This window comes from Salvia miltiorrhiza, chromosome 2 (assembly GCF_028751815.1).
Source record: "Salvia miltiorrhiza cultivar Shanhuang (shh) chromosome 2, IMPLAD_Smil_shh, whole genome shotgun sequence".
NCBI classification, from domain to species: domain Eukaryota; kingdom Viridiplantae; phylum Streptophyta; class Magnoliopsida; order Lamiales; family Lamiaceae; genus Salvia; species Salvia miltiorrhiza.
Window position 1 is genome coordinate 53,707,504 of NC_080388.1, and position 60,948 is coordinate 53,768,451.

Consider the following 60,948-nt stretch of genomic DNA (forward strand, 5'->3'; position numbering starts at 1 on the left):
GCAGTCAGAAGAACCCGTTTGTCAGAATTAGTTCGGCCCTTGCAGCAGCAGCAGCAAGGGCCGAACCAGAAGATCCAGAACAATCCTCTGGAATCGAAGAAGCCAAGGAACTTGTTCGTATCGCCCCAATTTGGGCCTCATGTTTGGGATATGCAGTTATGTTTGCACAGGCAACCACTTTGTTCACGAAGCAGGGGGCCACGATGGACCGATCATTAGCCTTTGGCCTTCAAATACCGTCGGCTTCTTTGCAGTGCCTCACTGGACTATCCATCGTGGCCTTCATCCCCGTATACGACCGTATCTTGGTCCCAACAGCAAGAGCTATGACCAAGAGATCCATGGGCATTACAACGCTCGAAAGAATTGGCGCCGGGATATCTCTATCGATTGTTTTCATGGTGGTTGCCGCCATTGTGGAGAGGCAACGCATCTCCGTCGCTATTAAGCACGGGCTGCTGGACCGGCCTGAGGCGACGGTCCCGATGAGTGTGTGGTGGTTGGCACCGCAATATGTGCTTCTTGGGATTGCGGATGTATTCACAATGGTTGGTCTTCAAGAGTTCATGTATGATCAAGTTCCTAATGACCTTAAAAGCCTAGGCTCGGCTTTGTACCTTAGTATATTTGGTGTGGGCAGTTTCATCAGCGGATTTTTGATATCAATAATTGACTCCATCACGAGCCGAGCTGATGGCATCGGTTGGTTTTCCGACAACTTGAACCGAGCACATCTTGACTATTTCTATTGGTTGTTAGTGGGGATTACTGCAGCTACATTGCTGCCCTATTTTTACTTTGCAAACTCCTATGTTTACAAGATTTAGCGTCTCCAGACACTCAAGAACAAGTGTTTTATTTGTTCCAAAAAAAACTAGTACTACTTATTTCAAAATAAATTCAATATTAATTATTGTCTTATATCATGATTTTATAAAAAAATATGTTTAACTTTTTTCGTTGTTCGATTTTTCATAGATTAGTTAATATTTGTTTTTAAGTATTACTCGCATATATAGGGATTACTCTGCACAATATACATGAAACAATTTATAATTATTAATTTAATATAATAATATTAAACTTTAACTTTTGATGTTTATACATTCAAAATAATAACAGATGCATTATAGATCCAAAAATTTAGTAAAATAAGAATTTTGAAATATTAATAATCATAATATATAAAAACTTATTTTAATGCTAGTCAACCTAATTGTTCTTATCATAAAAGAAATATGCATTAGAAGATAAAATTATTATAATTAATAATAATTCTGAACAAATTAAATAGTGCATTAGAAGGTTTTTTTTTTAAAATATTATTACCCAAACAAAGGAAAAACACACTCACACTCTAGCCCTCTAGGTGACTCGAACCCCGACGTATTGGTTGGAGGAGAAGCGTATTACCAACAAACTGCGCTTAATCGTCAAATGCATTAGAAGGTTAATTGCAAAATAAATTGAATTCTATATAAAGCTCAAATATTATCAATTCTGTGCTTAATTGCGCACACTAAACGACGTCATTTATCTTTCTCTACAGAATTTTAGTTGTCGGTTGTATTCGCTTCGTTTTTTCAGTCATTAACCCTCAACTACAAGATTTAGAAATATTTGATATTTATGTGAAAATGAATAAAAATGTGATCAAAGTTGCAAACATAATATAAACTAATGATTTGTTTTGCAACTGCCCTTTTGTAATTTGAACAATTGATTCTAGTTATGAATTTTTAGAACTTCACATTCTAACTTATGATGATATTTTCAATGTAGCTTTTCACTTCATTAAGTTTTCTATACATAATAATTATCATTAATAGTTTCTATTCTGATTAGTTAACTCTTCGTAATTTATTTGTTGCTAGGATTTATTGTATAATTATTTTAATATTATTTAATTTAAGTATTAATTGCATATAAATTACTAAACTTTCGAAAAATTCTCATTTTGCACATGAACTTTAAAATCTTTATTAAAATTACTCAACTATTTTTTTTTTCTCATTTTGCATATTCACCTATTTTTTGCCATGATGAAATGACATAATTATACTCACTAGGCATAACTATGCCCGCATGTCATAAATATGATCATGTTGAAAAATAGAATCAATCTCATATTGTATACACTACAAGAATCTGGCCGATTACCGACGGAAAATTCCGTCGGTAAAGCCAAAAATTCCGTCGGTAAAAACTAATACCGACGGATTAACGACGCCGCGCGTACGTCGCTTTAAATATGGTCGGTAAAATTTTTACCGACGGAAATAGCAACGGAATGCCCGTCGGCTTCGAGGGGGCGACGTTGGCGTCGTCTGGACTTAACGACGGAAATAGCAACGGAAGTTTCCGTCGCGATTAGCAACGGAATCAAATTCCGTCGGTAAATACCCGTCTCTGTTAACGACGGAAACAAATTCCGTCGGTGATTTTCGTGCGGGTATTAGCAACGGAATTAAATTCCGTCGGTATTTTTTTAATACATTTTTTTTTTAAATTTGCATTATACAATTTAACGACGTCCTGTTACACGCTTCTTTTCAATTATATAACCATCAATATTGAAAACACCAAATGAAATTTAAATTAGCATTCGAAGAGTCATAACTTAACAAAATATTCAAGTGTTCACAAATATATAATAGAAATATTCAAGTATTCAAAATACAAAGACACAACATAATCAAGATGATGGTCCAGTGGGTGGAGTGGGTCCAGTGGGTCCAGGTGGAAGCCTAGCCAATATCAGCATCAAAAACTGTAAATAGAAGCCATTCCAGGCAATGAGAAAAATGTGGTTTCTCTGCTGATAATTGAGCAACGCGTAGAGCTTCTTCCCTCTTGTCTCTCTGCAGTAAAACTCATAATCAAAACTTATTGATATAGAGCTATGCGACATGCAAGAACTTCTCCTAATTTTTCGGGAAAATAAGTTTTATTTAAAGAAATAATAGTTTCAAACCCAGACTAAGAAGCATGAGTTAAACCACCCTAGGGCCAATTCATCAGTGAAGAAACAAAGTAATGGATGCTAATTCTTCTATTGACTGATGTTGAGCTCATGTTAGCAAAAAACTATCATGATAGTTCAATAAGATCACATTGATGCCTCTCACATTAGAGTAGAACATCAGAAAAGAAGTGTTTTAGAGATGAACTGGCCTCTATTCTAAATTTCATAACAAGTGCTATGCCACAGAAGAGAATCTCATTTATTGATAGCCAACATTTTTCACTTATTTACCTGAAGAAGATGCCGAAGTAGACAGTGTAATATGGCTTGAGCTTGAGGACACGGCTCAAAACATGGGAACTCTGTACATGGTGAAAACGACATTCTCTGGGAAACAACAACTACTACACCAGCGTTTGGAAGTAGACCAAGAGGATCAAATTCCAGCTCTGGATCCAACTAATATCACGTCAAACAACATATTTTAGGTGAGATGAACAAAATGATAATGTAGAACTTTGAGCCTTGCAATAGCAGAAAACTTGTTTACTACTAAACATCCAGGACCACTTAAGAAAATATATTTAAACATCAAATGAGGGCATGAAGAGACATAACTGATGCACATATCAAAATTGAACTGTCAATAGATACTTAAGAAAATGGAATGGCTTCTATAAATCAAACACAAAAGCACATACGCGGCTCCAAGCCATCACCACAGCAACAAAATGGGATGGAACACAGCCATCCCCCAACCTAATCTCCATTTACTACCTAGATACATGCTCATCTAAAATATATATAAAAAAAGAATAAATACACTTAGATACATGCTCATCTAAAATTTTAAAATCTCACAATGGCTACCATTTGAGCCATACTAACAGTTCAAAAGATAATGTAATGAAAACTTACTTGTTTTGTTACTAGCTTTTCTTTTCGATCACCTTGACTTCTTTTTTCCTTCCTCAAGAAGCAATGGTGGAGTGAAATACTACAAATGAGAATTAATCCAAAAAAGAATTAATAATTATTCAAGAACCAAAGTATATAAAATTATAATTTAATAAAACTAACAATCAAGTTTATTTTTCTTGAAAATACTATAATTCAATCAAATTTATTTTTCTTCATCTCATTAAAGAAAATTTACACTAAAAAGACATTTTTTATCCAATAAAAAAACATTTTTGAAGGGAAATTTTACAATACAATAAAACTATTATATGTTCTTGAAAATACTATATGTGAACATATTATAATTATGTGAGTGAGCATATAAAAATTTAATCCAATAAAAATACTATATGTTGAGCATTATATAATTTAATTCAATAAAAAATAAATTTTTACAGAATATTAATACAAAATTTACAATAAAACATAATAGGATTTTTCAAATAATTAATGGAAATTAAAAAAAATTACAAACCTATGGAGGAATCCGACGGCCGCAGGCAGCGGAGGAAGAGGACCGGTGGCCGCGGAGGAGGAGGACCGGTGGCGGCGGAGGAATCCGGCGCTGGCAGCAGAGGACACGGCGCCAGGGAGGGGCGGGGCGAGCAGCGGCGCGGCGTGGGACGGGCAGCGGCGCAGGGCGGGGAGAGCAGCGGCGCAGGGCGGCAACGGGGCGACCAGCGGTGAGGCGCGGGGCGGGCAGCGGCGCAGGGCGCGGAGCGGCGCGGGGCGGGGCGAGGATCGGCGAAAGGCGGCAACGGAGCGAGGCGGGGCGAGCAGGGGCGCGGCGGAAACGGCGGCGTGGACGAGTCGCCGGGGGGGAGCACGCAGCGGGAGTCGCCGGAAATGGGGAATCGGAGGGGGAAATTTGGGAATTTTGAGAAATAGAAGTGAAAGTTGTGTTGAAAAAATGAAGGAGGAGGCGCGGTCAAGTCACCTTTTTTTTAGGGCGCAACAACAGAATAGCAACGGAAAGTTCCGTTGCTATTTAGCAACGGACGTGAATTCCGTTGCTATTTAGCAACGGACGTAAATTCCGTTGTTATTTTTAAAATAAATATTTTCGGTTATTTAAAATAATTATTAGCAACGGAATAGAAACGGAAAATTCCGTTGCTATTTAGCAACGGACGTGAATTCCGTTGTTATTTTTAAAATAAATATTTTCGGTTATTTAAAATAATTATTAGCAACGGAATAGAAACGGAAAATTCCGTTGCTATTTAGCAACGGACGTGAATTCCGTTGTTATTTTTAAAATAAATATTTTCGGTTATTTAAAATAATTATTAGCAACGGAATATCGTCTGTCGCTAAATAGCAACGGAATTTTCCATCGCTATCTGCAATTTTTAAAATCGCGGAAATTAAAAAAAAAGAAATAACAATGGAAAAATTTCCATCGGGGATCCGTCGGTAATTCCGTCGGTAATTTCGCGGGAAATATTCCCGCCAACACCCGTCGATAAATCCATCGCTATGTATGAAAGAGTATTTCCGTCGTTAATCCGTCGTTATTCGGTCGTTATTTGGTGACGGAATTAATTCCGTCGATGTCGGATAGCTTTTCTTGTAGTGATAGTCGGATGGAAACAACGTCGTTTCAAGCCCAAAATTTGGTCGAAAATGAACGAGTATGCAAAATGAGAAAGAATTAATAGTTGAGTAATTTTAATAAAGATTTTAAAGTTTGTGAGCAAAATGAGAATTTGTTGAAAGTTCAGTAATTTATATGCAATTAATCCAATTTCTTTTTTCCTCCGTCCATGTAAAATTTGCTACAATTTTCTTTTTTGATCCGTCCACAAATAATTTGTCACTTTTATTTATAGTAGTATGGTCGACACAACTCCACTCACATTTATAGTGGAACCTTTATTATAGGGGGAAATCTTTTTAAATACCACATAATAAAAGGTAGAAGTTTTTTACATCCATTTATAAGAGTATAAATTTTTTTATACCAAAATGTGTTAAATTATTACATTACCCTTACTATATATTAATAAGTTAAAAGAAATAAAAGAGTATAAGTTACGGCTTTCACACGATGGCAAGACGCAGTCTGTAGCCACCGTGTACAACCATCATGTGCACAATTGGGGTACGTAATTGTGCATACGATGGTTGTATACGGTGGCTACACGATCATGTCTTGAGCCTTTGTGTGCACAATTAGGGGTATATATATGTGCACAAGATGGCTGCACACGGTGGCTACACGATCGTGTCTTGTCATCGTGTGCAAATCGTAACTTATCATCTTTTATTTAGGGGTGTTTTAGTCTTTTATTGATTTTGGTATGAAAAAACTTATACTCTTATAGATGGGTGTAAAAAACTTCTATGTTTTATGTTTTGGTATAAAAAGATATATTCTCACTTTATTATATGTATTAATATGGTGAAGTACCCACTTTTATAAAGTGTGTATAAAAAATACTCACCCTTATAACTTACATGCTAAATCTACCCAATTTAAGGTGAAGTATCAAGGATACCTTTGGATGTTGATAGATAGGGGTGTAAATGAGCCGAGTCGAGTCGAGTATTGCTATACTCAGACTCGAGCTCGACTATTTTGAGGAAGCTCGAGCTCGAGCTCGACTCGGCCGAGCTTGATTTTTTTGAGCTCGAGCTCGACTCGATGTCATATTCGTGAGCTCAAGCTCGACTCGGTTAAGCTCGATTGTAGAGTCTTACTCGAGTTTGAGCTCGAGCTCGAGCTCGTTTAAGCTCGTTGAACTCGAGCTCGTTCAAACTCGGCGAGCTCGTTTCATACATACTTCAACAAATTGAATAAAATTACAAATCATTTCATTACCAAAAGTCTTTCTCCAAATCAATTATAACAAATCTTAGATATCCAAAACATCGAAAGCATAAAAATGCACTTTCAAATAGTTTAAAGGCATCAAAAATTCAAAAAGTAACAAGTCTTAAATGAAATACAACATAAAAATATAAATTTGCAGCTTCCGAATCAGCAACACCAAGTCGTCTCTCCAATACCAACACGGCAACACCAACCATGTTAAAGGCTGCATATAAGAAAAACAAAATATAAAGAACATCAACCATGAGGTCTGACCTTTGAACATTTCTCAATGTAAGACTTTAAAGCATCATATTATGCAATCAATAGATTCCACAACATAAAAATGATCAAACTTCAGCCATACATATTCTGAAAAGTTGATAGTACAAACGCAACTACTTCATTTTTACATATGCAGCTGCTTTATTTTAGCATATCATATCATAATTCCAGCCACACCTGTGAAACAATATATGCTTTGAAACATATCTTGGGAAAGTGGGACATTTTACATATGCAGCTGCTTCATTTTACAAATGCTGTGAAACAATATATATGTATTATATATATATATATATATAATACACACCTGCACAAGTGGGACATTTCCAGCATAAATTCCAGCCACAACATTGATAATCAAAGCAGCAACATCAAACCTACAGTTTTCACAGCATTTAACACCTTAGCTACAACACTACAAGAAAAACGCTCATAGATGACGGTTTTTAGCCGTCATCTATGCCCTCCACGAACCGTCAAATATAGTGGTGTCATGTATAGTCCTAGTATAGATGACAGTTATTAACCGTCGTGTATACTTATTTTTCTTGACGATTATATATGTATACTTGACAGTTTGCAACCGTCAAGTATTAATATAATACATGACACTCGTAATATTTTTCTTGACGCTTTCTGACCGTCATATATAACACAAAACATGACGGTTTTTAGTATTATATTTGACACTTTGTAACTGTCATATATGTAATTATTCATGACGTTTGTATATATATACTTGACATATTTCAACCGTCATGTATTATGAAATATATGACAATATATTTGTCATACTTGATGGTTATAAACCGTCATCTATTCTCTTTCCAGTATTGATTTTATTATAATTTTATATATATTTTTTTAATTTTCCTGTTTTAAATTTTAAAAACCAATAAACAAAATAAAATATCTAAAACATTGATATAGCAATTAATCATTCATAACTAAACATCCAACTTTTACATACATTAAACATTCAATGTTGAAAATCCTACATACATACACATCATAATATTAATATATTTACAACAAGAATTCAATAATGTTTGAATCGTACAAATCATTGACTATTTAATATCCATGTCTTCAATGAACGAGCTTCTTCATTTTACCGGTCAATCTACAAAAACAAAGAAAATTAGCATTAACATCTTCTATACACTCTTCAAAGAGACAATAAAAATTCAATAGATTAAATTTCACAAATAATCTATAGAATTGAACATTTGAAGCAATCTTTTGAGGAGGCTTTGAGATCTCCATAAATCTGCAAATTATGTATGTGAGGACAATAGATTCCAAACAGAGCACAAGATCAGTTACACTTAACAACAAAGCAGAAGGGATGTAAAGGCTATATAAGTAGAGGTCTCAACTTCACCAAATGAGGACTTATGACTGCAAGAACAGGGAGAGACTTTAAAGTTAGCTTTCCTACACTTTAAGAGGTCGCATTTTTTGAGAAATATATCTATAGATGCCCTAAAAATAAACTTGCAGAGAAGTTGACACCAGTGAACAGACGCACAAAACAAAAATGTTTATGACAGAAGTTGGCAGATGAATAGGAAACTTGTAGAAGATTTCCCTTAAAATATGCTAACATCTTGTTTGACTTGTACATCCTTCAGTAATAGCAATGTAAGTTTGGTGGTTTGAAACTTCCTAGTTAATATAGAGCACAAAAGTATAAATGTGTTCCCCCATTTTTTTTTTATCAATCTATCTGATTAAAGATAGAATAAAAGATGAAACAGGTTGGGTTAGTAAAGGCATGATTCATCTAATTAAGAAATTAAACAACAGAGCATCAAAACACATCACATTGAAATAACAAATTTAATTTAAGTGATACTAACCCATATCAAGTATAAATAGCTACACATCTACTCGCATGTTCTTTAAATATGACATATAATTGGAAAATGACTAATAATATATTTATCATGCAGAGAGATCAAATTTAAATTAAAATTTCCTATTTTACAACTTTTACTAAATCTTGGTAACTCTAAAAATTTAAACAATGTTTAAAACCTTATTTTACGTGAGGAGCAATCATTAGTGTTACTGATGTGTTAAAAAAGTAAGTTTTGCTAAATTAACCATCCTCAGCGACAATTTTGACATATTCTTCTCTTTTTAGGATTTCAACTCCATCATACATACACTCTTATTTTTATATAATTAGTCAATGATGATAAGAACTACCAACACAACAAAGAAAGAATATCAACAGAAAATGTTACTCACGTGACTTGATATTCTCTTAAAAAATATCAAAGTGATTCTACAAAGGTTCATAGTTTTTGAAATACTAGAATTAAAGGAAATCCATCACATATAAATGGCATTTAGTGAAATAAAAGACTTGTTAAAGACCTTGCCTGAAAGTACCTTATTCATCAACAAAACTGAATAAAATGCCAACTACATCGTTTGTAATTGAAATCTCCAATTTATGATGTAACTTCTTCTTTAAAATCATCTCGAAGATTTTAGCTACGAGATTGGGAGCTATTGCCTCGCGCGGAGTGTCTCAAAATCAGTTTGGTTTCATTAGTGGCCGCTCCATTCATGATTGTATTGTGATGGGCTCGGAGGGATTTAGCTGTATGAACAGAACCGGGCATCGTTCGAACATGGCTTGCAAGGTTGATATCCGAAAAGCTTTTGATACGATGAGCTGGAATTTTATATTGCAGGTGCTTCGGGTGAATGGCTTTCATGAGAGATTCATTCACTGGATTTCGATCATCTTTAACTCGGCTCGTATTTCCATTCTTTATAATGGACAGCTTAGCGGGTATTTTGCTTGTTCTCGAGGGGTGCGGCAGGGAGATCCCTTGTCTCCGATCATTTTTGGTATAGCGGAAGACGTTCTCAGTCACCTGTTTTCGAACTGTGTGCGGTCCGGACACCTGGTCCCTATGGATTACAGTCGTGCTACTCACTTCCCCACTCACCTTCTTTACGCGGATGATATCCTAATCTTTTGCAAAGCCTCGGTGAAGAATGCTCGTAAAATCAAAGAGATTCTGGAGTTGTATGGTGATCTCTCTGGACAGATTTGTAGTCCGAAAAAATCTCGTGTTTTTTTCTCTGAAAAAGTACAACCGGGGCTGCGTCATGGTATCTCGAGATGCATGGGTTTCTCTTTGGGCGAGCTGCCGGTTATTTACTTGGGGGTTCCGTTGTTTGTTGGCAGAATCAGGGCTTCTTATTTTGATGCTATACATGATCGTATTGTTCAGAAATTTGCCCGTTGGAAGGGACTTCATCTGTCTATGGCAGGTCGCATTTGCTTGGTTCGTTCGGTTATTCAGAGCTCTGTCACGCATTCAATGATGATTTATCGTTGGCCAAAGTCGCTAATACACAATTTGGATAGATGTTGTCGTAACTTCATTTGGTCGGGGAGTATTGACACGAAACCGATTTGTACGGTCAGATGGTCTAGAGTTTGCAGCTCTCGTGTGGAGGGAGGTTTAGGGGTGCGTTCTTTCTCTGCTATGAATGCTAGTTTTTTAATGAAATTAACCTGGCGTCTGGTGAAAGGCAAAGATCTTATGGCTGCCACCTTGAGCACGAGGTATCTCAATTCTTTTGGCCACGCGAAGAATAACATTGGTTCTTCTCCGTTTTGGACCAGTGTTCGTGATCATGTGACTCAGTTAGTTGATGATTCTTATTCTCTTATTGGGGTAGGCGCTGCTACTATGTTTTGGTGCGATGATTGGCTTGGTTACAGATTGACTGACAAGTTAAAGATACCTTGCTACATGTTCGATTTTCTTACTCAGGCCATGGACGAGTACTTTTTTGATGGAATCTGGCACTTTTCTGAGGATTTTATCATCAATTATCCGGATGTTGTAATTGATATTCTTCTTCTTCCTATTGGTGGTGATGAAGACACTCGTTTCTGGAAGCATTCGGTCAGTGGGGAGGTCACCTCTGCTACGGCATACTCTCATACGAGCCAGTATTTTCCTAAAGTTTTGTGGGGGAATGGGAATTGGATTTGGGAGCGTTTCATACCTGAGCGACGCTCGATTGTGTGCTGGCGCGTTATTCACCAACGCTTGCCGACGGTGGATAATCTCATCCGCCGGGGAATTCAGGGTCCCAATCGTTGTGCGCTATGTGGGAAAGCGGAAGAGTCGATCAACCACTTGTTTTGGGATTGCGAGATGATTAAACCTATTTGGGGAGAATTCTTATATTGGTTTCAACAAGAGGATTTAAAGCATTGTGTTGATATTCACAGCTTCATGGTTAGCGCCTGGTCTTTGGATAGCAGTTCGTTGATCAAAGCTTTTTGGAAGGCGGGCATTGTTAACATTTTGTGGAAAATATGGGACTGTCGTAATCATGTTATTTTTGATGATTTGGAGTTTAACATCATTATGATTAGAAGCTTTATCAAGGTGAGTTTTAGAGAGATGGATCGGCACTTCAAGAAGTTGGGTAACTCCAATAATACCTGGTCGGATTATCTCATTTTGCGTTCTATTGGTGTGGCTACTCGCGCTAAGCCTCCGCCGACTATGATTGAGGTTTATTGGTGGCCTCCGGCTGTTAGTTGGATGAAGGTCAACACGGATGGTTCGGCTCATGGGGCGCCGGGGAGTATTGCAGCTGGTGGGGTTTTTAGAGACAGCTGGGGTTGGGTACGAGGCTGTTTTCATTTTAAGGGTGGGCGAGGTTTCGCTTTCGAAGCTGTGCTTCTGGCCGTGATCCATGCAATCTCGATTGCCCATAATCGAGGATGGTTTTCTTTATGGGTGGAAGCTGATTCTGAGTATGTGGTTCGGCTTCTCCAGGAGAGAAGCATGGACGTTCCTTGGCGTTTCATTGGACTTTGGAAGCAAGCGATTATGAAAATTTCTGACTTCAATCTGCAGGTGTCGCATATTTACCGTGAAGGAAATAGAGCAGCGGACATCATGGCAAATCAAGATCGTGAAGAGGGGTGGTGGCCTTTTGCCATTGAGGAGATAAAGTTGGCGACCAACTTGGATATGGCGACGCATAGTGCGGTTCGCATCAAGAATTAATTTAGCACGGGGTGTGCTGTTCTGGAGGCGTTTTGGGGAGCTGGATTGGCTGGTTTGGTTTTCGGTTCTTGCTTTGCGAGGGCTTTGGTGCTCGGTGTTGAGCTTGTTGATGCTTTCTTTTTCGGTTTGTCTGCTACTGGTCGCAGCTGGCGGCTGGTTGTGAACTTCGGCTGTTCGCTGCACAGGTGCTGCGATGCCTCTGTCTGTCGCAGCTGGTTACTTGATGCTGCTGTTCTTCGTACGCCATTAGAGGAGTCCACTGCGACGGCTTTCCACCGGCCGTTGGGCTCCTCTTTGATGGGTGTTACCGGCCGTGTGGCTCTGTTGGGGTGTTGTGGTCTGTTTGCGTTTGTGTTTGCTTTTGCCTTTGCGTTTTCTTCGGGGAAGAGCCGGGTTAGTTTGAGGACGATAGTTCGGCCGGAGTCCTGGAAACTTTCCCTTCCGCTCTTCCCCCTTTCGCTTTCGTCTGTTAGACGGGTACTCTTTTTCCTTTTTGCGGTTTTTCCCTCTGGATTTTCTGCAAAAAGGTTTTAATGAGGCTCGGCCCTTAGTCTGCTTTTCCTGTGCTTTCAAGGGTTCTTTTTAGGTTTTTTCTTTTTCCTTTTTAATAAAAATCGCAGTTTAATAATGATGTAACTCTTATGGGATTATAAATGAAGAGGATTGGATCCCCTGAAAGAAGATGCAAATGGGACACGACTAAATAGTTGGGTGAGTTATACATCGTCAATCAATCATTATACTACACTATACAGGATTGAGCTCAAGAACATTTCTGAATAAGTAGACAGAATTTAAACATGTAACTTCTTGTTACAACAATATGTATTTAAAAATAACTGGGTGGTGGAAGGACAAGACAAAATAGTTTCCATTTGTGTTCTACCACGGTACTAGAAATTTGAAGTCATGGACAAATGCGAAATACTAGTTCTAAGATTGGCTTTGAGTAGAAAATAAAACATTTCTTTTATCTCTGCATATCATGGATGATGGTTATTCACAATGCTAGATCGACAAGCAAAATCCAATTGCAGAAAAACCCTAGAACGAAAATTCGTAAGTAGCAATATAAAATCATAGCCTAAAATCAAAACCCTAGACTATCACAAACATAAATTCATAAGTAGCAAAATAAAATCATAGCATAAAATCGAAACCCTAGACTAGCACAAACATAAATTCCCAAGAAGCAACCAAATTAGGATTTTAAATCCGAAATACCTAGAACAGAGCAGCGAACAATGGAGCATCAAAAAAGCGGAGCAGTGACGGCAGCACAACGGACGTGTAGGTGAAGACAGAGAAGGAGGGCGGTGGTTGGCAATGGGGAAGAGGCCGACGGTCGAGGCAGAGGGCGGATGTGCGACTATGCCTGCTTGAGACGGGGAGTGGCGGGTTGACCGGACGAAGAGGGTTTGAGCGTGAGAATGGTGAAGAGGGCGGCGAGAACCGCGTGGCTAGGGTTTGAGGCGGCGGGTTCGATTATTTAGAGCGGCAGAGAGTGGGTATGAGAAGAAATAATCTAGCCGCACAGACGACAAGACTACAGCGGTGCGCGATAACAACGGAGAGGGGCGGCGAGCGAGAACGGAAGCTACGGCTGAGCGCGGCGAGTTCAAAATTCCTATAGCGGGAGATAGCAGTGTATGAGGGAAGAATGAATTGGGATGGGAGTGCTTAAGAAATTTAACTAAGGGTTTTATCTTTTTTTTTTTTTTTAAAAAAAAGAAAGAAGAAAAAAGAACCAAAAACCCCTGAAAGCACAAAAAAGCAGACTAAGGGCCGAGCCTCATTAAAACCTTTTCATGGAAAACCCAAAGAGAAAAACCAGAAAATGAAAAAGAGTGCTCGTCTAGAGACAAAAGACCACGACCAGAAGAGCGGAAAGGAAAGTTTCTGAAACTCCGGCCTAACCATCGTCCCAAAACAATCCCGGCTCAAACTAGTCACAACCGAAACAAGAAAAAGCCAAACAAAAAAGACAATGACCGGTGAGACGCCGTCGCCATCGTCCAGAAAAGAGAAAAAATAGGTAAACCTCAGCCGGTTATACGCCATGGCTGAGATAACCCAAAAAGACCACAAGAAAACGAGACATAAGCCGGTAAGACGCCGTCGCCCATGTCCCAACAAACGCCAAGTGAGAAGAAAGTTTGGCCGGTTATACGCCGTCACCAAAGCTTCCGCCCTCACCCAAAGCAACCCCAAGTCAGAAAACCGAGAAGTCCACGACCACCTGAAACCGAAACCGAACAGCAGCCAGCAGCAGACCAGCTTATAGCAAACCAAATCTATCGCAAAACAAATGAGACAAAGGCCGGTAAGACGCCATCGCCCTTGTCTCAGAAAACTCCAGGCGAAAAGAAAAATTAGCCGGTTAAACGCCGTCGCCAAAGTTCCTTCCCTCGCCCAAAGCAAACCCAAGTCATAAAGCCAACAGCACCCACCAGCTAACTCACACCCTCCCAACGCAAAGCTGAGAAAACAGCCGAAGCTCTCCAAAAAAACGCACCCGAGCACCAACAGGTCGAAGAACAGAGAAGCCCCAACCGAGCAGCAACCACTCAAAGAAACCAACTCAAAACAGTCCCACAACATCAAGCTTTAATACGAACGCGACTGTGAGTCGCCATATCAAGAGACACCGCAGTCTTAATATCCTCAATGGCAAAAGGCCACCACCCTTCTATCCGGTCATGATTAGCCATAATATCCGCTGCACTGTTTCCTTCTCTATAGATATGCGAGATTTGAATACGAAAATTCAAAAGCCAGCTTAAAGTCTGTTTCCAAAGCGGTAAAAAACGCCAAGGAACATTCAGAGAACGAGAATGCAGAAGCTGAACAACATAAGACGAATCCGCCTCAATCCAAAGCCAGTGCCATCCTCGAAAATTAGCAATTCTAACGGCAAGAGCTTAGCTTCAAAAGCAAACCCCGAGCCCCCTTTAAAGTGATAACAACCACGAACCGCGCCCCAGTTATCACGAAACACACCACCCGCCGCAATGCTTCCAGGAGTCCCAAGAGCGGAACCGTCAGTATTGACCTTAATCCACTGCCCAGCCGGCGGCCACTAGTGAACCTCAATCATCATAAGAGGAGGAGCAGCACGCATGGTAACCCCAATCCGCCTAAGCACCAAATAGTCCTGCCAAGAGTTATGAGAACGCCCAAGCTTAGGGAAATTGGAATCCATCTCCTTAAACGTGACTTTAAGGAAGCCAAGAATCATGTTCGAGTGGAAACTAGCATCGTTAAAAGTCACTTGATTGCGACAGTCCCAGATAGAGTGGAAACTAAGGGTTTTATCTTAATATGATGTGATAAATAATTTTATTTCTATTTAATATTGAATTGATTAATAAAAACCATTATAACATAAATTCATTCTTTTTGTAATGTTTAAAAGATAAGTTCATTTTCTTAATATAAAATATTTTTCATTAAAATCATTTTTCACTATGATATCAAAACAGTCCTAGTTAAAAAAATTAACATTTAAATGGTTTAAAATAAAACTTATTGCTTATACTATAAATAAATTCTTTTTTTCAATTTAAAATATATATTCACTTTTATTTAATATTAATTGATTACTAAAATTCATTATATTATAAATATTTTAAATTAAAATCATTTTTCTTTATGATTTCAATACAATTATTATAAATATTAACAAAGTTGAAATTATTTGTAAAATTCTTATTGGTGCACCTGAAAAAAATTAAGTTAGAGTCCAAGTATTTGATCCTTCACACTTGCATTTTTTTATTATTATTATTATGACGGTTTAATTTAAATATAATTGATGTTTTGTACTAAATTTCAAGATTAATATAATTAATGACGATTTATTTACTAACTTACACGACAATTTGCATAAATATCATGTATAATATTTAAATTAATGTACATATATGACGCTTATATTTAAATATATTTGACGATTTATATCAAATGTCAAGAATAATACAATTAATGACGGTTTGTTTAGTAACATATATGTCAGTTTGCATAACTGTCATGTATAACATTTAAATTAACGCACATATATGACGCTTTATAGTAAATGTCATGTATACTATGAATAAACGACGCTCATACATGACGCTTTTCCTAAAAGTGTCAGCTCAGTGTCAAGTATTCAATACATGACACCGCATATATGACGCTTTTTTTTTGAAACCGTCATGTATATGAAAAATGCGCTCATACATGACGCTTTTTCATAAAAAGCGTCATGTATGCAGTGTCATGTATACTCATTTTTCTTGTAGTGGCAAGGACGAAAGAGTTTGATAGCTTTCCTTTTAGACCAAAAGGCATGTAACCTGGTTATAATTAAATACAACTACAAACATAATTGCAAAATCTATCTTACTTTCAAGGAATGGGCAGCATAATCTCCAAAGGTTTCTTCTCACTCTGTAGTATAAAATAAGATAATCAATTTAAGTTAAAATAAATTTAAGAAATCATAAAACAATAAGAACATAACTTACTTTGTTCTCTCTTCACACCATTATCAACTGAAAGAGTTAACCTTATTAGATTGATTTAGAGCAATTGACACATTTATATGTTCTAAATGAAGTTAAGGACTGCACACAACCAACAACAGCAATGAAGTTCAGCAGACAACAACAAATAATGCTAACTTCAAAACACAAACAATCACTAACATATGTATTAATTTCCTTTTCCCTTTTAGTAGTACTTCAGTTATAAGGTGTTCGCTAATATTTTCACCACGCCGCAAGTATACGGGTAGTTGTAATATATGGAAGCAAGGTCGTATCCCACAAGGATTAGTAGTTCAATCTAGTGATTATCCTAATTCATTATGCTAGAGCTATTTAGACTAAACAAGGAGGTGAGTGGTTTGATTAACTAACAAATTCAAAGACAAAATAAGAACAATCAAACAAAGTGGATTAATTAAGTGATGAAGGTGGTTTAGGGATTAGGCATCGATGGATTAGCAATGGACTTCAAATTAGCTCAATATTAGTCTTGATATTCCTATTTATCTAGAGTGATCTCCCCACTAGTTCTAGCCCCCTCCCGGACGACTAAAACGGTAGATTACGGGTCATAGTTGCCGTCCCCGGTCAACTTCTAACCTATAACTCCCAAAAGCACAAAGGATCGGTAAACTCTCACCCAACTCTCAACCTCCCGGTTTATTGAGTCAATATGTTTCAAGCTCCTAATCTATTGTGATTATCCTCTCCCGATTCAAATCACAAATTAGAAATGCAGAGAAAGTGGCCAACAATCCATACAAGAATTAAAGCTAGGGCTTGAAAAGATAATAACAAGGAAATAATCAAGACATATATTAAGCATAATAATCAATCCATCACATAATCAACTAGCCTAATCCCCAAACCAATGGGGCATTTTATCCAAACATGTTCACAAACAACAAACCAAAATCAAAGAAATACATAAATGAAAGAGAGAGTAAGAAGTGACAAATCCTATTAATGAGCTTTCTTCAATCTTCTCTCCTCTTCAATGCCTTCAATCTTGGTAAAAAGATGTGGTAATGGAGGCTAGGGTTTGGTGTGAATGAATTGGGGAAGATGGAAATGGGTGAGTATGAGGTTGGGGAAGATGAATAATGTGAGGAAAAGGGGAAAAATGGGGGTTAAGGGCTGAAAAACGCGACTGGGGCCCACTTGGGGATGCTCCGCTCTTTTCCCGCGGTCACGACCCGCGCCCGCGGCCGGCAAACGTGGGGGAGAGTCAGGGGACCCCGCGGTCCCGCCCCGCGGCCGCGGGTGGTGACCGCGGGTGTGTCCTGGAGTCGGGGGCAGCTGACCCGCGGTCCCACCCCGCGGCCGCGGGTGGTGACCGCGGGGTACTGGGCGTTTTGCGCAGCCCGCTCGTTTTGCTCCGTTCTCCCTCGTCCGGACTCGGATTTGGTCGCCGTTTGCGCTCACGGATTCCTCTCGAGACGTACTTCAATATCATATCTTCAAAATCCTCCAATTAATCCTTGAGTTTTCCTGAAATTACTCCAAAACTACACCAAGACATCAAATCTTCATAAAACTAAATATTCGGGCACAAACAAGCATTGGCAAACAAAACATGAAAGAAAATGACAACAAATCATGTGGAATTGAGGTACGAAAATCATGTCCCAAACTTAAAGCGTTGTTTGTCCCCAAACAACAAAGAGAAGAGAAATAAAAGATAACAAACATGTGAGAATGAATTGGTGTCATTTCAAGGGCTTCAACAATTTCAAAAATCTTTCAAAAATGTATCACAAGTAGAAATGCATTCCAAGAAATCACAAGTGATGAAGAGTTCAATATTATGGCCTCCAAGCTTGAATCCTCACAAATGTGGATGTTTCAATGATGCACTCAACTCTCAAGTGTTTAGATTGGGCGTGTTTGCACTCAAATTGAAACAATGTATGCAATCTACCATAAGCTTGCCATTTATCCTAACTCTCTATACTTCAATGTGTTATAAATAATGATCAACAAGGGCTTTTCTTAAGGTTGTAATGAGGGCTCTTTGGTGAGGTGATGTGTTTTTAGGCAAATGACTCATATTCCACAATCTAACAATCACAATGAACAAGTCAAATTCACCATTTCTCTTTTTTAATCAATCAAAAACCAATATCCCCACATTTCTTCTTTTCACCCTTAGTGATACTTATCATGATATGATTCAAAAGGCAAATCACTCCCCTTTATGCTCTTTTATTCACATTCATTTTCATTTTTTTTTCTTTTTTTTTTCTTTTTCTTTTTAAGCTCATAGGGGACTAGTGATTTTCACTCAATCAAAGCTTGATAAGCAATTTCAATCATTTCCCAAACATTTTCATCAAAGTAACCACTAACAATCTAAGTTCTACCCATCATTGGTTAATTCAAAGAAATGCTACAAGGCACAAAGAGGGTAAACTAGGATCATATGAGAATTTGGACACAATTTAAGTCAAGTGGCTAACAAGGATGGCCTTAAATCACTTCAATATTAACAACACATCTACTTTTATTTTCAAGAGAGGACTCATGGCAAGTTCTAGAGATCAACACACATGCTCAAATGATTTACACTCAAGAACAAAATGAGATTGTAAATGTATGACAATCAAAGGCTCAATTCTTACAAGCTCATTTTCAAGTTCTTGGAGGCAAAACATTTAACTCACTTGTCACAAGTTCAAACTTTTCATGCATAATCCACAAGTGATACACACAATTTTTCCAAGAAACGATTTATATCATAAGCCCAATGACATTCAATCAACATCACAAAGTTTGATACAATTATCCCAAGCAAAACAAAAACAAAAATATCAACTTAACTAACTCTCAAGCTTTCATTTATTCAACAATAACAAAAACAAGACAATAAAACTAAAACAAACAAGAACAAGTAAAGCAAAAGATAGATGAGACACTAATCCATCTTTCCCCTCCCCCCAAACTTATTTCACACAAAGGAGAAATAAGTTTGGATGAAGGAGAAAATGGTTACTTGTCTCGTACTCACAAACGAGGTGGAGGCTTAGGCGGTGGCCATTTTTCATCAAATTTGTATGCTCCATCCGTTGCCACCCAAAAATATGGTGGCTTAGCAATCTTTGAGACATCCCGGGGGTCATGGTAATCTCGTTCACCATCTAGAGTACCACCATACTCAAACAATTCTTTATTAGACAAATCAAAGTGAAAATCAAAAGATGAAGATAAATAAAAGTGAAAGAAGCAAGCCTTCATAGAATCGCCCGTGTCGAGGTAAGGATCGACAAAATTTTTGACTTTGCATTCTTTACAGCTTGTGAAGTCTTCATCTTTTTGGAATTGTAGAGGTTGCATTGGAAAAGTTGGGCTCTCGACTTCAAGGGATTTGGAGAATTGATCGTCATCTTCTTCATACTCTTCTTCAACTTCTTGAGGCTCTTCACTTAGCATTGACATTGGTTCCTCATACAAGGTTCCATTTTGTAGGCTAATGGCCATGCACAAATCATCAATTCGCTTTTGATTCTCCATAGTGGTAGCCAAAGACCTTCTTTGCTCTTCTAGCATAACATCCGAGTTTGCTATACTTTTTTCTATCCAAGCTTGTGTAGCTAAGAAGCAATGTAGGAGATCGTCTTTAGAATTTGGTTTCTCCTCTTGATAGCATCGATTTCCCCCTTGGAAGCCTTCTTGAGTGGAATAAGAATTTTCATAATTCCAACTATTGAAGTGGTCCTCATACTCCAATGGTGATTGCCACTCCATGGCATTGCACCCCATGTCATAATACTCGCCATAAGAAGGTGTGGGTAGGAAGGCTTCTTGAATAAATGGTTGCCTACAATTTCTTTTTGCTTCTAAAACTCGCAACTTAAGTTGCATCATCGCCAATTGTAGTTCGAGTTGCTCAACCAACTCATTCCTTCCATCATCCATTTAATATTTTTGGTGTTGTGTAACAATTTTCTTTTTCATCACCCTACCAACCAACAAAACAACGAGTCAAAACAAACATCTTAAGATAGAAAACAAAAATAAATCAAGTAAAATGTCTAAAGTAGTTAAGCACAATGATTCAAAATATCACAAACAATCAAACTAAACTAATCCCCGGCAACGGCGCCAAAAACTTGTTCGCTAATATTTTCACCACGCCGCAAGTATACGGGTAGTTGTAATATATGGAAGCAAGGTCGTATCCCACAAGGATTAGTAGTTCAATCTAGTGATTATCCTAATTCATTATGCTAGAGCTATTTAGACTAAACAAGGAGGTGAGTGGTTTGATTAACTAACAAATTCAAAGACAAAATAAGAACAATCAAACAAAGTGGATTAATTAAGTGATGAAGGTGGTTTAGGGATTAGGCATCGATGGATTAGCAATGGACTTCAAATTAGCTCAATATTAGTCTTGATATTCCTATTTATCTAGAGTGATCTCCCCACTAGTTCTAGCCCCCTCCCGGACGACTAAAACGGTAGATTACGGGTCATAGTTGCCGTCCCCGGTCAACTTCTAACCTATAACTCCCAAAAGCACAAAGGATCGGTAAACTCTCACCCAACTCTCAACCTCCCGGTTTATTGAGTCAATATGTTTCAAGCTCCTAATCTATTGTGATTATCCTCTCCCGATTCAAATCACAAATTAGAAATGCAGAGAAAGTGGCCAACAATCCATACAAGAATTAAAGCTAGGGCTTGAAAAGATAATAACAAGGAAATAATCAAGACATATATTAAGCATAATAATCAATCCATCACATAATCAACTAGCCTAATCCCCAAACCAATGGGGCATTTTATCCAAACATGTTCACAAACAACAAACCAAAATCAAAGAAATACATAAATGAAAGAGAGAGTAAGAAGTGACAAATCCTATTAATGAGCTTTCTTCAATCTTCTCTCCTCTTCAATGCCTTCAATCTTGGTAAAAAGATGTGGTAATGGAGGCTAGGGTTTGGTGTGAATGAATTGGGGAAGATGGAAATGGGTGAGTATGAGGTTGGGGAAGATGAATAATGTGAGGAAAAGGGGAAAAATGGGGGTTAAGGGCTGAAAAACGCGACTGGGGCCCACTTGGGGATGCTCCGCTCTTTTCCCGCGGTCACGGCCCGCGCCCGCGGCCGGCAAACGTGGGGGAGAGTCAGGGGACCCCGCGGTCCCGCCCCGCGGCCGCGGGTGGTGACCGCGGGTGTGTCCTGGAGTCGGGGGCAGCTGACCCGCGGTCCCACCCCGCGGCCGCGGGTGGTGACCGCGGGGTACTGGGCGTTTTGCGCAGCCCGCTCGTTTTGCTCCGTTCTCCCTCGTCCGGACTCGGATTTGGTCGCCGTTTGCGCTCACGGATTCCTCTCGAGACGTACTTCAATATCATATCTTCAAAATCCTCCAATTAATCCTTGATTTTTCCTGAAATTACTCCAAAACTACACCAAGACATCAAATCTTCATAAAACTAAATATTCGGGCACAAACAAGCATTGGCAAACAAAACATGAAAGAAAATGACAACAAATCATGTGGAATTGAGGTACGAAAATCATGTTTGTCATAAGGTTATATATTCAACAAACAAGATAATTCGAAAAGAAATAAATGGTAGCCAAGCAAATATCATCATTGATAATTTGATATCACAAAAGCTATAGTGCAGAATTAGTAGCAAAAAAAAAAAAAAAAAAAACATATCTCACAACATATTCATAGATTCCAAGATTTCAACAAGATTTTTATGCTTTCTGTCTAGATGCATACTAAGATTTCTATCTATTTGGACATGAACCCAACAAAAAACAGAAACTACAACCAAAATTTAGAAAATAGAACCTGCTGCTACTATCGCGCCGAGGAAGGCAGAGCCGTCGCGGCGTCGCTGCTGCTGTCGTGGTGGGCTGGGAAATGGCAGTCGGAGGAGCAAGCTCGATCCAGATGATGCTGATGTCGCGTCGGGCAAGGAAAATGGCTGGGAAATGACAGACCGTGCATGCTGCACTACTGTTGTTGTTAAGCTCTCCGGAACTTCGCCGGAAAGGCCGAGCCGCCGTCGCGTCAAGTGCTGGAGTGCGTGTCACCGGCCAACCGAGAGAGAGAGATGAGAGATTGGGGGTGGGTGGCGCCAGCTGCTGTTGACTGTTGTGAGTTAGGGTTTGTGTAATTCAAATTCACTAGTTGTGTTAGAATGGGCTTAGGAATTGGGCCATCTTTGTGGGCTCTGAAATATATTTAATTTGGGCTTATATATTACTCCATCCGTCCGCCAAAAGTAGACCACTTTTACTATATTGGGCGTCCGCAAAGAGTAGACCACTTTCCTTTTATGGAAATGGTCCCACCACCCACTTTAATCTTTTATCCTTACAAACACTCTTTATTTACAAAAAAACCACCTCAAATTCAATCTCAACCACACATCTCATAAAGTGGTGGGACCCTTTCTCCACTACATCAAAATCATCATCAATTTTATTAAATCCCGTGCCCAACCAAAGTGGTCTACTTTTAGCGGACGGAGGGAGTATATATTATATATATAATTATTTGAGCTCGATTAGGCTCGCGAGCCTAACGAGTCGAGTATCAAGAAACTCGAACTCGGGCTCGGTATATAGTCGAGTAGCTCGAGCTCGAGCTCGACTCGATTAACATCGAGTCGATTTCGAGTAATTTCTGAGTCGATCCCGAGTAGCTCGCGAGCTAGCTCGACTCACTTACACCCCTATTGATAGATTTGCATTAATTTTGTAAATGTTCTTACACTTTTCTTACACAAAGGTACTTGTGTAAGAAAAGTGTACAATTATTAGTTGAAACATGTCCAAAATCTTAGAGAAGTCACTTTCATCAATTAATTTGTGAAATAAATTTAAACAACTTATATAGTAGGTGTGGAATTTATAAAAATAAAGATACGTCTGTGTAGGGACGGAAATTTACCCGCTAGTAATGAATATCTGCAACTACCAGACCCTAATATGTGCGGATTTGAGAAGCAGTTGATATACACGAATATTTTATTGGTTACAATTCACTATTTATTTAGTTCGTGGGTATGGGTTTGGATACTTACTATCCATACCCGCGAAACCCATTTACCTGCGAAATACCCGCGACATACCTACAAAATACCCTTAAATTATGGGCTTTGAATAAACACATTAGATATGGGCTTTGTTGGATTTAAAATTTTAGTTGATGAATTTGGATATTAACTTTGGATTTAAACTTTGTCATTTGTGAATTTGAACATCGATGTAAGATGTGGATTTGAACTATGTTATTTGTGGTGATTTTTTTGTGTTAAATTTTTTATTAATTTATATTTAAATTATGTTTCGCGGGTATCCGGTGGATAGCGGGTGGCGGATATTCGACGGGTAGTAGGTGGTGGGTAGCGGGTTGACGGATACTCGACGGGTAGTGGGTATCCGCGGGTGGCGGGTTTGGATAGCATTTGATATCCATAGATAGTTTTGTGGTTAAATTTTGCTATCCATTTAGTTCGTGGTTATGGATATGGATAGTCACTATCCGTGCCCGTCGTACCCGATTGTCATCCCTACGTCTGTGGGATATTAACACATCAATACAAAGGTGAAAGCATCCAAACATTATTTATTATGGAATAAAAAATAATTCTACAACTAAAAGGATGATTAGCCGCTGAAAATTCGTTAGCAGGCGTCACAAGCCGCCGGTTGAGATACTTGAGCTTCACGGCTCCACGGATCGTGGCAAGACCACTCCCAAAACAAATACGTGTACACCAACAAGTGGGCCACACGAAGGTAGATCGTGTCATCGGGGTCCAAAATCCGATTATGGTGGTTAAAAAATCTATTGCTCAAAGCTGCGACAGAATAATGCTGGCCACCATAAAATCATCTGAATTTTACACTGTTGCTCAGATTGTGGTTTACAGTGGGATCAAAAAACGATGTTTCGAACATCAATCCGATCACGAGAGCGAAATACCTCGGTGAAAAGTAAATCATCCTCTCGTTGATGAAGAACCACATATCCTTATCATCGTCGCCTATCATCATAATATGACGAGAAACAATATGGTGCAATGCCATGTTGCACTTGTGTCCCGGATCCCAACCCAATAGCATACCAAAGCACCCTTGTCTGAATGTGTTCGCCAATGAATCACCCCCAATCACATTTAGTGTATCCACTACTCGAGTCAAATATGAAGTTTTGTAGTACGTACTGATCTGATACTTCACATTCATAGTCTGGGGTCTCCAATCAGGGATAATCTCCTATTTCATAATTAGAAATAAGAACAAGAATAGTTAAAAATCAATACATGCACCATTTAAATATTGGGAAAAGCCACAAAATAGTATTAGCCGTTGACGGCTAATGCCGTAATATGCTTAATTATTGACGACTAATGCTAGTTTCCGGCAGCTTCACCTATTTCCTACCAAATTACGTATATCCCTCATTTTTTGACGTACCCAACACATAATTAATTCGAGTAAAACAAAGACAAACTTAAATAAAATACATAAATACACAATTAATTACCCAACAAAGTAATACATAATCAAAAAAATTCCTAAAACCTAAACAACAGATTAGCCGTTGAAATTTATTTCACTAAGACCACTAGTCGTCAACGGTGGAACACACTAGCTAGTGCGGATAACAAATTAATTATCAGCTACTAGTGTGATTTTTAGGATATTTTCACTATTATAATTCTCAAAATATACTTAATTCATTTTTTAAATTACGAACATGCTCGAATTAAATAGAATAGAACATAATCCGTATAAACATACTCGTACAACATGCTTAAGAATTTTATTTCACACCTGATTTGAAGAAAACATTGTTGGCAGATGTTTCTTCACTAGCCGTCGAAAATCCCACAATTTAGCCTTTCAATTCAAAAAGAAAACCCACAAGCCGTTGATACTTCCTTTAAGAATTCCTTCAAGCCATGAATTTTTCATAATCTTTCATTTAAGATGCATACACTATCCAAGACGAATCACACAAAAAAAGTAAAATTTGTGTTTTGTATAAAGAACAAAAATACTATAAATTAAATCTTTTCCAAAAAATACATACGCAGATATTACATAAAATTTAGTTGTAGATAATTTGTTAAATGTCGATATTTTACTAAGTCATCTTTATTTTATAAAAAAATTGTTATTTTTTTATTTTTATATTGTATGTGATTTAATCATCAATTAGTTAGACAAAAGTGTTGAAAAAGTACGTATATATATCTCTTTTGTATAATAATTTTGAGAATAATTTAATAATCCTTCTGTTCCAATTCAATAGGTTATATTTCTTTATTTGAACGTCCTAATTCAATAGGTCACTTAACAAAATAGAAAATTAATACATAATAAATATCATCATATAACTCATTATTTACATCAAATGTCATTGTACTTCACACATAATTATATTTTTTTATTTCTCTCTTATTTTTTAAATACATATATTCTCAGCAAAAATTATTTTCTCTCTCCCATTTTATTATAAATTATTCGTTTTTTAACATTTGTATATAAATTTTGTTTTCACTTATATATTTTGCTCTTTTGGGTGTAGGTTTTCTTTTTATTTCGTTTTAATAAAATTTCTATTTCAGCCCGTATATAAGTCTTGTAGCCTACGGAATTAAAACATATCTAATTTCTCGTATTCGTCCCAATTCCAAATCCGATTAATCAACCCGTTTTATTGGAGTTTGGTGAAGGTAGGTGCTAGCGAAAACCCGATTCATTAATTGTCATTCCTGATACAAATAGGAGAGAAAAATGACACGAAATCATATTTTTTAAATATCTTGCCTATTTTATTTTATTCAGTTTCAACAACAACATCCATCTTTTGTACATATGTAGTAGATGAATGGTCACGTGTTACCTACTAGCCTCCTCACCTACCAAAACAATGAGAAAGAGAATAGTAGAATCTCTCCAAACACATTTGGGAACATCTCCGACTTACAAAAATCAAAAGTCAAATCTACTAAATAAAATTTTATTCAAATTAACGTGCTAAATCTCGTAACTTGTGTAATTGTACTTTTTCTAATTACATTTATAAATAATTAAGTATAATTTCTTCAGACATTTGGCTAGTCTTTTGATATATAGTGATATTGATATTTTTCGTGGATCATAAATAAAATGAATAAATCAGTATATAGTGTTCAATAAGTCAGTATATACTGATGAATAACGTATTAAAAAAATTGATAAAATTTTTGCTTCCTCTAGAATTCGAACTTAGTAAAAAAATTCGTCTTCTATGTAAATATCAGTCATATCCCATGAAATCAACGTCCACAAATCAATCTAAAAATCTCACCACATATGAATGATCTCATTGGAAACCTTTGCTATATATGGATAAAAGTTTCGTTCAAAATGTTAAATATATTGATAATTGAGAATACGTAAAAAAATACGTGAGAAATCAATATTTTTTTACAAATAAATCAATTTAACGCATGAATAGACATTCTTTTATGGATTCTCAAATTTTAGAAGGGCAAGATTTTTACCATATTAATTGGATACGACTATTTGTGAGTTATGTTGATTTGTTCATATATTTTATTAATTTATTTGTTATTTTTATTTCTCATGAAAAATAAAGATTTCACTGAAATCGCACCATATATATATATATATATATATATATATATATATATATATATATATATATAGGGTTGAGTTCAACAGAGAATTATCTTTTTATTCATCATGAACAAATCTATATATTTTACGAACAGATCAACATAACTAATGAACAGACGTATTTAGTAAAAATATAGAAAAACTCGCCACCAACAGGATTCGAACTCGGGGCAAATTGTTGTTCATGCGGTACATTGATCTGTTCATTAAAATTATACATCTGTTCGTTTTTATTTTACGAATTCTCTATTCTCCACAATATTTAGCTTCTCTGTTGAACCCTTCTCTCTCTCTCTCTCTCTATATATATATATATATATATATATATATATATATATATATATATGATAGAGTTCTATGGAGACCATCAAAAATTCGAAGAACGAAGACCAAATCCTGTGCGTCGATCTTGGTATATCCAAGGGTGATGATTCATCTGGTGAAGATTTGATATTTTCGTTAATTGTCATAGATATAAGCAATCAAATCTTTTATTTATGGAATATTAATTCGATGAAGAGCCTGGTACGTGAATAATGCATCCACAGAACCTAGTGTTCGTAGAACATACTAATGTTCGTTGATATGTTTGTAAAAAACTAAATGAACATACTAATTTTCGTTGATATGTTCGTAAAAAATAAATTAACATACTAATGTTCGTCGATATTTTCGTAAAAAAATAAATTAACATACTAATGTTCGTCGATATTTTCGTAGGAAAACAAATGAATATAATAATGTTCACATATTATGTTCATTGACGGATCAGGTCCCAGAACAGGAAGTTTCGGAATTTTCGGGATTTATTTAACGTGATCCCAGATTTCAGTGGATTTAATCAACCAATATTTAATTACATGAAAAATCAAATAAGGAAATTATATGAACCGTTAGATTAAGCAAGATCGAAGCACAAGATTTAGTCTGTGTTCTCTATGTAGGGGAGTGGTCTCCATAGAAGCTAATCCTATATATATATATATATATATAGGAATGGGATCATATAGATCTCAATGCTTATAATAGATCCCTAGATCCAAATCTTGACCACACATTTATGACATGTGGCGCATCAAGATGGTGACACGTGGCAAGGATTCCAAGGCAAAATCTGGAGGGGTAAAATTGGAATGTAATTTTCGGATTTAATAATTAAAAAAATATATATTTTTTTTAGATTTTCTCAAAATAGATATATTTTAGATGCATATAGTTTCACACAAAGATGCATAAAGTTTTCACATGAAATGCATAACTTTGAACAGAAAAATGCATTTAATTTTTCCAATTTTGGTATTTTCACCACCCCACCCCATACCACCCCCCAATCCAGCCCACACCACCCCCCAACCCTCCCCATTACCACCCCCCAAAAATAGGCATGTTTCACATGCATATAAAATCAAACAAACATGCATAAAGTTTTCACATAAAAATGCATTAAATTATACAAAAAATGCATTTCATTTTAATAAATTTGGTAGTTTCGCCACCCCACCCCACCCCTGCCCCTGCCCCCCCCACCCCACCCACCCCCCCACCCCCACCCCCCCCCCCCAAAAAAAATTTTTTTTTTTTTTCAAAAACTGATTTTCTGATTGCTGGCCGACCCCCACCCCCACCCCCCCACCAACCCACCCCCCCCCCCAAAAAAAATTTTTTTTTATTTTTTTCAAAACTGATTTTCAAAAAAAAAAAATTTTTTTGGGGGGGGGGGGGGTGGGGGTGGGTGGGTGGGGGGGTCAGTGGTCAGAAAATCAGTTTTTGAGAAAATAAAAAATAAAAAAAAAAAAATTTTTTGGGGGGGTGGGGGGGGTGGGTGGGTGGGTGGGGGGTAGGGGTGGGTCAGTGGTCAGAAAATCAGTTTTAAAAAAAAATAAAAAAAAAAATTTTTTTTTTGGCGGGGTGGGGGGGTGGGTGGGGTGGGGTTCTGGGGTGGGGTGGGGTTCAGGGGTGTGGGGGGTGGGGTTGGGGTGGGGTGAAATCTTATGCATTTTTATATGAAACTTTATGCATTTTTATATGAAAGTTCATGCATTCTCGTATGAAACTTTATGCATCTAAAATATACCTATTTTGAGAAAATCTAATTTTTTTTTTTAATTTCGAAAATTACATTCCAATTTTACCCCTGCCAGATTTTGCCTTGAAATGCTTTGCCACGTGTCACCATCTTGATGCGCCACATGTCATAAATGTGTGGTCTAGATTTGGATCTACGGATCTATTATAAGCATAGGGATCCACCGGAACCCAACCCTATATATATATATATATATATATAGAGAGAGAGAGAGAGAGAGAGAGAAAGGTTAAACAGAGAATGCTAAATATTTAGAGAATAGAGAATTCGTGAAACAAAAACGAACAGATTTATAAATTTGATGAACATATCAATGTACCGTATGAACAACAATTTGCCCCAGGTTCGAATCCTACTGGTGGTGAGTTTTTTTTTTTTTTTTTTACCAAATACGTCCGTTAGTTATATTGATCTGTTCATAAAATATATAGATTTGTTCAAAATAAAATACTATATAATAATTCTCTATTTAACTTGACCCGATATATATATATATATATATATATATATATATATATATATATATGTGTGTGTGTGTGTGTGTGTAACCATCACTAATAAGTTATAATAAAAAGAGTAATAATAACATTAACCCATTAATAAATTAATCATTATATATGTGATTTTTAAAGTTGCCTGAAAATATAAATTTTGAGATCCCTTCTGAGAGACAAGAAGAAAAAACTACCTTCATAATTTGTTGGATGTAGAATTTTATATAAGATTATTTAATGTGTCAAAATTCATCAATTAAATCTATATAATCTATAAAAGAGGAGTTTTTTCCCACCAACTTTTCCCTCCATTTTTCTCTCTCTTATTTCACTAATTTTTTTTTTCACTATTTTCTCTCCATTTTTTTTTCTAAGCATCATCAAATTTAATTCATGAAAAAATACTTAACATACTGCATCTTAAATTTAAGTTCGTGAAAAAAATCATTAATATGGTATAAAAAATCATCAAAAATGAATTTAAAATGAATAAATTATGAAAAAATTAAATTAAAAATATTTTATTTTTATATTTTCATTAACATTTTACAAATTTTTATTTATATTTGTGTGTGTAAATATTGATTTATTTATTATGACGCTTAATACTCTATAATAATAATAATAATAATAATGATGATGATGATGAGAATAATAACGTGTAATGTCAATTTTCATTATCAAATTATTTAATACTCTCTTCGTCCACCAATTCAAGACCTAAGAGGCAAAACACGGCTTTTAAGAAAAAATATACTTTTATTAGTTGGATGAAGAAAGGGACTCACAAAATGTATTGTTTATTGGTTGAGTGGAGAAAGGGACCGACAAAGTATATTGTTTATTAGTTGAGTGGAGAAAAAGTGTATTGTTTATTGGGACCCACCAATTAAAATATGAATAAAAACTTACTAAAAATATATAGGCCTTGAGTTGGTAGACGGACCAAAAAGGAAAGTAGGTCTTGAATTAGTGGACGGAGGGAGTAATTATAATTATCAATATACTTTATACAAAGTTGAAAATATATGTTTCAAATTCAAGATTTTATTGAGTAATTGATGTGGATTATTTTATTATTAAAATATATTTTTCATTTACTTACATTATAATTTTATTTAATATTTTATTATTATTATTTAAATATATCATTTAATTTTGATGTTCATCGTGCATCGCGCGAATGGACGTTCTAGTTAAAATAATAATCCAGTCACTAGTAAGCACCATCAAATTTATAAATATCTCATTCGTTCACAAAAAATAGTCAATTTTTATTATTTTGGGTCGTCCACAAAAATTAATCTATTTCTATTTTTAGAAACTTTTAATCACATGGTGAGCCTCAATCTTCACTCACAATACAATTAATTATCACTATTAAAACTACTCTCTCTGTCCCATCTCATTTGCCTAGTTATTTTCGGCACAATTATTAACGCGAATAAGATTGTCATGTAAAATGGTACTATAAAGTAGGTGTGCTCATATTTTTTGTAGTGAAAATTTATTACTTAAGAAAGAAATCGGCCAAGTCATGTAGGAGGGCCTAAGAGGAAATTAGGCCAGTTGGCCAAGTAAAATGGGACAGATGAAGTACTTTTTACATAAGACTTCTTTTTCATTCATAATATATAAATTATTTTTAGTAAAACTCGTGTTATTATCTTTTAAAATTATTTTTAATGCAGGAAGGGAGTATGTACTTATAGTTAAGACATAAATTTAGATCCAAATATTTATCCAACTCTTTCACAGCCTTACACAAATTTTTATTTTATACCTATTCACGAATATTAAGTCAACCGCAGGCTTATAAATTCCCTCCATATGTTTCATGTGTGGTTGTTTGTCACACACACACATAATAGTATATAATATAACAAATAATAATTTCCTATACGCTTAAAAAAAACAATACTCCTATAACAGTACCAAGAAAGATGGAAACTAAAATAGGAGTAACATAGAAACCTTTTCTCAAAAAAATAGTAAAAATAACATAGAAACCGACAAGTGTAGAGAGAGAGAGGATGACCGGGGGTGACATATCGGAGCTCGAAGCGCCGCTGCTAGACGACGTCGTCAGGGGCTCCGTTGATTTCAATGGGCAGCCCGCCGTGAGGTCAAAATCTGGCAGCTGGAAATCCGCCTCTTTCATGATCGGTATATTTATATTATAAATCGGATTGAACTAATCAGTAATCTACTGCGTTTTTATGGATTTTGAATCTCATTTCTCATTTTGGTTGTAGGTGTTGAAGTGGCGGAGAGATTCGCATATTATGGAATAAGTGCGAATTTGATAAGCTATTTGACGGGGCCGCTGGGCCAGTCCACGGCGGCGGCGGCGGCGAACGTCAATGCGTGGAGCGGCACGGCGTCGCTGCTGCCGCTCGTCGGCGGTTTCATCGCCGACTCGTATTTGGGCAGATATCGTACCGTTATCATTGCTTCTGTTATCTATGTCTTGGTAACGTGCCTACTAACTCCGTTAATTTTGCACACGAGATCGTCTATTCTAATTATTGAATTCTAATGCTATACTTATTTTTTTTTAAATGTGTATTACGCTCGAAATTTAAACTATTTACCTTTTTAACAAAATTATATCTTGAACTAGTGTGTGTTAGAATTAAACATATCACAAAATTGTGTGCGTGTATTGTAGGATCTTAATGCTCAAGATCTGAGGTTTTGAGTTCGAGTCCTCCGTCACCGATCTTTCAAATTTCTTTATTTACTTATTTAATTTATAAAAAAAAAAAAACATATCACAAAATTAAGTTGGAAAGCCAAGGAGGGTTGCCAAATGGGAGCACGAAATAAATTACTTTCTACTATTCAATATATATGTCATTATAGTCTTGTACACACAAATTAAGGAAATTTCCTTTTATCTAAGGGTATCCCTACAAAACTAGAATGCCATTTATTTTGAAATTTCGAAATAACATTTATTTTTAATAGGAGGGACCATATTAAAAATGAGGTGCTCCCTCCGTCTCATCCATCTGAGAATGACACAGATTTTAATAAAGTGGTTAGGTGTATTGTGAGTGGAATAAAGGTCTTTTACGTGAGTGTTAAAATAATAAAAGTGAAGTAAGAATCTCACTATTATTACTAAAAATAGAAATAGATATAAAATGTGGGATATCTGAAAAAGAAAAATTGGATACTAAAAGCTGTAGGGAGTACTATGTTGTTTAGATCCACGAAATGGGAAATGTGGGTGAGTCACATTAGCTTTCCAGTGGCGGAAATTGACTTTTGGGTTATTTTTTTGTTAGTTTTGTGATACTTTGTGTATTTAATTGTAATCACTAATGGCAAAAACTTGTATACATTCAAATATACGGTGCGTTAACACTAATTAAATCTAATTAGGATTTCTAATAATCACATTTAGGATTTAATTAAGATTTGGGTCCTGTGCATTCGGATAATACCTGCATGTGCCTCATTGTCAATAATTGGGAATATTTTTTAATTAAAGATAAATCAAGATTTCAAACTGTTTAGACTTTAGAGATGAGCTTATATTTAGTGTGGTCGCATCAACAAATGCAGCCAGATTATCTTGTCTTGTGAAATAAAAAATAAATCAAGATTAACGCCAATCATCTATAAAATGTATGAAGTATTTATTGCTAATGATGCTAACATTTAACCTTTTAATTTTGTAATGTGGATTATTAGGGACTTGGCTTCTTAACTATATCAGCTGCTCTTAGTGAATCCTACAATTCTCTATGTGAAAGCACAACAAGCAACTCTGCTTGCTCGCCTCCTTTGCTTGAAGTCATCTTCTTCTTCTTCTCCTTGTACCTAGTGGCACTCGCGCAGGGCGGCCATAAGCCGTGTGTGCAAGCCTTCGGAGCTGACCAGTTTGATGAGGAGGACAAGAAGGAGCGCTTAGCCAAGAGCTCCTTCTTCAACTGGTGGTACTTCTCAACGGCCGCTGGTGTCTTCGTAGCTCAGCTAGTTCTGAGCTACGTTCAAGAGAATATGAGCTGGGAGCTCGGGTTTGGGATCCCGGGTGCTTTCATGTGTCTGGCATTGGTTCTGTTCTTGATTGGATCCATGACCTATCGTTTTGGGAGTAGTCACGATGGAAGGAGTCCGTTTGTGAGGATCGGGTTGGTTTTCGTGAGAGCAGCGCGGAGCTGGTACTCTTCGTCCACGGAGACATCTTCTGCTGCTAAAGAGAAAGATGGCAAGCGCCATTTTCTCGATAGAGCGCTTGTTGTAGGGCCGGAGATGGATGGGGGGGCGTGCACCATCCACGATGTGGAGGATGCCAAGGTGATCCTCAGGCTCGTGCCGATCTGGTGCACGTGCCTGGCCTACGCTGTCGTGTTTTCCCAAGCCGCCACTCTGTTCACCAAACAGGGCGCGACCATGGACCGTGCCATCACGCCTACTCTCGAGATACCGGCTGCTTCTATGCAGTCGATCATCCACATATGTGTGGTCATCTCCGTCCCGATCTATGACCGCGTCCTGGTTCCCTTGGCCAGGGCCGTGACCGGGAAACCTGCGGGGATAACAATGCTGCAGAGGATCGGGACGGGGATGCTCTTCTCTATTATGCTCATGGTCACCGCGGCGTTCGTTGAGGCAGAGCGCCTCGCAACGGCCCGGGAGCATGGGCTAGTGGATGAGCCGGACGCCACGGTGCCCATGAGCGCGTGGTGGCTGGCCCCGCAGTACGTGCTGTTTGGTATTGCTGATGTGTTCACCGTGATCGGCCTCCAGGAGTATTTCTACGATCAGGTGCCGGCGGACCTCAAGAGCGTCGGCCTCGCCCTGTATCTTAGTGTGTTCGGAGTCGGGAGCTTCTTGAGCAGCTTCTTGATAACGGTGATCGATGGGGCGACGGCGAGCGACGGCGGGGACAGCTGGTTCTCAAGCAACTTGAATAGAGGGCATCTTGACTACTTCTATTGGCTGCTGGCGGGGATTAGTGCACTTACAATGTTGGCGTATTTGTACTTTGCGAAATCCTATGTTTATAAGAGGAAAGACTAAAGTCACGAATGCTAGATCTGATGAAATATATTTATCAAGATTTTGTGTTTGGAGCATTCCACGGGATTGGCGCTTGTATTTCGGCCAGTTAAGCTCCTCAATCGGGATTTCTAGATGCTATCTTAACCAAATATACGAGTGTAGCATTTAATATACATGCTATATATTCGTATATCTTACTCTGAAGTCTGAAATTATCATTTTTATTTGACACCTGCAGTTATACTTATTTGAAATTCTTTGTTATTATATCAATTGACCTTTTTGTATCTTTTGTTATTCGAAAATTAAAAGATAAGTAGTTTGTGATTTTTTTTTTTTTTTTTTTTTTTGACTTGAGAAAGGAGGACAGTGAGGTTAGATTGAAGTCAAACACCGTTTGAATGTTTCATTGAGGATTTTGTGAATTCTTTTAGCAATTAACCCAAATATTAAACTTGATTTGTTCAATATTTTAGTGGACCAGGATAATTTTGTAGTGTTGCTTTTAGATAAGTCAATTTTTCTAACGTTTTTACATTTTTTATTAATTTTTACTTCTCGAAATTAAATTAAAACATCTTGAGATAAGAGATGTTTCATTATCACATTGTTTTTAGGACTTGACTTGATATTAAATTAGTGCATCTCCCTACTCGATTTTAAAAGGCAAAATGTAAATTTTCAAGTTCTCAAATTTTGAAGGAGTGATCCCTACTCAATTTTATTATAGTTGAGACTGACATGATAATTAAAACTGACATGGTAAGATTTATTTTGACATGAAAAGTTAATCAGTAGTTCACACACAACAGATACACACTCTTGTCACATATAGAAATAATTACAGAATTAGCCCAATGGCCTGAAGCTTAAGGCCAATTGTTTGATCAATTCGCTCTTCCATTTCCGAAGTCAAATAATTCTTCCAATCTCCAACTTCCCCTTTCCTAAAATAAGAAGTATTTGGCACATTCAACAAAACTGATCCATTCTTGTTCACCTCCAAATTCCTTAGCCTCTCCAAACTACACCTCCACAAAACCTCATCAACTTGCTCCTCCTCTCCGAATGGCCTCCCTAAGAAGTCCGCGATCCTCGACACCTGTCCCTTGGGGTCGGACTTCATCTCCTCGTACTTGACGAACAAGATTTTGTGGGGCCTTTTCCGACTCTCGAGCCAATACTCTGCCACGTGGTTGGAGAATGGCCCATATTGATGCAGGCCCGAGCAGAAACAGTCGACCGCTTTCTCTAATGGAAACGGTTCCCGATCGGGCCTTAGAAATGAGTTGAAGAAGTGCCACATGGAGATGAGGGTGTCCTTGGGGTTCCGTGCCATGTACACGACCTTGCAGCCCGACTCCTTGATCGAGTCGGGCAACACGGCGTGCGGCAAGTGCGTGTGGAGGAGACGGGGACCCGACGCGTCGTAGATGTCCACGTGAAGGGGCTTGGTCGAATAAAGAGTGCTCTCAATTGTCGGGACGTGGAAGTGCGGATTCTCCATGGCTAACATATCGTGTTTTGGGTCATCACGGTTTTTTAAGATGCAGAGAGAGAGTGACTTAAGCCACGTGGTGCCCGTTTTCATGGTTGATGCGAGGATTACGTCATCATCCCGGGCGTGGAAGCTCGACCGGAATGTGAAGGCGGGCTTCAACAGGCCTGGCCCGAACCAAAAGCCTTCCCATTGGGTGATGTCCATTGCATCCCAAAACCGCGCTTTTGGTACCTCCATCTCCACCTCATTATCTTCGGTGGTAGACACCATTTTAGTTGGAGATTCAACAGATTTCTGCATTTTAACTGTGAATAGCTGCTTTGAGCCTTTAAAAAGGTTTTAAGCCTTTGCATGCATATATAGCATTTTCAAGAACGCCAACCTTTCTTTTGAATACTTCACGAACTAGTACTACAACATATATTTAAATTGCCCAATTGTTAGTAGTATTAAATTTCTAATAATTTCACATTTTCAAAAGTTTCTAACAAGTTAGTATTTGATTGGTTCATTGGTCCCCCACCACGGCCATCTCAATATTTATAAAATTATTATTTTGCTAAATGATGATAATATGCAGTTAAAACCAACCATGTCACGTCTAGTCAATTTTAAATAATTGTCAATCATTTCATAAATTAAAATTGATCTTAAGAGATTTAATTTACAAAAGGTTACATCGCTCATTAAAGTAAGTATTAAAATATGAATATATATCAATGTCATAGTGTTGTCATCGGAGATATATGCCAATTTTCGAAACGTATAAACTGTGAAAGAATAATGAAACAATTTCGTGTACAAATAAAAAATAAATGCACCTGTTGCTAGTGGATCCTTAGCCAAAATGTTAGGGACCTTAAATGAGTATTTGGCATCAGCAACATGGTGAATAATGAAATAATAGTAAATATATTTCCAAATGAATAAGAAACTTGCAGGATTTTTTTCGGAAGAACTGTGAAATGGGTTGGATCGAAGAAAAAACATCAGGCCCAAAAATATGCAGCCCAACCTAACCTGGCCCAAATTCAACTCAATTTCTAGTGTCGGACCAATTACGACAGCTCTATTATCAGTGCAAGAATAACCAACTTTAATATTAATAAATATATCAAGCGGCACTTGCAAGAAAATTGACAATTGATTTTACTTCACACCTTAAATGTTACTCCAAGTGAAGTTATGATCGGCAAAAAAAAAATATGATGGCCTACTTGTGTTGTCACATAAGATGGATATGATCTCATCATTGAGAGGACTACACCTATTTTCAAGAAAACACAATTAGAAATCAAAGCATTAAATGGTGATGATTATTAATATTCTCCTTCAAAGAAATAATTTGAGATGCACTGAGCTTGGAAGCTGTGGCCGCACTCCGCCAGTTCCCGGTAGTTGTCGCCGCCGCAAATATCCCAAGGCACACGGCGCAGATCGGCGGAGTCTGGCTGTAGTATTTTTTTACTGATATTGATGTACCTATAAATTTTAAGGATTATAATTTAATCATTTAATATGGTATGAATAATTAGGTTTATTTATTTTACTATAAGATATAATTCATTAATATTTAGAATCTTTAAAATTATGACAAAGTTACCTGTATTTATATTAATTTCGTTACTTTTAGTCTTTTATGTGATCCAAATTTTCGTGCGTGGCTTTGCCTAATTCATTGATATGTCTTTTATTTAGATCAAACGTAGGACTGATATGTCTTCTTTGGGCTCGAAATTCTAAATATATTAGCCCAAACCAAATTTGATTTTCTTACGAGTGATTCCATTCATAGTCTACATTATTTATTAGAGCAGTTAATCATTCTCAACTCTTAGATTCATAAAAATTTATAATATATGTATCATTTTGATTGATGAATATACTACATGGGTTGAAATTTTGAAGGAGATGAATTTATTTTTTTCATTTTTTTCGAGTGTAAATAATTACACAATAAATACAGTAACTTTACACGTTAGTACAGTATTCTGAGTTTTCATTTAAACTAGTACGCGCTCCCGTGCGATGCACGTGCCACGATATATTTATTTTTTTTAAAAAATTTAAATTATAAAAAAATGTTAAAATGTCATTATTTATGATTAAATTAATTGGTATAAAAAAATTATGTTAATTTATAGTATATAATAGTATTTGATTTAAAATAATGTATAATAAAAATATTATCAACTTACTTAGTATAATATTAAATTTAATGAGTATTGTATTATAATGACTAAATACGAATAACAATAATTTAATTTATAGATTTTAAAACAAATAATTTAAGTCAATCTCATTTTGAACAAATAATACTAAATCATCAATATAACAAAATTAATAGTTATAATTTAATATAACAATTTTGGGCTCTTAAAAATTCAAATTGTATTATTATTAAAAGTTCATATTTAAAACAGTCAAAAACTAATTAAAAAAATTAAGAAAAATACGAATAATACAAAAGGAAAAATACAACAACAATTTGATACTTTGAATGATCATAACTTATTCATTTTAAATTTATTATTTATAGTTTTAAATCAAACTAAAGATTTTTCTCGTTATCTTTAATTTAACATTCATATTAAATATTTTTTCATAAATTGAAATTAATAAATTTTTGAAAATAATTAAAATAGAAAAGAGAAAAAAGAAGAAAGAAAATTAGGAGAGAAAAAAATGAGAGGAAAGAGAAAATTTGGAGGAAAAAAACTCTTCTTTTATTAGTTGGCCTAAAATGAAAATAACAATTATAAAATTTCCTATTGTATTTAAAGAAACAAAAAACAAATAAACAAATAACGTCCTAGTGCTAGACAATATTTAATTGATAGTCTAATAACTTTAGTTTCCCAAATGAAGATGCAATTTTAGTTTATTGTTATAGTATAACAAATAACCGCAACAAACTCAACACAAACATATTTAACGGAAATTCTGCTAATTTCAATTGATTGAGATAAATTTTAAAATTTGGCGGCAATATTTTACCGTTAGAAACTCCTATTTCATATATATATATAGATTGCGATTCTCACAATAATCAACCAAAATTGAGAACTTCAAATTAATATCTATAAAACTAAAAACTCATTATATCCATTGATTATTTAAATTTTACGCTTACATTTGGCATTCATAATATGATAATATATTATAACTGATCTCTACCTTAATAAATGGAATTTATAGAAGTTTTAATCATGGTAACTCATAATTAAATAATCATTCACGAAAATCATGATTATTCATGATTAATTGATATTTATTCACGATCAATTGATATCTAGTCAAAGCAGGATACCAAAATTAATCCATTTTTGGTGATATTTTGACTGAAAAAATTATAATCAGTTTCATGTGAATTCAATTATGGACTTGCTGCTAACTAGTGTAGTTGTGGATACAAAACTTTTATTTGCACAGTGGACACAAAACTTTTATTTGCCCAAAAGTAAACGACGGCTTCGTCCGAATATATCGTCCGAATATAACAAACTTTTATTTGTTTGGATATTTTGAACCATTAAGTTCTACTTTTATTGTTGAAACAAAGCATATTTAAATTTATTTTTTTAATTATTTAATGTGGGTATCTTACATCCCAACTTTTATTGTTGAAACAAAGCATATTGAATTTATTTTTTTAATTACTCGAGCATTATCGCTTAATGGTATTCCTCATATTTATAAGAGTTAACGATCAGAGTACAAATCTCAATCCATCATCTCCAGATCCCAATTTAAAAGAACAAGTTCACTTTTTTTTATTTGGTATATATACTTTATTTACAAATATTTTAGGTTTTTTTTTTTTTTTTTGATAAGGAAAGTAAATATTATAGAACGAAAAGGCACCAGTAGTACCAAGAAGATTACAAAATCATCGGTGATTCATCGTTCGACATCCACCTATGAATCCCAACTCCATAATTAACAAAACCAAAAATTCTACCCCAACTCCACACTCTAGCTTTGATTTCTCCAAACAAGTTTGCACTCTCCCATCTTTTGTTCTCAAATCTACTCTCATTACGCATTTTCCAAATAAGCCAAGTAGTACAACACCAAAGTGCCATCAAGAGCTTCTTATTTCTTTTCCGGCCACTCAAACTAGTAAAGAACTGAAAGTGCGAGGACACGTCATATGGCTGCGTCATGCTAACTCCGAGCCATTGAAAGATTGCTTCCCATACCTTTGAGGTCTTTGGACAGTGGATCAACAAGTGGTTCGTGGATTCCTGCCGATGAAAACAGGCGTTACATCCCACCTCGACTTCACACAACATCACATTTCTTCTCAAGAGATTGTCACACGTCGGAATTCTGTTCTTCAAAATTCTCCATGCGGTAAGCTTGACTTTGTTTGGAATAGGGATCTTCCACACCTTCGTACTCATATCAGTTTCCTCCACCGCCTCCGTAGTCTCGTTTGCTTGATCTTTAATAGCTTCATAAGCGGACTTGGTTGTAAAGCCTCTCCCGATGTCGCCACTCCATGTCCATCCGTCCTTGTTACCTGCACACAGATTAGTACCAGAAACAAGGCTAAGCAACTCCGAAACTCCTTCCCTCTCTCTCTCAAATAGCTCTCTTCTCCACCTTAAATCCCAACACCATCCAGTATCAGTCCATTCCCCAACTTCACAGATTGCAGCTTCTTTATTATCACTCAACTGAAAAAGTCTAGGAAAAAGAAACTTCAACGGCTTTTGTCCAACCCACCACTGACTCCAGAATTTAAAGGTCTTCCCATCCCCCACCTTTGGCTTCAAATTTTTAACAAACCAAAAATTGCTCACCCCTCCCGCCGCAGAAACGATCTTCGGCCACCACCCATCTCTAAATCTACCTTTTCCCGTGTTTTCCAGACCTGTCTCTCCCCACTCAACCTCACCATAAATGGACCTAACAATTTTAGCCCAAAGCATGTCCCTTCCAGTAAGGTACCGCCACAACCATTTAACGACAAGTGCCTGATTAAACCACTCAATATTTTTAAGCCCCAAGCCTCCTTCATCTTTTGAAGCACAAAGCACCTTCCATTTCACCCAAGCAATCGCACTTTTACTATAACCCCCTCCCCACAGAAAATTACCAAGTAAAGCATTTAGAGAACTCACAATTGATTTTGGTAAACAGGTAAAAGAGAGCTGGTAAATCGGTATAGATTGAAGCACAGCCTTCACCAAGGTCACTCGGCCCGCGAGAGAGAACTTCCCATTTTTCCACGAATCGATTTTCTTTCTCACCTTCTCAACCAAGTACTTCCAATCAGCAACCTTTTTGCCCTTGCTACCCACTTTAATACCGAGGTAATTGAAAGGTAAGGAGCCTACATCACAACCCAAAACAGCCGCCATCCTCTCGATCTTATCCTCCTCGACCCCAACTCCGAAGAGACAACATTTTTTGAAATTCACGGCAAGCCCTGACAGTAGCTGGAACACTCTGAGAATCCTTTTAACTGCCACTGCATTTCTTTCATCATCCTCCATCAAGAAGACCGTGTCATCGGCGTATTGGAGGTGCGGAATTGAAATGTAATCATTTCCTACCTTTACCGGCTTAATCAGCTCCTTCTCAACAGCTCTCGTGATCAAAGAGTGGAGCCCCTCCGCTGCAATAAGAAAGAGAAATGGGGACAGCGGATCCCCCTGCCGTAATCCTCTTTCTAAACACACCTCACCAGATGGAGATCCATTCACCAAAATATTCGTCGTCGCCGAGGAGATACAACCTCGGATCCATTTCCTCCATAATGGTTCAAAATCCATTCTTTCAAGCATTAAATCCAAGAAATCCCACTCGACGGAGTCATATGCTTTCGCGAAATCCACCTTGAAGATAATCCTCCTTTTTCTCTTCTTAGTAGCCTCCGCGATTACTTCATTTAGAACCACGACCCCATCAAGGATGTAACGGCCGCCAATGAAGGCACTCTGATTATCCGAAATAACTGAATCCATGACCTGTTTCATCCTATTCGCCAAAACCTTCGCAATGACTTTGTAGAGGCTACAAATAAGTGAAATAGGCCTAAACTCCTCAAGTGAGCAAGCTCCTTCTTTTTTAGGAATGAGAACGATGAATGAAGAGTTACATCCCCGAGGTATTTTGCCATTGGAGTGAAATTCAGTCATCACCTTTAAAAAATCTTTTTTGATAATCTCCCATGACGCTTTCCAGAACTTGAGGTTAAAGCCATCCGGTCCCGGGCTCTTGTCACCGTCACAACTCCAAATGGCCTCTTTAATTTCTGATTCTGAAAAAGTTTTGATCAGCTCCGCATTATTCGCTGCAGAAACTTTCCGAGCAGTGAAATCTCCCGGTATCATAGGTAGGACGCGCGGCATCTTCTTGAAGTGATTCTCGAAGAACGTTTTGACGTTCTCCTTAATGGTCTTTGGATCCTCGATCCAGCAGCCCCCAACATCAAGCCCTGCAATTTCATTCTTCTTTCTTCTCCCAACAATTGCTTTGTGATAAAAACTAGTATTCAGATCCCCCTCCTTGACCCATTTGACTTTCGCCTTTTGTTGGAGAAGACTACATTTTTCTTTGGATTTAAGGAAAATCTTTGCTCGTAATTCATTTCTCCTGATTGTCTCACTCTCCTCAAGACCAAAGGTGTCATCAAAAATGTCCAGCTCCTGAAGTTCATCCTTAAGATCTGTCAATCCGTGCTCAATGTTGCCATAAATCCTCAGATTCCACTCTTTCAACGCAGTCTTCACCAATTTCAATTTCTCTTTGAACACAAAGCAGCTCCATCCTTCAATCTTAGCTTCATCCCAAGATTTCCTTACCAACGCGCAAAAATCTGGGTGGGAGAGCCAAGAATTGAGGAACCTAAAAGGTTTGGGTCCCCAGTTCTTGGTTTTTGTAGTCAGGAAGATCGGACAATGATCCGACACTGATCTCTGAAGCCCCCTTCCGACTGTGTCCGGCCATTCCTGCATCCATTTCTCGTTGACCAAAAATCTGTCTAGTTTGCTCTTACATCCTCCACCAGGTTGATACCACGTAAACTTTCTCCCCTGTGTTCTGATTTCCAGCAGATTACTTTGCCGAATAAAAGCGTCAAAAGACCTTGCATCTGCTTGATTAAAGACAGCACCTTTCCCCACCCTTTCTCCCGGATCACGCACTGCGTTGAAGTCGCCAAGAAAACACAGGCAAGAGTCTTTGTTTTGAAGAGCAATGAGCTGTAATGTATCCCACAAAGATTCCTTTTCGGTGGTTCCCATGGGCGCATACACATTAACAAAACAACAATGCAGGCCTCCTTGTAGCCAAATCCCATTAACAATAACAGCCCCCGTCACGTTCCATTTACTAGTTGCCACAAACTTATCCTTGTTCCAGACCGATAGTATTCCACCCGATCTGCCTTCTGACTCCCTCACAGCCCAATCAAAATTACTCCTCCCCCACCACTTATCACACATTGAGGAACAGAAAATTTCCATTTTGGTTTCCTGAACAAAACAAAAATCTAAAGCATTTTTCCTAACCAATTCTCCAATATCACTCTGTTTAATGGAACTCCCCAAGCCTCTAATGTTGTAAGATAAAATATTCATTAAAAACCTGTTTCAATATCACCCACGACCTTCGGATGTCCTGCCTTTGCTCTTTGCTCCTTCAATTGCTCGATCATGACCGCGTCTTGGTGATTGCTCGACAAACCCAACTTCTTGGCAAAGAGCCATGTTCTTGTATCTTCATCTCTCTCCGAATTCTCCCAATCCGCCTCAGTAGATCGCGAGCCGCTTCCATTCTTGCCCATCTCACCCTCTGATTCAATATCAGCAATGAAATTACCCCAAACTTGATGCTGATTTTCGGTGGCTTTTGATTTCTGAGTTTTCTTCCTCGAACCTCCTCCTCGTCTGTTCGTCGTTCCTTTCTTAGAAACAACCCCCGCAGTGAGAGAATCTGGTACCCTCGAGGTATCGCACTCCTCCCCCTCAAGTTCATTTTGAAATTCCTTCTCTTTCTCGTTTCTACTCCCTTCATTGATCTCTCTACATCTAGCCTCTGGCTCATTTGAAGGCGATTTATCAGTCCCTTCGGAGGAAACCCGCTGGACTTGGCTTCCTTTATCTGTGTCAGAGTAATGTGAGAACGGGCCATTAGTTTCCACATCCTTCCCCTCGAGTTCCGAGACGCCGTTTTTTTGAGTAACCGAATCGTTTCCTTCACCGTCCTCTGTTTCCGACTCGACGATGAAAGCCTTCGCCGGAGACTGTGAGATATCTTGTAGCGAACATTCTGAGTCAGCATCTTCGTCCAAAGACCACACCTCCTCCTCCGGGGAAACGAAATTATAGGGCATTTCTTCCACCCGGATTTGGAACGAAGCACCGTCAATTTTACATTTCAGTATGTTTCCGATGGAGTTGAACCCAGTAGACATCTGTATAAAAGCCACGTCCAGCCTCTCTTTCGTTCTTGTTTTTTCTTCAATTTTCAGAAGCAACCCGAACCTCGCGCTTGCCGTACTGAAGAAACGGGAATTCCAAACATGTAGCGGGACTCCGGTCCATTTAGTCCAGACAACTCTTTGATAGTTGATATCAACAGATTTCCAAGGCCTCCACCACTGCAACCAGAAGTCTCTCCATTCGTTAAGCTTATTGAGATTTTCCTCAGTCGTCTGCTCGTTGCTGCTTTGGATTAGGACCATGTTGCCACCGAGGGAGTTCAGCTTAAAACAACCTGCGCATTCACTATTTATTTCCTCTCGAACTTCCTCCCATAGAAACTCAGATTTAATATAACCTGTACAAGCTCCATTAAGCCAAACCAAGTCTTCTTCCGTCGTCTGGAACTGTAATGTTTCATCATCAAGTTCTTTATCATCTTTAGCACCTGTAAGAACTTCCTTAAAGGAGACACCTGCTTGCCTATTATACACCTTCATGGTGCATGGCTGTATCTGTTCCAACTTCTTTTCTCTGACGCTATTCTGCTCATTCCTTCTCTTCTCATCAACCCTTTCGAATTTATGTTTATAATCCCTTTGGAATTTAGGCTTATAAACTCTAACCTTATAACTGCCAATCCAAAGTTTGTTCAGGTCCACCAGTAAAGTCTCAGACCTCTCCACCTTTTCAAATCGAACAAAGCCGAACGGTCTTCCCCAAAGATCTCTCTTCCTTGGGCAATATACATCCACCGTCTTCGCAACCGTCTCGAACTTACGTCTGAGAAAATCAAGGCTGCAATCCTCTGGGATGTTGTTAAAGAAAAAGGTTGTAGTGTCATCACGTTCATTTGAACTCCAATCTCTCCTCCCATTCAAACTGCTCCGATTCCAGCTTCTTGCCTGTTTTCTCTCGACATGTTTTGGACCAATCCCTCTTCTTCTCACCACTCTCCACTCTCTCTCGCTCTCTCTAGGCTCCATTTTAGAGAAAATCACCTGTTTTATGAAGTAATCAACTACAACGAACAAACACCAATCTAACCAAACAACTGTAAGATAAGCTCTGTCCTTAAACTTTGCTAATTTCAGTTCAAGTCTTGTCCATTCGTTTCAACATGGTACATTCAATTCATTACAATTGTCCTACAATACATTCAACCCCAACAACAACCCATCTGCTTGAAAACCTTCAAGGTAATTTGCTGTCTCAAGTACTAAATTCAGTTCGCATCCATATCAACTGCACATCACCCGAGATAAGGAAGTAGAACTTAGCTTTTGAATAGGAAGGGCTGACTTGCGTATCTGGACGCTGATCTTTCATAAAGAGTCGGTAGGCCTGACTGAATGCGCGTTCTCGCCGGACTTGAGGGCTGCGTTGGGCCTGGAGGCGTGGTCTCGCCGGAGTGGATAGTCTCGCTGGTCTGGAGTCGAAGGTATCTACCGCAGGTTTCGCCGGAGAAAGGTGTCGCCGATCTGGAGTCGAAGGCAGACTACTTCTGGGCGGCGGATCTGTGGGCGGATCTGGCTGATAACTATGCGCGGTAGGGGAGGGCTCAGCCTAGAGGACGTGGCCGGCAACGACCTCAGGGCGGCGGATCTGGACGCTGATCTTTCGTAAAGAGTCGGAAGGCCTGGCTGGAAGCGCGACCTCGCCGGACTGGAGTGCTGCGGTGGGCCTATACAGCGAGCAACCTTTGATTGGGAGACGGCGGTGGCTGACTGCAAATCCTCGGCGGTGGCTTCAAATCTAACCTCAAATCGGACTTCGAGACGGCAGTGGCTGCTGGCGTCGGACGGCGAGCGGCTGCTGGCGTCGGGCGTCGGAGGTCGGCACCTCCTCTGCAGCGGCGGCGAGGGGTTGGCGGAGGTGGATCTACACAGCGGCGGCAGATTGGTCCAAAACGCGGCAGTGGCTGCTGGCGTCGAACTGCGAGATTCAAGACTTCTCCTATAAATAGCGCTTGAGGATTTTAGGTTTTTTATTTGATTTGGTATTTTATTTAATAAAAGGTTAAGGTACAAATCCACCCCTAAACTAGACACTCTTAGAGCACTCCCAGCAGAAATCCCAAAATTATGCTCCTATATTTCTCCCTAAAGCTTTCCTATTTAATTTTAGGATCTCGATTTTATAAATGCATACACCAGATCTCCTATTTTCTACATAAAAACAATAATTATGTGTGGGCCCTATTAATTATAAGCTTAAAATAAATTTAGGGTGGGTGTAAATTTAAGATTGAATTTAAGTAGGTGTAAAAAAATTTGTGGGCCCCATCCAATTTAGGGGATCTGCTGGATACATTTTTTATCTCATTTTCAATTGTTTTAGCTTAAATTTAGAGTTAATGATGCATTTAGGTGATCACTCCCAGCAGATCACCTAAATTGGATGGGGCCATTTTTATGCCCCCCATTCTCGACCTAAATTGAATGGGGGGTATACGCTCTAGGGGTGTCTAGTTTAGGGGTGGATTTGTACCTCAACCCTTTAATAAATATAGTGTACGACAAAATATCTACAAATTATAAAGTCTGGGACTTTGAAATTTTATTAATTTAAAGATAGGTCAATATATCGATAAATTAATTATATATTAATATATCAATAAATTTATTATTTCCTCTGTTCACAAAAATATCCTAGAAGATGACGACACAAGTTTTAATAAAAATAGTTGAGTATATTGTGAATGGAGAAAGTGGTCCATCATGTTATAGAAAGTTTTCAAAAATGAAAGGAAACTAATTTTTATGGACGTCAGAAAATGATAAAAATGAGACTATTTTTTGTGGACGAAGAGAATATTTATTAATTTGTGGAGTATTTTCTTAAGTTAGGAAATTATAATTTTAGATCACTTTAAATTATGTAAAAACAAATTGGAGATAATGCTTTGATGTATTTAAATTAAATAAATTCATCATTCAAGCATTTTTAATTAAATAAATTCATGTATACATATATCAACTCATTGTAAATAACGATGATCAAACTGAAAATGATTCAACACTACTAGAAACAATCACAAAATCGAAAGCATTGAAAGCGGAAACAACTCTTGACAACTTCTTATTACAATTGAAGAACTCAACATCATAACTTTTAAACGTAATTAGAAAAGTTAAGGATGAAATTCACCTAGATTTTAATTTCAATCAAATTCTGATAAGAATCTGTTTTTTATTGTGTAGCATGTAATTTTGGGGGTTGTGGGTGAGGAGGTTGGAGACTTGGAGTCCAATCATCTCTCTAAATTCAAATATGATAACCGGAATTGACCTACCCTCCTTAATTATCGCTAGATAACTCAATTCCCTATATTTATTTTAACTACCTATACTTTTTAGTTTTTTTCAGTTGAGCCCTTAACTTTTATTTGAAAATTGTCTTTATTACTCCCTTAGTTCCACCATAAATGAGGTAATTATTTTGGGCATGGAATTTTAGAAATTATTATTTAATATATTAAATGTATTTAATTATATATGTAATTAAAAAATTTAATTCAAAAATAATTTTTGAAAATAATAGATGAGTACTAATAAGGGTGATTAAGAAAAATAATGGTGTGATTAGTTTTATTAATAGTGCCTTAATTTTTTTTTTAACTTTTACCGATAAAGGAAACGACTCACTTTCGTTGGGATGCTCAAAAAATAATACGACTTACTTTCGGTGGGAGAGAGATAGAGTATTATTTATTTGAAACAATATACTCGTATGACCATTTTGAAGAAGGAAACACAATATTTAGCCACTAATTGAAAAAAACACAAGATCTGGTAATTTTTTTTCGTTTTAGGACTGTTTTGCCCGTAATTAGGACATACCAGATTCAGGTCGAATTTAGGTTTGCGCACAGGTTAGGCACACATGGCCCTATTAGTATCATTAGTGTCATATACTCAGTGTTGCATGAATGATACTTATGGTCATATTAGTGTCATTGGTATCATACGAATAGTATTTATGGTCATATTAATGTCATTAGTGTCATTTACCTGTGTGCTGATATTATTTAGATGAGTACAGTTATATGATCATTTTGAACACTTCCCCGTAGGTTTTAGATTATCCATTTAGGGTTTAGATTCCTCATTTAAGGTTTAAATTCTCCATTTAGTGTCTGCACGAATGGTACTTATGGCCATATTAGTACCATATACTTAGATTTTTTTTTTCCGGTTGAGGCACTATTAGTGCCATATGTGTCTAACCCGTGCGAAAACTCGAATTCGGTCCGTCCCAATTAAGGGCAAAACAGTCTTTGCACGTAATAAATAGTCAAATTTTGTATTTTTTCAATTAGTAACCAAATATTGTGTTTTTTTCTTCGAAATGACCATTTCAAAAGCGTTCTCTATTTATTTTAGTTGAGACCTTCAATTTCCATTTATAAAAATCAGCTTCATACTTTCATTTATGATGAGATCATATTAGTTTTAACATAAATAAGTACGAGTACCTCTTTCGAAAAAAAAAAGTACCGAGTACCCGATTTTCATTTTTTTTTTAGTGTCACAATTTTAGTATAAAAGTTATCTCAATTTTGACATAATTTGTTGAATTTGTATTTCAAATCTATCAAATCGAGACAAACTTTAAAATTGTGACACCGTAACAGAGTCGAGTTATATATTGTATAAAATAAAAATTGTTTTCAACCCTTCGATTTTCTTACTTTGCAAAATGAATTCATGTTTTCATTATGCTTCCTATGTCCTTCAAATAATTTTCTATCTTTTATTTTTAGGTCGTCATTCAAATAACTTTTTATTCCACCATTAATTTTACTTTATTTGTTATGTACTTTAACATTTTCACTATTCTCAATGCTAATTATAACATATTTTTATTACTTTCAATACTAATTGTAATATTTTTTCATCACTTTCAGTACACTCAATAATTTTATCTTAAAATATGTGTCCCTTCCTCATAAAAAGTTATTTGAGGGACAAAAGGGAGTATAAAATATAAATTGTTTTAAGCCCTTAAATTGTGAAAATTCAAAATTGATGAATTTTGAGTTTGTTGAATGAATTCATGATTTTATTTTGTTAATTCATACAACCTGTTCATAATGAATTTATAATTTTTCATAATAAATTTATAATGTTCAACGCAAATTGAAAGTGGACCTAAGTTCTAATACTCCCATTGTCCCTGAAATAACTTCATCTTTTTTCCTTTTTGGGACGTCCCCCAAATATTTTCTTTTCTTAATTTTTGTGTAAAAAAAAAAGTTTCAAAATAGCCTTGAGTATATTAGCTTCGAAAATTCAAAGGTTGCCACTTGCCAGCATTTTAAATTCACAAAATCTTCTATACACCCGCATGTACCCTACACCCAGGTTGATCCGTATCCAGATCCTGACCCGCATGCTAATTTCAACCCGCATCATGATCAAAATCGTATAAATGACACTATTCAGTTATATAAATGACAGTGCTCATAATTGACACTATTCAATTATATAAATAACACTGTAATATTTTAAAATGTTATAGTGTCATTTTCAATCTTATAGTCATATTTAAAATATTATAGTGTCATTTATAATTTTATAGTGTCAATTGCAAGAAGTGTCATTTATATTTTTGAATAGTGTCAATTATACACAGTGACATTTACAATGTTATACTGTCATTTATACGCAGTGTCATTTGTATAACAGAATAGTGTAAATTACAGACAGTGTCATTTACACGATTTGAGTCAGGATGCAGGTTTGGGTCAAAATGCGGGTCAGGATCTGAGTACGGGTAGGACTGTAAATTAACATAGCTACTCGCAAGCTATTCGAGATTCGACTCGAAAAAAAACTTGTTCAGAGCTCGATTCGATAATAAACGAGCCAAGCTCGAGCCTGATTTCGAGCTCAAGATTTTTATCGGGCCGAGCTCGAGCTTGACAGTGCTCGGCTCATTGAGCTCGCAAACATGTTCGGATTCGATTGTTCTCGAGCCTATTCACGAACCTTCAGTCGAACCTTCAATCGAGTTAATGCACGAACCTTAAACGAGTCGAACTCGAGCTCGAATAACATATTAGTTGAGAAAATTTTCTTATATTTATAACAAATTCGAGCTTGAACATCATATATACGAATATCTAACGAGCCGAGTTCGAGCTCAAGCTCGAATTCGACATTATCGAGCATCACTCGAGTCGAACTCGAACCGAGCTCGAGCCTTGTAAGTGGGTGACGAGCCGAGCTCGATCATCAAGATAAAAGCTCGAATCGAGCTCGAGCTCGAGCCGAGCTCGAACACCCGAATATTTAAACGAGCCGAGCTCGAGCCTGCTAGTATCGACTCAGCTTGACTTGTTTACAGCCCGAAGTACGAGTTAATCCGAGTATTCGGTACACCCGAATATATCCAAAACCATCTCTTTTAAATCTGGCATATATGGTAATCGAGTGTCTATATGTGTTTTGTTAAAAATATTTATTTTATATACAAAATAAATCTCAAAATCTTTTTGTGCATTATACGTGCGCAAACATGTGTAGAAAACAAAGGGAAAACTGGACCAATAAATAGACCGACCAACAACATCTTTGGACTAGTTTGTCATAATAATTATGGAAACCGTTATTGTTTCGTACCAATTGATAATTAATTACTCATATTTCATCTCAAATGCAAACAATTTAATTCATACTTATGTACGTTCTTTCAATGATCTGTCCATTCTAGATACATTAAATTTGCTTAAGCCTAATCTTCCAACTCAATATATATATAGGGAGAGGTTCAAATAAGAACCACTAATAAAATAAGAACAGAGAACCATTTTAAGCCATTCGATCATCAAGATCTACGGTGGATGCATCATCTTGGTGGATGGATGCAGATGCTGGGTTCGAATCCTGAAGGGAGCAAAAAAATTATTTTTTTTGGATGCATTAAATTTAATAGCGGATGCATTAATTTGTATAGCAGATGCAGTAATTTTATTGGTTCTTATGTTCTCACGATAATTGTGGTTCTCACTATAACCGCACCCTATATATATATATATATATATATATATATATATATATATATATATTGAGTTGATTTGTAATCTGAGTTCGAATTCCAAAGATAGAAAAAATTTATTTTTCACAATTCATACCTTTATACAACGACTTCATACGTGTTCTACATAGAATTCATACATTAAAAATTGCTCTTATTTCTTATTTTAAGATGTGCTATCACGTTAGCCCACCCCTTGAATTGTATATATATATATAATGTTCCTTGCTAAATTATCATTAAGAATATTATAATCGAATTGATATTAAAGCTTCACCATGAAATTGTGTGCGTACCATATATAATTTGGGTCGTATTCACTATATTTATGCCAAATGCAATTTCTTCATCATTTCAGTTCCTAGTCCCCATCATTTGTCAATTCATGACATTTAAGTTTCGCCAACATGGATATGTCACACTTCACATTAAATTAGCTAGGTTCTATACAAATTGGTATAATCAATATTATGTTCTAAACTTTGCCTTGTTTTAGAACAGTGTAGCTGGATAATTAAGTAAGCGCAATTTATTGGGTGCGACCATGGCATCCCATGCGACAGGTCGACCCGCGCCCCAAATCCGCCCTCCTGACCCGCGTGGATTTGACTCATGCTCCTAATTATTACATTTGTTTATAATAATTGTTACTTTTAATGAACATAATATATACATTTCTTCATATAAATGTATATTTATGTTAATATAAGTAGTTAACATCAATATTGTGAAGAAACATAATATTTTAAAAACATTACCTTTCTTTATAATAATAATAATAATTTTTATTATAATAATAATTAATTTTTATTACAATAATAATTACAATTAATATAATATTTTAGAAACATTACATTTCTCCATATCAAATATTACTTTTTATTATAACAATGATTACTTTTAATAAGCACAAATAATTACATTATTATTTGGTCAAATAATTATTATCATAAGAAAAAGTAATTATTGATATGTATAATATTTTATATTGAATGAAGGTAAATATTTATATTAACATAAGTATACATTTGTGCGACCAAATGTATATCTTATGCTTATTAAAAGTAAATACTCATATTAGGGTTTAGTGTTCATATTTAGGGTTTAGCTTACAGGGTTTAGGGTTTAGTTTATAGAATTTAGGGTTTAGAAAATATAGAAAATATAATACTTTATATTAAATAAAGGTAAATACTTATATTTATATAAGTATACATTTGTGCGAACAAATGTATATCCCATGCTTATTAAAAGTAACAATTATTATAAACAAATGTAATAATTTAGGATTCAGGGTTTCGGGTTTGGGGCGCGGGCCGGGGCGGACCAGTCGCACCAGAGACCGACCCTTAACTAAGCAACCCCAAAAGCATAATTGACTAATTGAGGTGGCTGGGTGTAAGGGGTTTAAGGCTTTAAGCACCATCCATTCAGTTACAAAAAATATTATTTTGAATTATAAAACACAAACTATGAATATCAAATGAAAGAAAACAAACATTAAAATAAGGATAACATTGAAATTGATAAGTTAAGCTTACACTCAAATGTCAAAGCGTTTTACATAAAAATAAGGGTAACAAATTACATCATTTTTAAGAGAACAACAAACTCTATCACCGTACAAATATATTATGTAAACAATTCGAAAACAAATTATGTAAGTCAAAGTGTACAGAGCGTAGAGGTAAAAATTCTAGTATTTTTTAAATCATGTAAATAACTTGTATAAGCTTTATTCTTTAAGGACGTTCATTGTTATAGTATTAATTAGGTCGTCACGTACTTTCTAAGAATGCTCCAAATTTAGATGCAAAATTCTGTTGGTGTAAAGCATGGAATTTTGCCCTAAATTGGCACTTGCTTAGGTTCGTGGACAAATAATATATGCAAAAACAGCAAATTTTGGGCTAATGTAACTTCTTGTCACGGCGTCAATTTATTTGTACTACTATAATTTATCTCATGAAATGCAATATTTTCTAATTTTATAATTTTAAATAATTTAATATAGAAAATAATAATTGTACAATGAGACACAAAAAGATAATAATTCAAAAATACAAATTAATGCATTTTTCTTTATGTGCATTAGATATGGCAACGGGCCGGAAATCTTGCTAAGTTCAGATTCAAAAATCCTCACTTGGGTTAGGATCTGATCCAAATCCATCGAATCCATAAAATGAAATTCAAATCCAGATTCATGAGATCTGTAGAGTCTTGAGTTTAGACCTATTACCTGTATTCATATTTTTATATCTTCTAAAATACTAAATCTTAAATGAAATAAAATTCACACCAACACCCTAATAATTGTTTAAAGTTTCTACAATCATTTAAAAATAGGTTTTATTACACCATAATCTATTAAAAATTACATTAATCCAAAATAAGTTATAATATTATGAAAACACATAATCATCTAAATGCATGGGTGGACCTAACTAGGGGCAATGGGGGCACTGGCTCCACTGGGATTTATAAAAAAAGTTAAGAGTATATATATCTTATTAAATTTAATGATTATATAATTTTTTTTTTGTTAGAGTAGTATTGTTTTTTGCATGAGAATTGAGTTGGTTTTTCCCATGTCATTGTTGGTATTAGGTTTGTACGGCAATAAAAAATATCTTTAGAGTTAATTGTCGATAATGTATCAAGTATGAGTAATACAACTTTCCGTTATATGTAAAAGTTCTAGATTTTTATTCTCCAACATATCCTAAGATAATATGTATGGAATTGGATCCCTCGTTTGAGCCAATAAAGCTGATTAAATATTATGACGCATTTTGAATTGAAGTTCAAAATTATGTCAAGTTTTATTTACAGTTCTTTCCACTAAAAAAATAATATTATAACACACTTTGAATTTTGTTATATATTTTAGATAAATAAAAAAAATTATATAAAATTTTCTTTTATTAAGGATGTGTTTTTTTTTTTTTTTTGCATCCTTAATGGACCTAGTCTTCTCCAACTTAGAAGAAGATAAGAAAAATGCGACGAGGCAGTCGTGTAACTACTTTTTTTAATAATGTTGTGGTTTATTGTTTCTTCAAAAAAAATATTGTGGTGTAATTTAAACGGTGATAATATGATTATGTTATATCGTTATTTATCTAAATTTTTTATTTAAAAAATTTTCTTATAATCTAATAAAATTATGATTAGTTGAACTTGAACCCCACTAAGTAAAAATTTGGGTCCGCCACTGTCTAATGTCAACCAAAACTATACATTCATGTTCAATAACATATAATCCCTTCGTCCATGATAAAACTTTTTACCTTTTCTTTTTCGGATGGTCACAAAAAAAATTATATTCTATTTTTGGATTATACCCACCACTTATAATACCTCATTTATCATTACTTTTCACATTTTCACCACTTTCAATACAAATTGAAACAACACAACACTAATTACAATACATTTTGTCCACTTTCAATACACTCAACAACTTCGTCTTAAAATCTATGTCACTCTTTCTTAAGAAATCTTATCATGAACGGAGGGAGTACTTATGATTTTTGATGAGAAGATTCAATGGATAAACTCAATACTAGAGTTAAAACATGAAATAAAAATAAAATTAATATATATTAAAAATCAAAATTGATTCATAGGTCAACTCCGATTTTCAAAAGTTATAATTAAGATCCAGATCTAGAATTTAGAGGCCTGCCTCAAATCTAGTCCAGATCCATTAGACCTGTTTTTTGAAAGGTCAAAAAATGAATCTGTACCAATTAATCTGGACCAGATCCAAGATTCATTATCATCCTATCGAACATTGATCATCAGTTAAATGTTATAATTAGTCCTCATCATAAATGATATAAATACTACTCACTAATTTATCGAACATATCTAAATTTATAAAAGAAATTATATGTAATCAGATAAAAGTTGTAAAGTTGTAACAATAATTGATTATATGTCTCAATAAAGCTTCAAAAATACAAATCAAATATGAATAATAAATTGTATAAATAATGAAAGATTGAAAATTAAATTAAAGGTATAAATTTGAATACAATCTATGAAATCCATTTAGAATTCATATAATCGCATCAATCCCAAACACGATTAAAAATAAATTTATTACTCATTCTAGTACCAAACATGCATAGTGATATATTCATTAATGAGTGAAAATTTAAAATATCATATTCCTTAAATTATACTCCCTCAAGATTATGTAAAATTGCTTGGGCACAAGATTTAATAAAATTGGTGATGATTTTGATGTAGTGGAGAAAGGGTCCCACCATTTTATGAGATGTGTGGTTGAGATTGAATTTAGGGTGAGTTTTTTGTAAATAAAGAGTGTTAATAATGATAAAATATTAAAGAGGATGGTGGGTTCATTGCCTTAAAAGGAAAGTGACATAATCTTGACAGACGCCCGATATAGTAATTTTTACATAATCTTTGCGGACGGAGGGAGCATGTGGAAAATGTTCTCTTTTATAAACATAAGCATTCTAAGCCATATTCTTTAAATACCATTTGATTTGATGGGTTTGCTTGGTTTTCTGTGAAAGTCTTACACATTTGATCGATTTGACAGTTATTAGTTATAAAAGTCAACGATTATTCAACTATCAGTCAATAGTACATATAACCGGTGGGTGACTAGATCATGTGTCTGCCCTTATAACTGATGGCTGTCAAATTGGTCAAATATGTAATACTTTCACAAAAACCAAGCAAACCCATCAACATCAAAGGGTAAAATAGATATTTCACATAATTAGGGCATAAAATTCTTAAGTTTATAACTTAGGGCATTTTTACTATACAACTTAAGGATGTTGGCATTTTTCCCTATTAACACTTCATTAATTACAAAGTTCAACTATTGGAATCTCTTTAAAATTTATATATTTGTATTCGTTCCAATTTTAATTAATACTTAAGTGATTTTCTACCCATTTTCATCAAATTCATATATACTTTAGTTGTTACAATTTATAATTGATTGTCTTTTTATATATTTTAAACGAATACGACATATTAATGAATATATCACTATAATGAGTAATACATGTTAATATGTCGAACTCGTTTAAAATATATAAAAGACAATCAATTATAAGTTGTAACAATTAAAGCATAATAAATATAGTATAAATAATAAAATATTAAAATTAAAAAGATTATTGGCACTTAAATACACAAACTTTGATATTGTTATAGTTTTTCCATAATTTTAATTTTCGCCCAATTAAATTTGACATGACTTTTTGACACTACACCATCTCTAATCAAAACGACATCTTTCCACTTGTAAAATATTTTTTTTAAAATCAAAATTAATTTTATAATAATGTCCTAAGTCCGCAATTCTCCCCTCTGTTTCTCTCTCACATTGTCTTACACATGTACACTCCTCCTCTTTGGCCTTCACCATCACGATCTCTCTTTCTCTTTTCTTTTTTTTGATAAATTAACAATATTAAATAAATAAATTTAAAGGTCGCGCCACAGAGAACTCAAATCTAAGACCTTTGACTTTATATATTAACCTCTTACTGTTTGGCCAACACACGCACACTCTCTCTGTCTCTCTTTCTCCCTCTACTCGAATGTCGTCTAACCATCACCCTAGCTCTGCCTTCCTTTTCCCTAAAAGGTCCAACCACTACACCACTTCGTCATTTCCTAACCATTTCACATCCAATTAAAATTTGTTCTACTATCCATTCTCATTTAAAATCAAATTATAATAATGTCTGCTAATTATTCAAACTATTTAATTGAACAAATCAAATGAGAAGTTATTTTGGTTGAAAATATAATTATTATAGTACAATTTTATGACGATTAAAAATTAATTCACTACTTAATTATTCTCATCTCAAACTCATAAAGTAATATACTAATTAATTACAAAGTTCAACTATTATATGTTTAAAATTTTTATACTTGTATTCGTCCCGATCTCGATTAATAAGGGATTTTATTACTCATTCTCGTCAAACTCATATATTAATACATGTTGATTTATTGAACCTGTTTAAAATTTATAAAAGGTAATCAAATATAAGTTATACATTGTAACGATTAAAACATAGAAAATAATTAAAAGTGTTAATGGGCAAAAATGCCCCATCCCTTATGTGTTTTTTAAAAAATGCCTTCTCTTATCATAGAAAACATTCTATGTCCTAAATATGTGAAGTGCCTAATTTACCCTTTGATGTTGATGTGTTTCCTTGGTTTTTTGTGAAAGTTTTACACATTTGACCGATTTGACAGCCATCAGTCATAAAAATCAACAATTTGACAGCTATCAGTCAAGAGTACATATGATCGGTGGGTGGCTAGATCATGTGTCCGGCCGGTGAAATCATGTGTCCGCTCGGCCGGACACATGATCTAGCCACCCACCGGTCATATGTACTCTTGACTGATAGCTGTCAAATCGTTGACTTTTATGATTGATAGCTGTCAAATTGGTCAAATGTGTAAGACTTTCACAAAAAACCAAGCAAACCTATCAAATCAAAGGGTACTTAAAGAATAGGGCATAGCTGCGGAAATAGAAAATTTATTAAAAAGAAGAAAAAAAGAGAGAAAAAACCCCTGAAAGCACAGACGCTAACAAAGGGCCGGGCCAAAAAGAAATGAAAAAAAGCAAGACGAAAACCACAGAAAACCCGCAAAGGACTACGGGTGGACAAAAACAGAAACTATGAGGAGAAATCTAAATAGGCATCGTTGTCATCCAACATATCTCCCCATTTTTTCTTATTTGTAGAGACCACCGCCGACATGGCTCGGGCTGCTTAAAGAATAGGGCATAGAATGCTTTGTATAATAAGAGAGGACATTTTTACAAAAAAAGATAAGGAATTGGGCACTTTAAATTTTTACTCTAATTAAAACGTAAATAGTATAAATAACGAAAGATTTAAAATAAAATATAAAGTGTAAATTTGAAAATTATACAACTGATGAAACTCACTTCGAAATTATAAACACGTATTTGTAACCATTTCAAACCCTATTTATAGTTATACCCGCTAATTATTTGAACCTAATTAATTTGCCAAATCAAATAAGAAAATTCAGTTTGGTAAATGATACTATTATGTTCTCTATATTGGGCTCAAGCCAACTAAGCCCAATAAGTTGGGATTGGGACTAGAAAGCCCAAAAGCTCACTAATTTATGTATTAATTAATACATATTATAAGGGTACTTGTTTAAAATTGCAAGGTTTGTTTTGATAAGTTAGCACCGCTTAGGCGAATAAGAAAAAGACGATTGGGGTTAAAGATAGTTAAAAGTGTAAAGTCAACCCTAAGCAAGTTGAAGAAAAATGAGAATGAAGACACATAGTCAACCAAGAGATCCTGAGAGAGAGATTGTGCATCAAGGATAAAATTGCTTTTTATCGTTTTTTTACAAATTATACAAATTCCCATTTTCACTCACGATTCTCAAGTTTGATCGGAAAAGCTTGGACATCAGAGATTCTCTTTGAATCTTCAATATTCCTTTGCAAAATTCTTTACTTTCGCCAAATTTTTATTATTTTTACCTTATTTTCCATGTTTATTTTGTTTTAGTTATCACTAAATATTCAATGTGGGATCTTAAATTTTTGCGTGTTTATTTTGGCCCTGGACATTGATGTTTCTTTTCAGCATGAAGGATGTGTGGTGAATGTTGGTTTTATCTTAAGAGATTACGAGGGAAAGATTTTGGAAGCTATGGGGGGAAATATATGCTTGGGATTGGGTTTTGCTTTGAGCACAATATATGTTGGCCCTGTCCAAGTGTTTACGAACTCACTTTTAGTAATTTATGTTCTAAGAGACTCCAATGATGATTCTGGATTCTGAGTCTCTTAATTAATGATGATATTTTCTAAGCTTTCTCCCATGCTAAAAAAATATGTAGCTCTCGACTTCACTCATCTTCATATGAAAGCCAATCTCACACTTATGCTATTTTATCTCGAGATGTAATAATCTAAAAGACACATTTTTCATCCTCACTCCTAGATATTGTACAGGTTGACTTGAAGTAATATACTCATTTCTTTTACCCAATGTAATTGCACAGCATGAGGATTTAAAATACATATAAATAGAAGATGGAGAAAATGCACGTACAACCTCAAATTAAGAAGAGCGCTCGAATATATTTTCCTATTATATATGCTTTCTTTTAAGATATATATACGATACTTGATATGATACAGTTCCAAATCACTTCACATTTTCTATAATTAGTTTCCATAAAAATAGAAATGTTTTTCATGAAAAAATAGAAAAATATTGGAGCGTATTATCGGTTGTATATTATTATTATTATTATCATTATTATTATTATTATTATCATCATCATCATCATCATCTGAGAACGTGTTTAAACTATTAAATTAAGAAATGATCGAATAAGGTTCTAAAAAAAATGATCGAATATCAAAGAGATTATATCTCCTTAGTCCTCCTATGTGTAATGGCATAATATTAGATTTCTTAATTACAGTATATAGAACCAATCACCTAATCACTGTGAAGCATACTGATAATTTTAATTAAAATAATAATAAATTTTACTTTAATTAAAATTATCTTATTATACCTATAGTTGCTAGATCATAGACTCATGGTGGTATCCGAGTACGTTTTTATGCGTTTCACCAATATCAACATTAGAAATTGAGGCTTCCAAGAAAAAGGAAAAACATAAAGGAATTTAGGTTCTAAAAAATGAGATAGACAGTGACGTTATATAATACTGACAAAAAAGGAGAACGTTGAAAGCGGTGATTGTCTTTAACGACACTAAATTAAACTAGGAGTAATTAATTTCACTAAATTCCAAAAGCCTGTTTAATCACACTATATGTTTTGTCTGGAACTAGGGTACGATATTTCACTAATTCAGGCCTAACTCACCAAACAATTTTTTTTACCTTAATCACTATATGTTTGTTTTAATTTCACTTGCATGCGAATAATTTTTTTTATTTTTATGTGGATAGTAATCTTATCTGTGTGCGATTATTTTTTTCACTTTTATGTGGTATATAAGTTTCCTATGCGTGCAAGTTACTTATTTAATT

General features: G+C 35.8%; 4 protein-coding genes and 2 long non-coding RNA genes across 7 annotated transcripts in view; 2 read left to right on the plus strand and 4 right to left on the minus strand.

Moving 5' to 3' along the window:
• Positions 1–921, plus strand: part of LOC131010229 (protein NRT1/ PTR FAMILY 5.10-like) — a 2,339-nt gene extending 1,418 nt beyond the window's left edge. For both annotated transcript variants that reach the window (XM_057937654.1, XM_057937655.1), the window contains exon 3: positions 1–921. This exon is cut by the window's left edge. In XM_057937654.1, coding sequence (XP_057793637.1) covers positions 1–827 — 827 coding nt within the window. In that variant the 3' untranslated portion in view covers positions 828–921.
• A 1,666-nt stretch (positions 922–2,587) lies between these two features.
• On the minus strand, positions 2,588–3,485 carry LOC131010233 (uncharacterized). Its single transcript, XR_009096513.1, has 2 exons — positions 3,257–3,485; positions 2,588–2,861 (listed from the first exon to the last, which is right to left on the minus strand). It is a non-coding gene; the product is annotated as an uncharacterized LOC131010233 (long non-coding RNA).
• A 3,235-nt stretch (positions 3,486–6,720) lies between these two features.
• LOC131010232 (uncharacterized) lies at positions 6,721–16,794 on the minus strand. Its single transcript, XR_009096512.1, has 3 exons — positions 16,476–16,794; positions 7,333–7,402; positions 6,721–6,966 (listed from the first exon to the last, which is right to left on the minus strand). It is a non-coding gene; the product is annotated as an uncharacterized LOC131010232 (long non-coding RNA).
• A 14,894-nt stretch (positions 16,795–31,688) lies between these two features.
• LOC131010226 (protein NRT1/ PTR FAMILY 5.10-like) lies at positions 31,689–35,150 on the plus strand. The gene is made up of 3 exons (XM_057937649.1): positions 31,689–32,027; positions 32,117–32,334; positions 33,564–35,150. The coding sequence occupies exons 1-3, from the start codon at positions 31,895–31,897 to the stop codon at positions 34,893–34,895; spliced, it is 1,683 nt and encodes a 560-aa protein (XP_057793632.1). The 5' UTR covers positions 31,689–31,894; the 3' UTR covers positions 34,896–35,150.
• A 472-nt stretch (positions 35,151–35,622) lies between these two features.
• LOC131010230 (cytosolic sulfotransferase 12-like) lies at positions 35,623–37,262 on the minus strand. Its single transcript, XM_057937656.1, has one exon. The coding sequence runs from the start codon at positions 36,676–36,678 to the stop codon at positions 35,719–35,721; it is 960 nt and encodes a 319-aa protein (XP_057793639.1). The 5' UTR covers positions 36,679–37,262; the 3' UTR covers positions 35,623–35,718.
• A 377-nt stretch (positions 37,263–37,639) lies between these two features.
• LOC131009741 (uncharacterized) lies at positions 37,640–43,835 on the minus strand. Its single transcript, XM_057937149.1, has 4 exons — positions 43,289–43,835; positions 42,938–43,057; positions 42,225–42,826; positions 37,640–37,645 (listed from the first exon to the last, which is right to left on the minus strand). Exons 1-4 carry the CDS (start codon positions 43,833–43,835, stop codon positions 37,640–37,642), a joined length of 1,275 nt encoding a protein of 424 aa, XP_057793132.1.
• Positions 43,836–60,948: the final 17,113 nt, after the last annotated feature.

Coding starts and splice junctions, on each gene's coding strand:
- LOC131010226 (XM_057937649.1), top strand. CDS start 31,895: ATGACCGGGGGTGACATATCGGAGCTCGAAGCGCCGCTGCTAGACGAC. Junction 32,028..32,116: donor ATCCGCCTCTTTCATGATCG/GTATATTTATAT, acceptor TTTTGGTTGTAG/GTGTTGAAGTGGCGGAGAGA. Junction 32,335..33,563: donor CTTCTGTTATCTATGTCTTG/GTAACGTGCCTA, acceptor GTGGATTATTAG/GGACTTGGCTTCTTAACTAT.
- LOC131010230 (XM_057937656.1), bottom strand. CDS start 36,678: ATGCAGAAATCTGTTGAATCTCCAACTAAAATGGTGTCTACCACCGAA.
- LOC131009741 (XM_057937149.1), bottom strand. CDS start 43,835: ATGTGTGATAAGTGGTGGGGGAGGAGTAATTTTGATTGGGCTGTGAGG. Junction 43,058..43,288: donor GAGATCAGTGTCGGATCATT/GTCCGATCTTCC, acceptor ACGGATTGACAG/ATCTTAAGGATGAACTTCAG. Junction 42,827..42,937: donor CCTTAAATCCAAAGAAAAAT/GTAGTCTTCTCC, acceptor ATGAAATTGCAG/GGCTTGATGTTGGGGGCTGC.